This window comes from Solanum verrucosum, unplaced genomic scaffold, assembly GCF_900185275.1.
Source record: "Solanum verrucosum unplaced genomic scaffold, falcon-dt-bn FXZP01000008.1, whole genome shotgun sequence".
NCBI classification, from domain to species: Eukaryota; Viridiplantae; Streptophyta; class Magnoliopsida; order Solanales; family Solanaceae; genus Solanum; species Solanum verrucosum.
The window spans coordinates 858398-919982 of NW_026020195.1; the positions used below are offsets into that span (position 1 = coordinate 858398).

The 61585-nt window shown below is 33.4% G+C and overlaps 6 protein-coding genes across 6 annotated transcripts; 3 read left to right on the top strand and 3 right to left on the bottom strand.

Annotated features, from left to right (window-relative positions):
• Window positions 1-2434: 2434 nt before the first annotated feature.
• On the top strand, window positions 2435-9408 carry LOC125829632 (putative phospholipid-transporting ATPase 9). The gene is made up of 10 exons (XM_049508825.1): window positions 2435-3449; window positions 3951-5296; window positions 5605-5992; window positions 6090-6178; window positions 6268-6376; window positions 6846-7049; window positions 7138-7263; window positions 7384-7482; window positions 7656-7847; window positions 8446-9408. Exons 1-10 carry the CDS (start codon window positions 3054-3056, stop codon window positions 9085-9087), a joined length of 3591 nt encoding a protein of 1196 aa, XP_049364782.1. The 5' UTR covers window positions 2435-3053; the 3' UTR covers window positions 9088-9408.
• A 608-nt stretch (window positions 9409-10016) lies between these two features.
• On the bottom strand, window positions 10017-10770 carry LOC125829704 (uncharacterized). Its single transcript, XM_049508894.1, has one exon. The coding sequence runs from the start codon at window positions 10470-10472 to the stop codon at window positions 10017-10019; it is 456 nt and encodes a 151-aa protein (XP_049364851.1). The 5' UTR covers window positions 10473-10770.
• Window positions 10771-11402: 632 nt separating this feature from the next.
• Window positions 11403-18482, bottom strand: LOC125829702 (proline-rich receptor-like protein kinase PERK9). The gene is made up of 9 exons (XM_049508893.1): window positions 18426-18482; window positions 15182-16513; window positions 14636-15046; window positions 14463-14549; window positions 13759-13829; window positions 13603-13679; window positions 13356-13503; window positions 12011-12172; window positions 11403-11912 (listed from the first exon to the last, which is right to left on the bottom strand). The coding sequence occupies exons 2-9, from the start codon at window positions 16257-16259 to the stop codon at window positions 11709-11711; spliced, it is 2238 nt and encodes a 745-aa protein (XP_049364850.1). The 5' UTR covers window positions 16260-16513; window positions 18426-18482; the 3' UTR covers window positions 11403-11708.
• Window positions 18483-23151: 4669 nt separating this feature from the next.
• On the bottom strand, window positions 23152-30257 carry LOC125829697 (uncharacterized). The gene is made up of 8 exons (XM_049508887.1): window positions 29902-30257; window positions 28148-28272; window positions 26619-26656; window positions 25406-25516; window positions 25208-25287; window positions 24599-24635; window positions 23707-23748; window positions 23152-23618 (listed from the first exon to the last, which is right to left on the bottom strand). Exons 1-8 carry the CDS (start codon window positions 30190-30192, stop codon window positions 23542-23544), a joined length of 801 nt encoding a protein of 266 aa, XP_049364844.1. The 5' UTR covers window positions 30193-30257; the 3' UTR covers window positions 23152-23541.
• Window positions 30258-31030: 773 nt separating this feature from the next.
• LOC125829643 (putative F-box protein At5g42430) lies at window positions 31031-32156 on the top strand. Its single transcript, XM_049508835.1, is given in 2 exon segments — window positions 31031-31218; window positions 31220-32156. Coding segments are annotated over 2 exon segments (1125 nt in total).
• An 8312-nt stretch (window positions 32157-40468) lies between these two features.
• Window positions 40469-54885, top strand: LOC125829711 (uncharacterized). The gene is made up of 33 exons (XM_049508903.1): window positions 40469-40604; window positions 42397-42458; window positions 42672-42764; window positions 43944-44115; window positions 44269-44384; window positions 44538-44624; window positions 44705-44821; window positions 44911-44974; window positions 45105-45247; window positions 45626-45673; window positions 45759-45827; window positions 47006-47081; window positions 47901-48031; window positions 49241-49300; window positions 49441-49510; window positions 49662-49726; window positions 49823-49884; window positions 49966-50089; window positions 50176-50233; window positions 50380-50492; window positions 51112-51189; window positions 51304-51366; window positions 51495-51590; window positions 51707-51816; window positions 52389-52578; window positions 53148-53262; window positions 53460-53572; window positions 53651-53728; window positions 54086-54151; window positions 54228-54359; window positions 54444-54500; window positions 54594-54674; window positions 54763-54885. The coding sequence occupies exons 1-33, from the start codon at window positions 40493-40495 to the stop codon at window positions 54811-54813; spliced, it is 3072 nt and encodes a 1023-aa protein (XP_049364860.1). The 5' UTR covers window positions 40469-40492; the 3' UTR covers window positions 54814-54885.
• Window positions 54886-61585: the final 6700 nt, after the last annotated feature.

Consider the following 61585-nt stretch of genomic DNA (forward strand, 5'->3'; position numbering starts at 1 on the left):
TTTAGCTAACAAGATATTTATCTAGGATAAAATAAAAGGAGCATCACAAATTTATTTTTAAATTTATATTTTTTGACAAGATATATAAATAAATTTATATAAACTACTATTCAAACTAAAAGGGTTCAATTGATCAATTTTCACGTTTAATTTCTTTCACGTTTATGGCGGCCTGTAGTTTATGTTATTATTATTATAATTGAGATATGCAAAAAATGAATTCTCCACATTCATGATGAGTTGATTTCTGTCCTATATTTTATCCAATCACTTCATCTATACATTGAACCTTATCTTGCATATATAGTTGCAGGAACGGAGTTAAGTAGGAGCAAGGAGGTTTAGAATTCGACAAAAAAAATAAAAAAATAATAATAATAAAAAATACATATATATATTTGAAATTAAATCATCTCAATTTATTCATGTGTTTATTTTTTATATTTGAAATTTATGTGAAAATTTTGACTCCGTCATCACCATATAACTATATTAGTTATAGAACTTGCATTCATGAGAATGACATGAGGTGGTTGGGCATGAAGTTTACCATTTTCCATCTTCTCTCTTTAATGCCTTTTTGAAGACATTAATTCAAATAGTGTTTATCGGTCATTTTTATGTCTTGCCTTTTTAAAATAAATAAATATTATTGTCAAATTTTAAATTTTATCGGTAAAATTTAATGATAATATCCTAAATTTTACAATCATGACTATTTTAAAATTACTTGAGCTAACTAAAAAGCGATTGTTTGTAAAGTTTACTCAGAAAACTAAACAAATAAAAGTTAATAGAAAAAGGCTTAACTCATGCTGTGCAATTATTTAACTTCTCATCATACTCGAAAATCTTGAAATTATAATACTTACTTTTTTTCTACTTCTTTGATTCAAACAGATTTTACAATGCGTGAATTCAGTTTCAGACTCCAAACAAATATCGAACATGAAATATTAAATTGAAAACCAATATGTGTGTGTGTCAAAATAGTACAAAATGTTTCTTGATGGTAACGCGTTGAGAAAAATATAAGTCAATTTACGATTTATAAACTTACAACATTTCCATGCCTTTTAACACAAAATAAAATCATCAAGAAAAGTAAGTATATTATTATAATGTGTATATACTAAGAATTAGTATTAAATTGAACCAATGAATGAACATTCTTTTTGACCAATAAAAATCGTTAATATCAGAAATAGAAAGAGACAAAATGGAAATAACACATGTAACAAACTAGTTGAAAGATGAATATTCCATCAAATATTAATTAAAATAGAAGTTTCTACTAAATAAGACTTTTTTTCAACAAATTCTTTTTTTTTCTTCCATAATTTTCTTTTTAATTGTTAAACAAGAAAACCTAAAATTTCCCATAAAAATTAAAATGAGATTTTAATTTTTAATAGATCAATTTACTACCATAAAAAATTTCATAGAAGCTTCTATGAAATTAGACTTTTTTACTACTTTTCCACCACTAGTTAAAACTGTTTTTTTTTCTTAAAAATCTGTTCTTTTTATTCAGACTTTCTTCCAATAAAATCAATCTCAATAAGATTATAAATTAAAGTCTCTCACATATATATGATTATTTATCTATTTTATTTATTAATTTATTATTTAAAAACTTTAAATATCATTTATGCATGTGAGCTTACGTAAGAGCTGATGTTAAGAGATTAGTATTAAGATTAGTTTTTTTAAACCATTTTTGACTATTTATTAGTCACACGTTGCAGTCTCAGCAACATGTTGGCATATTTTTTGGCCTTTTGATACGGTAATTTGTCTATCTTTCTCTCTTGTATTTTTTTTAATTTATGAAATTAAAATTAAAATTACTGTTAGTGTATTAGTTTTTTTTTTTTTTTTTTTTTTTTAATTTGGTCATCTGAGAATCAAAAAATATATAGAAAAAAAATTGTTCATTTTTTTCTTTTGTCTTTACCCTCTCTAAACCAAAAAAAACATGTGAAAAACACAGAGGAAGACCAAACAAACACAAAGACAATGGAATTTTTTTACTAAATTCTTGCAAAAATGATTCTTTTTTCTTTTTCCCAGCGTGAATTCTTGAAAAGATGAAAACTTTACTGGAAAATTACTATTTTCTTTAATGGGGTTTTTTTTTTTTTTGGTGTAAAGTTTTAATTTTATTTTTTTCAAGAATCCATTTGCGCGTGTAGAATCAAAATATTTGTCAAGTCAATGTATATGAAAGAGGAAATGTAAGAGAAAGAGAGAGATTCCAAGTCAATATTCAAAGGTTTTGTGCTAAATTGGAGAAAAATCAAATATTAGAACAATTAATTATTTTTCTTTTTTCCCAAATTGAGTTTTTTATTGTCTATACTGTACACCCTTTTGTGTAAATTGTACAATAAGTTTGTGTATGTTATATATATATAGAGAGAGAGATGTAGCAGCTGGCATACTCTCTCTTTCTCTTCTTCATTAAATTTATTTTACTTTGATTCTTTGATTTGTTCAAGCTGAAGTTGAGGAATACTGGGACATATTTTGCATTAACTGCTGATAAAGATTAGAACTTTGCAGCTAAATCTTGTGGTCAAGACTTGTTTTTTGAGTTTTTTTGTCAATCTTGGAACACCCCACCTACTATTTCCTCTAGTTTTTGGCCTATATTTGGGTTAGTTACCCAATTTCTTTGTGTTGGTTCATCTTTTCTCTCTGGGGGTTTGGAGATTTTAGTTGGGGTTCAATTATTGGAAAGTAATTTGTCATAAAGTTCTGATCTTTGGTGTTTCTGGGCATTTTCAGAAGGTGATTCTTGGAAAAAAAAACTGCATTATCCCATTGGGAGTTAGTTTTTTTGTGTACTATAGTGGATTAGTTTCTTGTGTTGGTTGTCTGGGATTTTGGAAACTTTAGCTGGGGTTCAATTATTGGAAAGTAATTTATCATAAAGTTCTGATCTTTGGTGTTTCTGGGCATTTTTCAGAAGGTGATTCTTGGAAAAAACTGCATTATCCCATTGGGTGTTTGTTTTTTCCTATACTGAGTAGTTGGTTTCTGGTATTGGAATGAGGACAGGGAGAAGGAAGAGGCTACATTTTAGCAATTTTTACTCATTTAGATGTGGGAAAGCATCAGTTTTGAGTGATGATCATTCACAAATTGGAGGGCCTGGATTTTCCAGAGTGGTGTTTTGCAATGAACCAGATAGTTTTGAGTCTGGAATTAAGGAATATGCTGGGAATTATGTCAGCACAACAAAATATACTGCTGCAACTTTCTTGCCAAAGTCCTTGTTTGAGCAGTTTAGAAGAGTAGCTAACTTCTACTTTCTTGTTACTGGTATCTTGGCATTTACACCGTTGGCTCCTTACACTGCTTTAAGTGCCATTCTTCCTCTTGTACTTGTTATTGGAGCTACTATGGTCAAAGAGGGTATTGAAGATTGGCGTAGAAAACAACAGGTATTCACTTCTTTTTCCATTTTAATATTTAAACTAAAGCAGATCTTACTGGTAAAAAGAGTTTTTTCCAAAAACTATGGTCTTCTTATCTTGATTTTTTTTTTTTGATGTTGTTGTGGCTGCATAAAATCAGTGATATAATGATTTTGTTACTGGATTATGTCTGTCAATAATTTGAGGGGTTCTTGAGATCCAACTGATCTAAAATGTGAAATTTCTGTTTGTGTATATGTTAGCTTTTGGAGGTTCTCCCAGGATACCAAAGGTACCATTTTGAATTGAAAGTAATATTCCCTAAAATAGTCTGATTTTCAATCTTTTTTCAATTTGGGACCAGCTTCATTCTTTCCCAATTGATCTGGTTTTCTCATGTATCGTACAGATTCTCTTTTTATATATAGATTGATGGAAGTAGTTTATACATTTACTTCTGCTTCTTGTCACTGTGCTGCCCAGCGTGCATACAGTTTGTCATCCGTCTTCTCATTTTCTCCTTTTCAGGATGTTGAGGTGAACAGTAGGAAGGTTAAAGTACACCAGGGAGATGGAGTTTTTAATCTTACTGAATGGCAACATTTGAAAGTTGGTGATATTGTTAAGGTGAAGAAGGATCAATTCTTTCCGGCAGACCTTCTTTTGCTTTCATCTTGTTTTGATGATGCGATTTGCTATGTTGAGACCATGAACCTTGATGGAGAGACTAATTTGAAGCTTAAACAGGCATTGGAGGTTACTTCATCCTTGCATGAAGATGCAAACTTTAAAGACTTTAAAGCTTTAGTTAAATGTGAAGATCCTAATGCTAATTTGTATACTTTTGTTGGAAGTATGGAATACGAAGAACAACAGAATCCTCTTTCTCCACAGCAATTACTCCTCAGAGACTCTAAATTGCGCAACACAGAATATATATATGGGGCTGTTATCTTTACTGGTCATGACACAAAGGTCATGCAGAATGCAACAGAACCCCCTTCTAAAAGAAGCAAAATTGAGAGGAAGATGGATAGAATCATTTACTTCTTATTTGCAGTTCTATTCACAATTGCTTTTGTTGGATCAATATACTTTGGAATTGTGACTGAAAAGGATCTAGATGACGGACATAACAGGTGGTATCTACAACCTGAAGATTCAGACATTTTCTTTGATCCCAGAAGAGCTCCTGCTGCTGCCATGTTCCATTTTCTGACTGCTGTGATGTTGTATAGCTACTTGATTCCTATCTCCTTATATGTGTCAATTGAAATTGTTAAAGTTCTTCAGAGTATCTTCATTAATAAGGATATTAATATGTACTATGAAGAAACTGATAAACCAGCACATGCCCGCACCTCAAATCTTACCGAGGAACTCGGCCAGGTTGACACAATACTTTCTGATAAAACTGGCACACTGACTTGCAATTCCATGGAGTTTGTCAAGTGCTCCGTGGCTGGTACTGCTTATGGACGTGGTATTACAGAAGTTGAAAAGGCCATGGCTAAGAGAAATGGATCTCCACTGATGGCAAAAAATAAGGATCGTGGTGAGGATGGTGTTGTTACTCCTAGGAAATCCACCGTTAAAGGTTTCAATTTTGAAGACGAAAGAATCATGAATGCGAGTTGGCTTTTTGAGCCTCATTCAGATGTAATACAGAAGTTCTTCCGTTTGTTAGCAGTCTGTCATACAGTCATACCAGAAGTAGATGAAGTTACAGGCAAGGTTTCATATGAAGCTGAGTCTCCAGATGAAGCAGCCTTTGTGATTGCTGCTAGAGAAGTTGGTTTTGAATTCTTTAAAAGGACACAAACAAATGTGTCGGTGCATGAATTGGATCTGGAATCTGGCAAGAGAATTGAGAGGTTAGTTAATTTGCAACATTTTTCTTCAGTATATGTTTTCAGCATTTTTAGTTTTCTGAAAGAATAGTATCTCCTATATTTGGCTGGCTCTTGCTCAAGTGTATCATTATTGATCATCCATAAAGACTAGTGGGTAGACAATGCAGCCTAGGTACCAGTGACATTTCTTGCTTCTTTTCAAAAAGATGTTTAATCTCTATGAAAACTTCAGACAATGAATGCCAATTTTAATTTACCAATATTTTATGCAGTGCTATAAACATAGGCACTTTTTTGTTAAGAGTAATCTTAGAGATCTTTGTATGCAGGTCATACAAGATTTTGAACGTTTTGGAGTTTAATAGTACAAGAAAAAGGATGTCTGTCATAGTAAAGGATGAGGACGGAAAGATCTTGTTACTCTCCAAAGGTGCTGACAGTATCATGTTTGAAAGACTCGGAAAGAGTGGAAGAAGGTTTGAACAAGAAACAAGGGAACATGTGAATGAGTATGCTGATGCAGGTTTGAGGACCTTGATACTGGCTTATCGTGAGCTCAGTGAAGAAGAATACAATACTTTCAATGAGAAATTTCTAGAGGCCAAGAATTCAGTCAGTGAAGACCGTGAATCAATCATTGATGCAGTAACAGATAAGATAGAAAAAGACTTGATTCTTCTTGGTGCTACTGCTGTAGAGGACAAACTTCAACCAGGGGTAAGTTTTATGAACTCCGAGAACTGTTTCCAAGCATTGTTGATCGATTAAACGTCATTTGGATGTGTATTGATCTTTCTGTTTCTATTCATGCTAGGTTCCTGATTGCATTGACAAACTTGCTCAAGCAGGCATAAAGATTTGGGTTTTGACCGGGGATAAGATGGAAACAGCCATTAATATCGGGTATAGTAATTGATTATGAGTTTTTATCGTTTTTATTTGATACACGCTTTGCATGTCCAAACACATTCTGACCAAAATGTCTCCTGCAGATATGCGTGTAGTTTGCTTAGACAAGGAATGAAGCAAATTATCATAACACTGGAAAGCCCTGATATTATAGCTGTAGAGAAAGCCGGAGAAAAGAATGCAATTGCCAGGGTAAATACATCTCATGTTCAATGTGTCACATCAATTTCCATATCTGCAAAGCTTGAGTCATTTTGAAATGGAACAAAAAAATTCTGCCATTCCTTATAAGAAGTTAACCTATGGTTATGTTCCGTTTTGTCTCGACAATGAGCTTTTTGAAGCTGAAAATAGCTCACTGTTTTTGCGAATGATTGATGACATTACTCTTACACTCTCTCTGTGCACCCATGAGTTTAACATGCATGTTCACTCTAAACAATTCAATATCCATGAACTAAATCAATAAAGAACCACATAAGAATGAAAAAGAGAAAAGTAAGAGCAATTCCTCCTATAATCTCGTTGAGAACCTTCTTTGCTTGCATTGCTTGTTGAAGTAGCAGCAATAGGTACATAATCAAATATGTGAAAATGATTCTTTAAATTTTGAAGTTTCAATATTCATGAAGTTGTATTTGATTTTTTTTTAAAATTACAGGCTTCAAAGGGAAGTGTTTCACGGCAAATTACTGAAGGAAAGGCTCTACTTACTGCTTCAAGCACAGAGGCATTTGCTTTAATCATTGATGGGAAATCTCTTACATATGCCCTAGACGATGAAGTGAAAGATATGTTTTTAGACCTTGCAATCAAATGTGCCTCTGTTATATGCTGTCGTTCATCACCAAAACAGAAAGCACTAGTAAGTTGAAAATTGATTTCACAATCCAGACTCTATGTTTTGTAGTCTACTCTGGTGCTTTAATTTGACTCTTTCTTGGAATATATAGGTAACAAGACTTGTCAAAAACGGTACTGGAAAGATAACATTGGCAGTTGGAGATGGAGCTAATGATGTAGGAATGCTTCAAGAAGCTGATATTGGAGTTGGAATCAGTGGCGTCGAAGGAATGCAGGTTCAAGAGCTTATACTTAATTCTCTTTCCTCCATGTAGCAACATTGATGATTTTCTTATTTATGCTTTTCCTCCACCTAAATGTTCTTTTCATAACTTTTTCTTGTTTTTACTCATTAGGCTGTTATGTCAAGTGATGTTGCAATTGCTCAGTTCCGATTTTTGGAGCGCTTGCTTTTAGTGCATGGTCATTGGTGTTATAGAAGGATCTCTACGATGGTAATCTATTTTCCGCTAATTTTCTCTTTTAAATTTGTTGTCTCATCATTTGTTAGATGAGATAAAAATGTGTTTAAAGAATAAATCCACTGTCTTGTGGAACTGTTTCAAAACAAAAAGATATTATTATTGGAGCAGTTTAATAACTGGCTTTTATATTTGTTTCCCTGCAGATATGCTACTTCTTCTACAAAAACATCTTATTTGGTGTCACTGTGTTCTTATATGAGGCATATACATCATTTTCTGGACAACCAGCATACAATGAATGGTTTCTGTCAACTTACAATGTCTTCTTCACATCACTCCCGGTGATTGCTTTGGGAGTTTTTGATCAAGATGTATCTGCCAGATTGTGTCTTAAGGTATGTTACACTTGATGCAGTATTCGTTTTCGCTTAATATATATGTGCTTATTACTGTAACAACAACAGACCCAGTGTAATTCCACGAGTGGGGTTTGGGGAAGGTAGGATGTACACAGACCTTACCCCTACCTTTGTGGGGTAGAACCTAGAGAGGCGTTTTCCGATAGACCCTCGTCTCAAAACAAATGTAATCAAAGCATGATAGAAAGAAAAACCAGCAACAAAGTAGCAAGGAATATAGCAAGATAAACAAAACAAACGATAGTGAAAATTAGGAGAATAAGATACTACAAATATATACTATATCGCTCGGCTACCTATTACCCTTCTACTCTTACGCTCTGCCTCCAAATCTTCCTATTTAGGGTCATGTCCTCAGTAAGTTGAAAATGTGTCGTGTCATGTCCAATCACCTCCCCCTAGTTTTCTCAGGCCTACCTCTACCTCTCCTAAAACCTACCATACTAACCTCTCACACGGTCAAAAACTTGTTACTATTATCAGCTGTTTTTGTATCTGTTATAGCTTCTTGGACATGACATGGAATTAAGTACTTTTTCTTAGTTTCTAATTTTCTTTTGGTATTATGTGGCAGTTCCCTTTGCTGTACCAAGAAGGTATCCAGAATCTCCTTTTCAGATGGCGTCGTATAATTGGCTGGATGATCAATGGCGTTTGCAGCGCGGTGATAATCTTCTTCTTCTGCATAACAGCACTAGATCCTCAAGCCTTTAAAAAAGACGGTAAAGTTGCTGAATTTGCGGTTGTTGGAGCAACCATGTACACAAGTGTTGTTTGGGTTGCCAACTGCCAGATGGCTCTTGCTATCAGTTATTTTACCTTAATCCAGCATATAGTCGTCTGGGGTGGAATTGCTCTCTGGTACATCTTCCTTCTGATTTATGGAACCATGTCTACAACATTTTCCACTACCGCATACAGAATCTTCGTGGAAGCTTTAGCCCCATCCCCATTCTACTGGATCATGACGATATTGACAGTCATTTCAGCTCTAATTCCATACTTTGCATACAATGCTATTCAAACGCGGTTCTTCCCAATGTACCACGGTATGATTCAATGGATAAGATTCGAGGGAAGGGCTGATGACCCAGAGTTCTGCCATGTGGTAAGACAGAGGTCAATAAGGCCCACAACAGTAGGTTTCACTGCTCGTTCATTGGCTAGAAGGAATCCTTTGGAAGACAAGAAAGAGCACAACAGTAGCCACAGATAACACCTGAATAGGTATTCTCAGCAACGACAACTTTTGGACCTCCAAAAAAACCACTGTCAAGCAGGAACTTGCTCATTGTACATGTTTTTCGAGCTGGTCCTGTACACGACTACAGATATTGAAGCCACAACGTCGAGGTCCAATTGGTGCAAAGCTATACTACTAGTATACTATGTCTTAAATGAGCAAAGACGTCTCATGAGTTTGTAAATTTTGTCAACTGGTAATATATTTGTAATTCTTTCATTCTATATCTTGTAAAATTGTTAAAAGTTTTTGTTGTTGAATACCAGAAGCAGAATAGCAGATAAGCTACTTTTTTCTAATAAGAAAGAGGAGTGGATTTGTTTTGAGTTATAAGACCCAATATTCTCTTTTCATTATCATGTGTACATTTGTTTTGGTTTTTGCAATGAAGAATGAGCATTTCTAGTTTATAAGGACATTTTGCATCTTTTGGCAGATGTCCTTTTTCAATACATATTAATTAGTAGATAAAAAAGATAGTCTGGTGCACTAAGCTCCTACTAAATGAGCGGGGTCCGAGATTTGTCATGGAGAAGAAACACGAAAGTCAGACGAAGATGACATGACAAAACATTCTTATATATGCCCGAAAACCAAGTCAAACATACACGAGAGACTATCATAGGCGAATTCAGGATTTAAAATAGCTAAGTTTGGAGTGAGGGTGTACTATTATGGTATTTCTTTTCACATTTACACAAATTGGTTGCTTTTCTGTAATAAGCATTGATTGGTAACCTTGAATAAATAGTAAGTAACCTTCAATAACATGTTAAATCGTTCGATGGTTTAAATTCTTTTTACACTCGTTATCAGTGTATCTAACTTAAATCCGTTAGAATAAGCAGTATCCCAAGAACTCTAACAGATATGAGATTTAGATAAAAGGGCATATGATAGTGTCATTGCAAGTTGAAAGATCCAAAAACTTGTATCAAATGAGTGTGAAAAACATCATAATCAACTGTTTGTTTATGTATACATGTTGTGATTCTCTCTGTCTGTAACACATCCTCTTCATCCCCACCCCAAAAGCTTCCAAAAGCAAATTCACCCTTTTGAGAAAACTCCTCTAAAACCTTTTCAACTTCTTCCATACAACACAAACTCTCAAGTTGAACCCTCAAAGATCCTCCATGATCTTTCAAGATTTCATCTTCATGTCTGTTGATCTCCATCTCCATAATATTTTTCTTGTTCCGTCTTCGATATCTCAGTTTCTTTATACATTCTTTTGTTTTCTTTAACAACTTGCATGGAAGGTTAAGCAAGAACAAGATGATGATTTGGAGGATCAAGCATTGGCAGCAGCAACATATGACTATGCAATCGGCCGCATAAATGTTCTTGTCTTCCATTTTTTGTGCAAGATTGAAGGAGAGAAAGGGTGATGGTAATGAAGAAGGTTATGAATAGAAGTCATTTCTTGTCAAGGAATAGGTTGCTTTGTCTTTATAGAAGAGTATATTGATGTTTGAAGCATTGAAATTTTTAAATATTGCCTCCAAAGCTAAAGAAAAATGGAACTGATAGCTTAAAACAAAATGTTTAAGGAAGCATAAGCTGTCCTGTACTAGTGACTTGTATTTTACATGATCATGGATAGCTAGGTGCAGAACTTTGCCTATGTGAACTTGCTCATATTGTCGGTCTCAAGCTAGGGGATAAAGGAGAAAGATAGCGTTAAACGAGTCAATTTGTGATGTATCCTCACACGTGACACAATATTGGACTGTCACGTGCTTAAATGAAGCGATATGGACAGTGATGATTCATATAACCGACTACAACTTGCTTAGGATTAAAACATAGTTTGTTTGTTTGCTTATGGATAACTAGCAGAAGGTTTCACTCAACATGCTTGATTATTGAGGTCTCTGTCTCTGACTTTTTTGCACTTGCCTTCCAAAGGAAGACAAGATCTTCTCAATCTTGCTTTTCTTTATTCCTTGTGTCAATGGATGTAAAGACTTTACAAGCAAAACTTAAAACTTAGACTTTCTATTTACATTCTTTTACCACGAACCAGCTTGCACACACCTCGACTATTCCACCAGGTGCATACATTCTCTTTTAAGCAAATATTTCCAAATTAATGGATGCTGCCAAAGAAATGTGATCACATGCACAAAAAGGAAGGGGAAAATAGAGAACATTTTCGTTAATCCATGAACATGATCTATACATCTTGATCGGAAGAGAATCAAGAGAAAAAGAAAGAATCGGAATTGTTGATTCATTGGTGTAGAAATCTTCTGATGAATACTAAGCTTCCTCTCACAAAAGCTTTATCCTCAAGGAACTACATGTTCCCATCAAAGTCTACATATTTCCACCATTTGTGAAGAACAAAGAAGTTGAATAGACCTTTGAAAGAACAAAAATATTGGAGATAATAAAAAAATTCATGTTACTTACAGGAAAAATTGCTACTAAAAAAGCATGGCCTATATGTAAGCAGACAAAAAGGAAGCTACTTACAAAACATAACCAAAATCACCTCGGAGAGGCAAACGCATACCTCTCAAAGTAGGTGCTTTTGATCTATGAACAGATGAATATACACTTGCTTTAACAAGACCTTTAGCTGTGTACTATACTCTATCTTCAGCTGACTCTCCACTATGTTGTGTACCTTGACTAAAAAAATCGGAACTAAAATCTGGACTACCAAATGCCATCCTTCGAAACAATCTTATTTCTGCAGATTGTTCTGCAGAGTTATATATTGTACTTTCGCCAACTTTCATCCCATTGGTTAGATCAGACACAGACATGTTATCAAAAGCTCTCATGATCTGCAAAGAATAAGAATGATCGGAATGTCAAGTCCCTTCGTGACAAGTCTTACCGGTGCTTCAGGCGTAAGATTTTAGTAAAATGAAGAATCAGTTACCTGTCCCATCCCTGGTCTCTTTGCTGCTGAGTGGCGCACACAAGCTGCAGCTGCCTCAATCAGTTGAAACATCTCAGGGATAGCATAATTCCTCTCGAGGCGTGGATCTGCCAGCTGATCAAATTCCAATTTCTCAAGGGCATGAGAAAGCAATGGTCGAGCCTGGAAGAGAAAAAAAGATCAAGTTGCAGCATGTCTGACCAAGTTTTACATCGATACGATTTCAAAACAATGTTAGGCTGATTCAATGTGAGTTGTCATGATAAGTAATAGAATTTAGTTCTACTCGAAAGAATAAACATTCTCAGGAACCAAATGGAAATAGAAATAACTTTTAGTAGAAGCCTTTCTGCTCAGGTAATCAGAGAATGAATCATTTTCCGTATAAGAAACGGTTATAATATGGACTCAAATGAACCCTTACAAGACGGAAACTTCCCGAAAATGAAACACCAAATTTGTGCAATTAGTACACAATTTTCTTTCACCCACTCAGTCATGCAAGCTGCAAATGAGTTGGAATAGAGTTGAAACACTTAATATCCTACAACATCAAATCTATCTCCATCCTTTCCTTGATTTCTCCTATTTAACTAAAGGATATAAGAAAATGCGATGAACATAGGATGCCAACGATTATCTTTAATTAATGTCCTGAAAATAAATCATCACAATTCCCTAGGTGTGTCCACTTCCAATTATCCTCTGAACTTTATCAATCTTACAAACAAAAACAAGGACAAGCTCACTACCATTTGTAAGAAGAGCAACTCTGATCCATTGAATTGGCAGATGAGTAGAAGGCATCTATATGATATGGTAGGTCAAACAATAAACGAATCCTGTTGCAAATACTCTATTCCTAAAGTCAAAAAGGACAAACACACTTTCCAGAGGCTAATGTTTTGGTAGTTTCTCATGCTAAGGTTTCCAGGATAGAGGTCTGAATTTCTTTTAAAACAACTTATAGCTAAGAAACCTCCCAGCATACTGATGTGCTAGAACAAAGAAAGCTAAAAGAAAGGAACTTTCGAAGAGGTGAGAATAGACGCCTGCTGTAGAGTAGCAGTGTAGCACCAATGGTGGTTTCTTCAAACCTCATCGACCAAGTTTTTGTGCAGTGTGGAAATGACAGGACGAATCAGTAAATCCTAAACGTAGAGCTTGTCCTAGTAAAATGGACTAAACACAGTACTTGTACTCTGCCCATGCATATATGTTAACTTGTACGTGAGACAAATAACCAGTGCATAATTATCACACAATGTGGAGAGTGGCTGATGAAAGAGACCACATGCCGCTTTGGACTCGGAGAAAGAAGAGATTGGTTTGACTATAAACATACCCATTCAACCAGACTCTCGTCCCCTAAAGGCTGAGATGTATCAACAGGCTTCCGTCCAGTAATTAACTCCAGAAGCACAACCCCAAAAGAATATATATCGGATTTTTCAGTCAGCTTGCCACTTGATGCATATTCAGGAGCCATGTATCTGAAACGATTCAAGGTATTAATATACACATAAAGAGGAGGAATATAATTCATTTTTTCCTATATTCCACTTAGTGTTTAAGTTGGTGATGGAACATACCCAAATGTTCCCACAACACGTGTTGTAACATGAGTTTTTGCATCCTGAGCTAATTTAGCTAATCCAAAATCAGAAACCTGTGAAAAATAAATAGAATTATAAGTCAGTTTGCGAATCAAAGAATGCCACTAATGGAGTTTGAGTATGTCGACATACCCGAGCCTCAAAGTTAATATCCAAAAGAATGTTTGATGACTTAATGTCTCTGTGGATAATACGAGGATGGCCTGTCATCACCAGGAAAGATGAGTGAAACAAAAGAAGAGTGATAATTAGAATCAGTGTACCACGTTGATATTATAGGCAACAAGAACAAGGAGGTCGTATAATTACAGATCACACCAATATCATTTCCCCTGCTCTAGTTTTCTTCTCTCTTCTATTTCTTCTTTTAACAGTATAATTATAAGCATTTGCTACTGATTAATAGTTTAATAGATTCAGTTTCATCAAAATGAGAAACTTCTGTCACTTCGTCACAAGGAAAATGCCAACAACAAAGGTCCTGTGACTTTCGGTTAAGCTGATATATTTATATACATCTTCTCTCTCTCCCCCCCCCTCCCATTGTTTCTTTTACTATTTGTTCTCATTAGGCAAATAGGACGAGAAAGTTGATAGTGGAGTATCTTATATACTTGTTCAATGTATTCTTTTTTGTAAGTATTGTTCAATGTTTTTTGTAATTGATGCAGAAAGAGAAGGGTTCATTAAAAAAAATTTAACAGTGATAATCAGGTACATATTATCTGATGGTGCAATTTTCTCAGTTCTTTAGTCATATTTTATTCACCCAGAGAAGAAACAAAGTGCAGATAATCAATCATAACTATAAGAATTAAAGAAGTGAAGAAAGTTACAATCTTCATGCAGATAAGCTATTCCACGAGCAGCACCAACAGCAATCTTAACACGTGTTGTCCAATCCATAACAGGCCTTCCTTCGGCTGTAAATTGCAAGTATCAACATCTAGTTTTAATGACAAAATGCCAACAATGAGTTCTTATTAAAAAAAAAAAGATTTGTATTTACCATGAAGATGGAAGTAAAGGGTGTTATTTGGGACATATTCATAAACAAGCAGCCTTCTATTTTCAGAAATGCAATAACCTACAAGGGAAACCAAATGGCGATGGTGTACTCGACTAATGATTTCAACTTCAGCTCTGAATTCCCGGTCCCCTTGGCTCCCACCAATATCTAGTTGCTTTACTGCTACATCCCTCCCATCTGGTAGACATCCTTTGTATACAGAACCAAATCCACCCGCCCCCAACAAATTCTCAGCCGAGAAGTCACCAGTAGCCTTAACTAGTTCTTCATAGGTAAACCATATCTTTGGATTTCCAAATCCACCAGATCCTCCAGGAGAATTTAGGAATTTGTTGCCAGTTCCATTTCTGGTATCAGGTGTTGATTCCTGTATCTTCAATAAGACGGAATCTGTACACAATTTGAGCATCTTCTCAGATTGCATTAAATTTATGAACCACAAATATTACATTGATGTTGCTTCAAAAAGATCTGAAACATATACTGACATGCTAATGAATAATATACTAGTTTCTGAAAAGTTACCAGAATTTGGGGTGGAGCCCGAAGGGGTTGGCATGACATTCTCGCCACTGGGACGAAAAGCCTTTTTCTTTCGCTTCCATACGCACCAACCCACTAATCCAACAATACTAAGCAATAAAACAGCAACAATGACGCCAATCGCAACTGTACCTCCAGTTCCTAGGCCGCTACTACTGGAACTGTTTGAGCTACCTGCTGCATCGTCACTGGAGCTATTGGTAGTGGTTCCACCTGAAGGAACTGATGATGAAGGAGGCATATTTTTAGGAGGTTCCAAGGATGGTGTAGGAGGTGAACCTTGTGGTGGCGTAAATGCTGGAGATGGACGTGAATTTGTAGGAGGGTCAGAGGCTGGGGTAGGAGGTGAGCCTTTTGGTGGCACAGACGCTGGTGATGGAGGTGAATTCACGGGTGGTGAAGGGGGTGAACCTTTCGGAGGTTCAGGAGATTGTGGTGGTGGAGTAGGATCCGGATTCTGTGCAGGTGGCGGAGGTGAAAAAGGTGGAGAATCAACTTTGGGAGGTGGTGAAGGTGAACTTGGAGGAGTAGTTGGTTGTGGTGGAGGTGAGGTAGGAGGAGGATCATCTTTTGGAGGCGGTGGAGGTGAACTTGTAGGAACAGTTGGTTGTGGGGGAGGTGATACAGGTGGAGGCTCAACTTCTGGAGGTGGTGATGAACTAACTGGTGGGCTAGGTGTAGTTGGAGGAGAACTAGCAGGGGGAGGAGAAGATTGAGGTGGTGGTGAACTGGAAGGCGGAGGAGAAGATATAGGTGGCGGTGAACTAGCAGGTGGGATAGGTGGAGGACTAACAGTTGGAGGAGCGGATTCTGTGGGTGGGGAAGCCATTGAAGGAGGCGATGTCACGTTACTTGGAGGAGGCGATTGTGGCAGTGTTGGTGAGGCCGGGGGAGGAGAAGATTGCGGGGGTAATGTTGGAGGAAGAGAAGACACAGGTGGTACTGTCGCATTAGGCTGAGATGCAGGGACCGGAGAAGAAAGCTGAGGAGGTGGACTCAAGACAACTGGTGGAACAGGAAATGGTGCAAGACTTGGAGGTGGAGAAACTACTACTGACATTTCACCACCACCAAAAACTTGCTAAATTTACACCATTTTTCCGATAGTAAACTCTCCAAACATCAATCAAAATTAGCAGTATTTCAAGAATTCTACCCAACAGAGAGCACAACTTGCTCTAACTGAATTTCCCCAAAAGAGGTACCACAAACATCCAATAAATTGCTAAAATTGGTATCCCAGAATATCTGAATTCGTAAACCAATTCACTCCCAAGTGAGACGAAGCAATCAATTCCTTTCCAAGCTAAACACCTGGTCATTTCAGACAAAAACAACAAAAGATTCAAGCTTTCCGCAAATTCAACTCAGTAAAATCGTCGAACAACGAAACAACAAAAAAGTTCAATCTTTCAAGAAACTCATTCAGAATTCACCAATCACTGTAAAATAAAAAAGAAAAAGGTATCCAAAATGCAATGTATTGCTTCTTCCTATATTAAAATCAGTATCCCGGAAGATTAAAATCCATAGACCAATTCACTCCCAAGTAAGATAAAGCACTTTAGTTCCTCTCCAAGCTACAAACCAACGGATATCAGGAAAAAAAAACAATACAAGATTCAAGCTTTCCACAAATTCAATTTGTAAACTCGTCGAATAACAGAACAACAAAAAGATTCAATCTTTCAAGAAACCCATTCAGAATTCACCAACCACTATAATCCAAAATGCATTGAATTGCTTCTTCCTATGTTAAATACTTAGGAATTTCAAAAAAAAAAAAAAGATTCAAGCTTTCCACAAATTCAACTCAGTAAAAACTCACCGAATAACAAAACAACAAAAAGGTTCAATCTTTCAAGAAACTCATTCAGAATTCACCAACCACTATAAAGTAAAATACGAAAAAGTAATCCAAAATGCAATGAATTGCTTCTTCCTATGTTTAAATTAGTATCCCGGAAGATCAAAATTCATAAACCAATTCACTCCCAAGAGAGAAAAAGCAATTCACTACCTCTCCAAGCTAAACAGCTAGGAATTTCAGGAAAAAAAACAACAACAATTTGAAGCTTCCCACAAATTCAACTCAGTAAAAACTCATCGAATAACAAAACAACAAAAAGGTTCAATCTTTCAAGAAACTCATTCAGAATTCACCAACCACTATAAAGTTAAAAACAAAAAAGTAATCTAAAATGCAATGAATTGCTTCTTCCTATGTTAAAATCAGTATTCCCGAAGATCAAAATCCGTAAACCAATTCACTCCCAAGTAAGGTAAAGCAATTCACTACCTCTCCAAGCTAAACACTTAGGAATTTCAGAAAAACAACAAGAAAAGATTCAAGCTTTCCACAAATTCAACTCAGTAAAAACTCATCGAATAACAAAACAACACAAAAATTCGATCTTTCAAGAAATTCATTGAGAAATCACCAACCACTATAAACTAAAAACGAAAAAGTAATCCAAAATGCAATGAATTGCTTCTTCCTATGTTAAGAAAATCAGTATCCCCGAAGATCAAAATCCGTAAACCAATTCACTCCAAAGTAAGATAAAGCAATTCACTACCTCTCCAAGCTAAACACCAAGGAATTTCAGAAAAAAAAAACACACACACACAAAAGATTCAAGCTTTCCACAAATTCAACTCAGTAAACTTGTTGGACAACAAAACAAACAAAAAGGCTCAAGCTTTCCACAAATTCAACTCAGTAAACTTGTAGGACAACAAAACAAACCAAAAAGGCTCAATCTTTGTCACCCATACAGAATTCACCAAAAACTGAGGGAAAAAAAAGAAGCCAAATTAGCATAACTCCATTACACACATTCCCAAGTCCTTATGATAATCAAATCAAGAAACTGAAATCACTGATAACCGTTATAGCAGAAACAGAAACATACCCAAATCACCAAATGTAGAATCCTAAGATCACCTCATACATAGAAAATCACAAAAACCCCAGATACCCAAATCAAGAAAAGAAGCAAAAAAAAATGCCCAAAATCCCAATGTTATTTTCACATCTAAAAAATTCAATCTTTCGAACCAAAACCCCATAAATCCAATTATAATTTATAAAGATATCAGCCAATCAGATAAACCAAAGATTGTTAAAAATTCAATCTTTTTCCATGTAACTGGCAAATGATCAAATGTAAGAATCAAGAATCAATCTTAAAACAAAAAATCAAAATAGAAAGAAAGCCTATACTTATATGGGGTCTGCAGAATCCAATCTTTCTAGTGCACCAACAGTGAAAGCTATGAACTTTTTTTAAAAAATAAATAAAAAAAATTAAGAAGACAAATGTATATATTTGTTACATATATATATTATGTAGGGAATATGATGATTTTTTCTATATTGTCATAAAAGTCATTATTTTCATGATTATTAAATTAATTTGCTTTGCTTTGCTTTCTAAAACGTCAACATCAAATGCATAATATAATAAATAAATTCTAAAGCTAAGATTGCGCAACGTTGCATCTATTGCATAAAGAGTCAGCGCCTATAAATCAAGCTTTTTCACAAGCCTACATTTGTTCGTAGCTATCTCGATTATTTCATCAAATATTTGTTATCTTCTACCAACATATGTTAAACAAATTGTTATACTAATATTTTACTTATTACGATAACATTTAAATTGATTTGTGCACACCCTTCTATCAACATGCATACGTATGACTAAATTTATCTGTTTTTTTTTTTTATGAAGGTGATGTTTGGACCAAATTGTTTCGACTATGTTTCATTAGTTATTTGGCCTCCACCAGGGGAGAGGTTATTAGATAGGATATGATGTAGTTTCACTTTTACTGAGTATATGCTCTTAGTTAGAAGGGTGTGGAGGGTACGAATTATGATAGAAGGTTAGTAGTTAGTAGTGTGTTGTCTTATTGTTCGTTCATATTAGTAGTCATAGTATTGCTCTTGTTGTTTCTTGTCCTTCGATTTCTGTTACTATATGTTAATTTCTTGTACCTCAATTATCGCAATTTTTGTTATGTTACTCTCTTTTGTTATTAGATGTTTTTTGTACCTCAATTGTTGAACTGCTTTTTCTTGAATCGAGGGACTATTGAAAATAAGTTATTTACCATTGAGGTAGAAATGTAAGATCTACGTACACTTCACCCTCTCTAAACTCCACTTTATGAAATTATACTTAATATATTATATTATTATTATTTGTAGATTGTATAATCTTTTGAATAGATTTTCTACTTTATAGTCTAACTAAATAGAATTATTTATCATATTCCTTTTTTACCCCCACTTTAAAATAATCAATAATTAATTTTCACTTTTTACTTAAACTCTAAACCTTTAATTAGGATGATAGAACATATACTTTACTAACTAAATAAATACATTTTCACTTTGTGTTTAATATTTTCATGCTTCGATTAGTTTGACACGCTGAGTAAATAAAAATAATTAATTTCTTATAATATATTTGTACAAGTTATAATTGATAAAAACTTTTACATAATAAACAAAAAAAAAATCAATTTTTTTTTTTTATTCTATGAACCTTAAATTAAACTTGTTTTTGAAAATCTTGCCAACTATATGACTTATCTTGAGATCAACTCTCATCGTTTACCAAGTCAAAATAAATAAATAAAAAAGAAAATCCCCATTTTGACCTTTTCAACGTATGAATGTTGATGAGCTGAACACATTAATCAATAAGACAAAATAATATGAGTACATTACAAAATAATCTTCCAGAATTACTAAATCAAGAAAAACACCGACACCAAATTAACAAATACTTTATTTAATTAAAATAATTTCATACAAGTAATCAAAGTTTTCAAAATATTTTTAATATTTGATTGATGATATGTCAAAATAGATTAGTTCGACAAAACACTTCATGTTCATATAGGGTCTGATGAAAAATTGCAATTTATAAAAGTATGATGTAGAATATTAGTATCTACTTTCACAATTAAATTCGTAATCTATAAATCGTCACATGTAAAGGCACATGATGATTACAATTATTAATATTAGGTTCCACTATGTTCATATTATTCAAGAATATTAATAATCAAACACTAATTTGTCAAAACCTTCTTCTTTTTTTTGTTTTTTTTTTCTGCTTTAATCAGTATGATCCTACATCAATTATTAACTGATGATTCGATAAAACTATTACTTGGTTATAATTAAAATAATTACTAATTAATGATAATCACATGTGCTTACATTTTTAAGGCTGCTTTGTAAAATTTAGTAATTGACAGTCAAATGCTAGTTGTAATTGAAAAAGAAGAAAGAAAAAAATAATTTAAATAGTTTCCACTAAAATGTAGTTAATAAATATATAGATTGCAAATATAAAGTAATATTGACCAAGCATCCAAATGTATAACTTTTCCCCACACACAAAAAAACACACTCATATATATTATCAGAAATCTTATTGATGTAATAAATATTTAGATCATGCGTAATAATTTTTTCCAAATTTTGAATCAGAAGTTTCTGATAAAAAATACTTTATCATATATATATATATATTCAATTGAAACAAATTATAATTAATTTGAGTGTCTAGATAAAATATGCTAGAAAGTCTGAAAGGTTATCAATGTATTAAGTCGAAAGGAAAATATGAGAAAACTATTGGAACAAAATAATTATAAATGATAGAAAAATACAAAGTATCAATTAATTTTTTTTAATTATTTTTGTTGCTAAAATATGAGAAAAAATAAAATTGAACCAATAAGTGGACCTTCTTTTTAAAAAAATATAATTTGAAAATGAAAAAGGCATGAAAGCTGCCTTTACTTTACTTCCATATACAAATAAAGCAAAATATAAATTCTCTAGTTGGTTGATATTGAATTATTCTATTTAATTAATTTGACTTTGACTGGATTTTGTCTTTATTATTCATCAAAAAATCAACTTTTTTATAAAAAATATATATAAACGCGTTATTTTAAATTTTAGTTTTTGTTAACATCTATGGCGTTTTTTATTCCATTTTCCTAAATGACAAATCCTCATGGGATTTCTCAAAATCTAATTAGTAAATAATTAAATACATAGTAACAGTGACATTAATTTTATAATTTATTTTATAATTAAAGTTAAACTTATTACAAATTGTGTTTATTTATTTATAAAAAATAAATCACTTTTCTTCTATATGTGGTTGTGCACGTACATGACGGTCAAAGTCCAACTTTTATATGCACAAAGTACCATCCTAATTAGTATTTTAATCATACCTTGATTAAGCTGAACATGTCATATTCATCATGTTAAACTTTTATAAACATTTTTGCTTAGTACTAAACCTTAAAAGTAACGTTGTAAGTCAAAAAATCTATTATGTTTAACCAACGATTTACAAGCAAAAACTACCCTTTTCTTCTTGTAATTACCACCATTGTGCGTCTGCAATAATGGAGTAATACGACTCACGAGTCTGGAAAGGATAGGATGTATGTAGACCTTATCTTACCTTTGTGGGGTAAAGAAGTTATTTTCGATAAACCATCAGCTCACAAAATGCAAGTTATGTGGTATATATGAAGAACTAAAATTAATGGTCATTTTTTCTATACATTAAAAATCATTTCCGCTTCGTGATATATATGAAGGACTAAAATAGTCCAACCTTTTTACATTTAGGACTATTTTGATCATTTTCTTGAGTTCAGACCGAACTCAATAATTTCAATTCAAACTTTATATTAATATTAAAATATTTATTAAATTTATATAAAAATTAAATTACTAACACCTGATATCATTATTTCGAAACTTAGCCACTAATTTTCAAAAGGTATGGAGATCATGTATTTTTGTTAGTGGTTGGGTTGGTGGAACAAAAGATGGGTCTAATTACATGCAGACAATCGTACGTTTTGCCCACTTTCTTTTTACGCACTTTGTAAGGACTACATTTTTTCTCCAATTTCTTCAAATCTTTTATTCCCAATTTGGCATACAACGAAACGGCAAATTCAGAATTTAAACGTTTTCGAGGATTCTAATAGAAAAAAATCTATTCATAAAGTTATTCGATCTTAAATCAGTAAGTTCTGATAAAGTTGTTCAATTCATGATGGTTCTGTTGTTGACATAGAAAATTGAGTTATTTTAGTACACAAATGTATATATATATATACGTATGTTATGACATGTACACAATGTCAACTTTTGTATTATTATTATTTTTTTGGAAGACATAAAATAAAATAGATTGAACATAATTTGGATATAATAAATAAATAAAAAGAAGTGATGATTTTTCTATATTCTAGAACTTTTAAGTTGTGGTAATAAAATAGTCTGAAAATTTGGTTTATGGTCCCACTTTGAGAGTCACTAAGAATTAAAGTTGATTTTCCAAAGTTCAATTATTCCTCTTGACTTTTTATTTGTTCAAAAATTCAAATAAATTAATGTTGTCCATATCTTTGCTTACATTTGCAAAATTCTAGTTAGATAATTTTGAAATTATGTGATACTTCAAGGCCTACTATAGACCATTGCTCTAATGTTCTCCAATAGGAAAATTTCATAATTAAGTAGCGTTACTAGGGTTTATTTTTGCAAAATATAGCAAAATTTAATTTTTAGATATATCGATACGTATATATGTGTAATATGTGGGTCGAGATCGCTAGTTCAGATAATTTTTCCATCTTTCAAATTCTATCTTGGGCTGGGCAAATAAAAAAATGGATCCATGGGATGCACAAAAACTCAACTTCTCTGTCCCAAACTCATATATCAACATTTTCTGTATGGGGGATTGGGGGTGTAACAAATAGAGTCGTTTAGTTGGTGACAAGTTATACGGAGATTCACAATCCCTGTAATTATAACTCTGGAATAATTTGTTCACCAACCAAACGACACCGTTCAAGCAAGAGAATCATCATATATTCTTCAAGTATTTTCCCATTTTCAACTTTTTTCTCTCCAACTTGAAGTCACAAATGAGTACATATAACTCTACACAAGACAGTAGAATGTATCATGTCAAAAGCTGCTGAATTTTTAGAAAACAAATGTGAAGATGTCATCATGTCAAGACTACCAACAAAGAACTTACTCGTACTTTACTGAGTGCACGTAGCACGGAAAGTATATCTCCCTAGAGTACATCTCCTACCTAAATTTTACTTCGAGTTCAGCTAAACCGGAGCTTAGCTGAACAAAAAGCAAGTGCATTGTTACTCTGATTACGTTAACACAATATGCTCTCTCTCGTTCCATGCTATTTGAAGACGGGAGGCACTAAGATGGTATAAATGCAAAATATCAATGAGGGATCAGTTTTGAGTCAGATCCCCAGTCTGGAGTTTCTCCTCAAATGGATTTCAGCTGCCCAGCTTTTTCCTATTTCGGTTTGAAATTTGCCTGCATGTAGATATATACAGATCGTCGATATATGACTTGTAATGAGCAAGACCGAAAAAAGAGCATGGAAATTAAAAGGATCAATGACCTGCAGTTGAAAGGAAAAACTCATCCAGCACCTTTCCATGTTCTGTCAAAAACAAAGTACCAACGGAAGTTACAGAGAGAACGTAGTATCAACCCGTTTATAGATTTGAGTTCATAGGATGATAGATACATATATATGTAACCGAGAAATCACAAGGCTAAGTGGGTAAGATTTGGAACTCAGCGAATAATAGGCTCGCCCTCCTACCCTTTCTCACTTAAATACCAGGCTTTTGTTCGTGGTAGTTTTGAACTTGTGATGTGTGCCTAACCCACTTAACACGTGTTGCACTCTTATCACTAGACCAAATTCACAGAGGCATAATAGATAAGATTATATAAGATACTCTTTGCTTGTAGACAGCAGACACCATGTTTTGACAAAATGTTAAGATCTAACCATCTAATCTACATATTTACTTCAAAAAGAGAATTCTTCCTGAGATCTTAGTCCACCAAGAACAACCTTACAACTAAAATTTATGCCGGATAGGCAGAGAACTTCGCCTAAGGAAGTTAGCACCATACACCAACTGATGACATGCAGATACCTCAAAATTTCATAACAAAACTGCAGACAAACTAAGCATTTTCAGCTGGCACTCTATGTAAGTATTCCAACTCTCAAGAGGTGCAAAAAAAGTGGCACTCAGACTGATTAATGAGCTCCAAGAACATTTTATACCAGATGATTACTAGCTATGGTCCAGAGTCACCAGACGTAGAACAGATTGAAGAAACAACTTCAGAAAATTAGTATACTGCACTAGTTCCACCTTTGATACTAAAATCACCTTTCAAAGTAGTGAGAGGCACAAACTAGAAAAATATATTCAGTAAAAGTAGTAGGTTTTGATTCTGTAACTTAAATATTTTGGAGAATAGTAATTCACCTGATTCATATTCCAATGCCTGCAGAATCATTTCAACCTGGAGAAGATCGGAAAAAACGTGAAATCTATCAGATGTTATATGATTTAAGGACCTAGTAGAGTCATAAGAGCCAACGTGGTACTCATTAAATTAGAGACTCAAAACTTACAGGAGAGGTGACAGCATATAAGCGGTAAGTGAATGTAATTTACCATCACTACAGGTAAAGATGCAAGAATGGGATTTATAGTGGAATTTGAAATCAAGATAAGCACATCCACCAATCTCTTAAAGCAAGAGATAGCAACACGAGGAGGTTACAAAACTAAGTCTAAAGGAACAATACCATCTTTTTCCAGATTCCAATAAGCAAGACAAAATTATTACGAGCATAGTTGCAGTGTTTCCAGCTATTTCCAATGGGAGTATATGCAGTAATTTTAAAGAAGACAGGGATGAAAGAACCAGTAATTGAGAAAAACTTGTGGAGCAATACATTAACAAATCACTCAAAGTTCCAAAATGAACTATGAACTGACAAAATTAGACCAGGAAAAGAAGTAGTACACTCAAGATGTGAAGCTTCTCGTAATTTTACTAAGTATTGTAAGGAAGTTAGTAATTCATACCTTGTCAAAATCTTTTACAAGATTGGCTTCCAGTGAAGCATTGTTTTCGTACTCTTGCCACAGTTCTTTAATCTCTTCAGCTGGAAATATTATAAAAACGTGATATTACATTGTCATGTTAAAAGAAACTCCTTTACTAGAGTTTTTGACTGCTTTGGAGAGAAAAAATAAGGTATGATATCAAAAATAAAGTAATACCTCTCATCCCTCCACCAAGAACTTCACACATTTCAGTCAAAGCAGCTTGCTCAAGTCTGCTTTTTTCAGCCTTAGGTACACCATCAGATGGAGTTATATCTCCGACAATTGCTATAAAAGTTCAAAATTACTATCAAATGCAAAAACCTCAAATTTATAGAAAATGAGGTGAAAATCTCAGTCCTAGTTCAACCTAAGGAAAAAGAAGATGGAATGAACATGTAGAAGAAGAAAACACCAAAGTGAAACTGATGAAGGCGGTAAACCTAATTTTTACAGCAGAAAATACTATGGATATAAGAAGTTTGGTAATATACATAAGTGGCTTAGTAACTGCGGTGTACCAACAGTATTTTCTTTACTTAGATAAACTCATAATCTTAGAGCTTGATGCTTCTTAGATCATTGGAAAGGAGGATGGCAGATTAACTAATAACCAAACAGTAAACACCACAAGGTGCACAGCCAATCAAATTTAGAAAAAAGGAAAAGATGAGCCAACAGGTATACATTTTTCTAGTTCAGTCATACATAATTTTTTCTTTTGATAAGGTGAATACATTTACTAATGTAGGAGAAATCCCCGTATACAAGTAGTATACTAAAAGGTATGAAAGATCTACGCCAAAATATGGTTCTCTATAAAAGTCATCCAATCATCTATACAAGAAAGCACCTCATGGATTCACCAAAAAGAAACTAACAGACACGCAGCTACTCCTCAGATGTACAAAGAAATCTCTGTATGCAAGTATATACTAAAGAGGAGAGATCTAAGCCAAAATATGGTTCTCCATAAAAGTCATCCTATCATATATACAAACAAGAACCTCATGTGATCACCAAATAAGAAACTGAAGACACGAGGCTACTCCTCACGAGTACAAAATCTTTCTAAACCCCCTTAAACACTCTCCTATTTGTTTCCTCCATAACACCTTGGATGGTTTCATTTTCTCTTTCTTCTTCCTTCTCTTTTTTTGTTTGCTTGGTGTGTGTAATTGCCTCTTTCCACAGATCCCTGAAAACACTATATGCCTGCTCATCATTCCTTCCTTTTTTTTCGGGATACTTCTGCAGTAGCAATTTTTTTCACCATTTTATGTTGAAATAAGTCGTACAAAAGGGTAGTCGCAGCAAATAATTTAGCCTTCAAGTTGAAAATAAAAACACTGATATATCAGAAAGATAATTTCGAATTTGGAGGCAATACCTTCTGCAATATCATGAACAATGGCCATCTTGATACACCTGTTACATAAATAGAGAAGCACTATGATTACCTTCTACTGATAACAGTCTGATAAATATAAACATAATTTTTTAATTTATGGGATGAAGTGAACAGATGAACATAAGTGTCACGAAAGTAACATTACAGAAAGAGCATCGAGATCATGTTTGCATGAACAAACTTCAGGTTTCTAAGTATGAACTACAACCCACACTCAAGAAATGTTCATCAAAAGTACACCAAGTTCTACAACCAAGCGAATTATATGTTCAGTATGCAGCTCTGATCATTCATATATTAATCAAACACCAGCTCAATTCAATTTGTCTAGATGAGAAAGCAACTCAAAGAAAAACCTAAAGAAACCCCATCATAAAAGGTGAAATACATTTTAGATGCTACCACCCTGAGTAGACACGCTGGATCACACCATTCAGATCTCATACAATTTCAGCATGATTCCTCAGTAATTAAAATTGGTTTATGTACAGCAGAACAATCTATGTGCACCACCAAATAATAATTACTCAGAAAATTAATTAAGGGGTATGGTAATCCTGGAAAATAGGCCTAAACTGCATTATTGAAGTTACTGCCTCCTGAATTTTTAAGAAGAGCATAGCAATATCTTCAAGGACTGACACTTGAATCCATTTTATGGGATGCAAGGACGAACTAGTTGTGAACTAAATAATTTTTCACAGTTAGTTATGCAGAAACCAGGCAATGATATTATGTATGCTTTATATCACAAATCAAATAAAGTGCCAAGATTTCCTTTATGTGCTTTACATGAAGCTTAATAAACTATTGAAGATGATATTTCCTGTATTAATCAAAAGCAGCATTCTAACCATTAACAAATTGATAATTAACATAAATAACATATTCCATCATAAGTTCAAGACGATTGTAACCTCAATATTCAACAATAGAAGCCACTCCAAGGAAAGGCAAAAAAACACAGGGTTACCTCACAAGCACTACAAATGGAAGAACAAAATGGGAACACTCCCTGATTTATGTTACAAAATTGTTTCTACAAATGGATTTGCAAGAGAAATCAGATATAAATTCATGAGAGATATCATTAATCCACAAGTGCAATTTCTCATCACCTGTAAATGCTTGGAATAGTGTTAGTATGTTATTTTTTTATCAGCTAAAGTAAAACTTCATTAAAACTGCATCCACTAGATCTTTTTAACATGTTCACTAACAATTTTTTGCCCCACATTTAGGGAAGGAATTAAGGCAGATGTTTTCCTGTGGAAGCAATAATTGGGTACTGATCCTCTTCCCTTGCATTACAAGAAAACAGTGATAGTCACATCAGCTCTTGGCTGAGGATGGAGAAGTTTGAAGCAATGATAAGCAACTGTTTTAAACCTCTTTTTTCCCCTCCATTTCACTAGCAACATAGGAGAAGAAACAATGAATGTGTACAAACTTAGATCAAAATCTTGAAACGAAATAGCAAGAGCATTATCAGCTATATCAACTCCAACCTTTCCCTGTTAACGCCAGGAAGGTCACCAACAATCAGAGCCATCAAGGACATACGATACATATGATCAGCAATAGATTCAGCACCTTTTATTGCATGATTTACCCATCCCTTCCGCTTTGTGGTCTACAAAACAAGTAGAGGCATGAGGGGATACAACTAGCCGAATTAAATACAGAGCGCAGAGAGTAAACAAATGCAAAAAGGGAATAAAAGATTAATAATTCATCAAGATAGCACTGTAGGGTAAAGAGGTTAATTAAGAAAGAAATGCCAGCAAAAGAAATGGAGGGCACTGTTTCTTGATCCTAATACCACATTATAAAAAGAACGAAAACCTTGAGTGTGAAGGGGAACTCAGATTGCCTAGAAAAAGATTCAATAAGTAAACCTATTTTCGAGGGTAACGGGGCACAATTTTCCACTTGCTTAACAAGTCTTTCTTTGCAAAGAGCAAAATCATCAAAGTTAACTCATTATCATTGTTTGTTAAACATTGCACCAAGGAAGTCTCTCTTTTTGCTTGAGGTCTGGATATATACATCAATGTCTACATAATTTAGAGAATCAGATGGCATTAGGACGAGAAGACCGCTGGGAATAAACATTTTCTTAGATGGAACAAGATATTCCATCAACAGCTTAAGTCTTTCCAAACTGCCCTTTCGGCTAAGCTGAAGTTTGTGGATTCCAATTTTGAAAGGTCACTGCCCTTGCACAAAAGAGTTGAAGGTTTGAGAATGCCAAAATGAGCAACAAGTTATAGACTCTACCTTATAGATCAAGAAAGCTAATAAATGGATTACTTATATTAACTGCATTATTTGAAACAATGCAAAGTGACCTTTACTTCTTAAGCTTATTGTAACATATCTATCTAAGTTCAAAGCCTAAACTCAACATTTAGAAAAGGGAACAATCTATTACTGTCCCCAGGGATTTGGTAAGCAGTAAGAGAGTGATTTTGTCGGGGTTAGGCACATGTGACGAGTTCGAACTTTGCCATGGACAAAAGTTTGGTGACTAAGTGGAGAAGGATAAAGAGGCAGGCCCATTACCCATAGAGTTTCGAAACATGCACCAGCTGGCCCTCGAGGATTTCTCGGTTATCAGAAAAAAATGGAGAAGGAACTCTCTGTTTGATTTTAGTTTCTATCTGGAAAAGCCTTGACTAGGCATATGCACATTCTTTAATCTATCAAACTACAAACTTCAAATATATACAAGCCGAAATAGCAAATTCCCCAATTCCACTTCAATCCTCAATTACAAACTCAAAACTCTCTACTTTTCCCTGCAATGTGCTCCATAAACTCATGAACTTAGTCAATCACCATTAACGCATACCACACTCTCATCCACTACATCATACTCTGCTACGGCAGTTTGTCCGTGGACGATTTCAACAATGAGCCCACCTCAACCTACAACTATCAATATGTCCTCACATTTTCAAATATATAAAAGATCACAACTTTATCACATACCCTCATTTTATATTAGTTTTTCCTACAAAGAATCATAGTAAAAACAGTTTTTCTTTGACTACAACATATTTTGATCTATACAGGTTAAAGCTGCATATAATAGACCCTTGTGTCCCGTCCCTCCCGGAGCTTAGTGCACCAAGCTGACCTTTTTAATGCTCAAACCTCAAACCAAGTCAACACACAAAAGTTCCAATACCCAAAAAGTAAAACTGAAAACACATAAAAATCTCTCCTTTTTGAAAAATCACATGCATGGAAACATTACCTTAAGACTATGACACAAAGTGAGGAAATCAATGGCATTGGAAGGAGAAGATGAAGCTCCATCACTGTCATTCTTTGATGACCCGGACCCGGAATTCGAGATACTCGGATCCAAATTCACAGAACCCGGAATGGGTTTCTTAGAACAAGCAAAAACAAGCTTTCTACCTTGAAAATCAACCAAAAAAGAAACCTTTTTTAAAGAAATCTGATGAAAAGAGAAAGAAGAGTAATGGGTTGATGATGAAGATGAAAGGAAAAGGGAATTTGGGTTTGCTTTAGCTGCCATCATTGTTGCTAAACAAAGATTCTTGAATTTTGGGGAAAAAAATGTTTGATTTCTTTCGATCTTGTTGATGTTTTCTTTTCTTTTTTTCAGTGTTGGGGAAAAGCAAAGAGAAAAAATGGGCCCTTTGTTTCGCGGGTCACCTTGGAATCCGACTAATTTAAATTCGCATTACGTAGGATCTCATTTGAATCGATTAATTTAGATTTGTATTACGTAGGACCTCATTTGAACCAACTAATTTTGATTCGTGTGGATAGAGCCTCAGGATAGCTGCATAGCGCTTTTTGTCAAAGATTTAAGCTCAAATCCAAAATATTTTGACTAATTAATTTGAGGTCAAATCCGAAATCTTTGACTAATTAAAATTCACATCCGCTAGAGCCTCATATTCGAGGGGTATGTGATCTTTTGAATAACGTTTTCTGTCAAAGATTTAAGCTTGAGTGCTTTTTGTCAAAAATTTAAGTTCAAACTCAAAATCTTTGATTATTTCAAATTCACATAAGCTAGAGCTCATTTGAGGAATATCACTTTCTATTAAAGATTTAAACTCGAATACGGAACCTCTAATTAGGAGCGTGCCTATCTTAATGTACTATATTCTTCAATTGGTGGTCTTTTTTATTGTTTGGGCTTATATTTTCAAGTTTTGCACGGATTGATGTTTCAATTAAATAAAAAAAAATAACAGAAATCCTACAAGAAAAAGGAATGGAACTTAGTATTAATTATTTGCTTTAATTTAACCAAGTTCTTGTATAAATAGGAACCAAAACATACCTATAAAAATATTTATTGTGTAGCCGTAATATTACTACATCTCTAACGACCCTTTTGTCTCATGGAAAAGGAGAAAACAATTACTCAAACAAAATCTTCAATATCCCAAGATATTATTTATGAAATATTTTCTCATCTTCCTGATAAATCTTTTACACGTTTTAAATGTGTTTCGAAATTTTGTAACTCTCTTGTATCATTCAAAGTTCTTGCATGGACATATCCTCAAAAAAAGTTTTACACCATAAAGCATTTCAGACGAATTCAATTTAATCAGGCCTGAGGAGAGAATCGATGAAAAAGGCTCCGCTCATCTTATTAAGGAATTAAATAGCTTCCCTTATCACAAAATTGACTATATTGAAGGTTTGTTCTGCTTATGGAATTCAAGTCAGTCGTTGCCTCCTATTATTTTCAATCCCAGTACAAGAAAAGTAACATATCTTCCGCGTCAAAATCTTGCGGAGGATGAAATCCATGAGTATCATATTATATTGGGTTATGATCCCGAAAAAAAAATGCATAAAATTCTATTGATGACATATCCTCATAACTATTTAATGTCATCATCAAGATATTGGATTTTCACTTTAGGAACAAGTGAATCGTGGCGGGAAATAAAACTAACCAATTTATTTGTGACACCACCCTTGAAAGGAATTTGTATCGATGGAGTTATTTATTTTTTTGTTTACCACAATAGAGGAAGATATTTTAAGATGGCAGCGATTAATTTGAGAGCGGAGAATTTCAGAATTATCTCGTTGTGGAATAAATATGGACGCTATTATGTCGCAAACATGTTTGATTATATTCACTTAATAGAAGTGAAGGGAAAACTAGCCATCGTTGATGTTAAAGAAGGAAAAGCGAGAAAGATAATTTTGAGGATTTTACAAAATTATGAAACTGAAGAATGGATGGATCATATTATTGTCTTTCCTCAATTATTAAGTCGAGATATAGCAAAAGAGAACATATATTATTTGAGGAATTACGTTTATAGTAATACTCTTAATGGTGAAATCGTATTAATGAACTCCTTGATCAAGCCAAATTGGATATTCTTTTATAATTTTAGGAAGAATAGTTGGAGAGAAATTGAAGTTTTGGGGTTTGAAGAAAAGGTTAATATTTTTGGTATATGTAGTTATATAGAAAGCCTCTTACCATTAGGATATATTTGATTATTGTGAGCTTTTTTTTGTTAATTTTAATTTTTGTTCTATTGCTTATTTAATAAAATTTTATGGGTCAAAATATTTTATCTATGCGAATATAATTTGTTTTGCATAAATTTAGATATTCAAAAATTATATGAAAAAAATATTAGTATAAATTATTATTTCTTTCTATATTAATATGATAAAAAAAATACATCTTAAAATAATGATCAAAATTTATACAATTTAATTTTCGCAAAGTGAAGCATTACAAATATTTCGAAAAGGATCAAATATATGACTATTGAATTTCACGAAACACTTATAATGTTAAAAGATGTCGGAAAAATAATTAAAACTTTAAGCTCCGTTAATAAATAAAATAAATTATTAATAATTAATAATAATAAAGTCCTAGAAGGAGAGAAAGAGTTGAATTTAATTAGTTTAATTTACTCTATTGTTATTATAATTAAATCACGTTCTTATCGAAAAAGGTTTGCCAATAATTAAAACACATTTATATAAAGTATAGCCGTATAACAAGTCTAGTAAATAAATAAAACTCTTATGGCCAAGAATCTGAAGATTACTGCTCAAAAAACACCATCAATACCTCAAGATATTATTCATGAAATATTTTCTCGTCTTCCTGTTAAGTCTTTTAACACATTTTAAATGTGTTTCTAGATTTTGTAACTCCCTTATATAATTCAAATTCCTCGCATGGACATGTCCTCAAAGAAAGCTTTACGCCTTTAGGAAAAGTTTCCGATTCCAGCCTTGAAATGTTCCCCGCATAATGAATCTGAATTAATCGAGTCGGGAGTGATGAGTGCTCATCTTATTAAGGAATTAAGTGGCATCACCTATCACATGCTTGACTATATTGAAGGTTTGTTCTGCTTTTGGAATCCAAGTGAGCTACCCCCTATTATTTTTAATCCGAGTATATGTAGAGATACTCTAAATGGTGAAATTGTATTGATAAATCCTGGATAAAGCCAAATAGGATGTTCTTTTATGATTTGAAGAAGAATAATTGGAGAGAAATCGAAGTGTTGGGGCTTGAAGAAAAGGAAAATATTTTTTATATATGTAGTTATTAGAGACCCTTTTATTTCATTTCAGGATGATCTTTAATTTTTAATGATTTTTATTTTCTGCTTTGTTGCTCATTTAATAAAAAAAATTATGGACCAAAATACCTTTTTATCTAGCCAGACCTAATTAGCTTTCCATAAGCTTAGAGAACTTTTCCCTAGCTCGAAATAATAAGTTATGTTGCATTTGTTGTGCGATTTTTTTCAAAATATGATTTCCATATAAAAGAATGTCATCCTTTTTGTGTTCACGATTGGTGAAGATCTCATTATCTTCGATGGATAATCTAACAACAACAACAACAATATATTCAATATAATCATACAAATGAAATTTGAGAAATAATCGTCTTAGCGATTAATTAAATAATTATAGCAAGAACGTAAATGATTAATTATCTATTGTAGCAAAAAGATTGCTCGAATTAAGTAATTAACGATGGAATATTATTACATATACGAGTTTTTCTTATTGGCTCAAAAGATACGATATTATATTTATAACGACATATGGAGGCATACAAGTAGAGATTAAAGATACGATATTTTACATCTGTAAGTATGTTCCATATATCACTAGTCATGACAAACCATGCTATAGGTGTAACACTTTTTGTTTATTTATTTTCACTTTTTCAAGTATGAAAATAATTTCTTCTAGAATGTTCGTGAACACGTTTTGAACTTGAGACCTTCACTAAGTAAATTCCAAGTCAAGCTACTTACTAATTAAACTACGGAAAATAAGTAAGAAAATCACTTATTTTTAGTATTCAATAATATTTTTGTCTTACATTAATGAAGACTAATTAGCCGTTAACTAGCCGTTGAAGTGATATCTATATAAGATATTACTTGAAGACTTGAAGAATACATAATTCTTCTAGAAAAATTTCATTTCTCCTATGATCTTTTCTTGTACACTGGATTTTCTTGTTTGAGTTTCGATAATTTTTGTTCCAGTTTATAACTAGCAGTTTCTGTTCTCAGTTAAGAGAAAGTAAAGGTATATATAATATATGTCATTGTTCATTAATATCTTTAATATTGAAATCATTTAAATATTAGTTTAACATGTGAACTATTTCAGGTAACAAATGTTCTCCCCAATGGAGAATAAAACGAGCGAGAGTGGTTCAAGAAAATATTCAATTCCCGAAGAGATTATGTGTGATATATTTTCTAGGCTTCCTGTTGATTCTTTAATGCGTTTTAAGTGTCTTTCTAAATTTTATAATTCACTTGTATCTGATCCATCTTTTATAGATATTCATCAAAGCCACTCTATATTTCGTCCTCATAAGATAAAAATACTAGCACATTCAAAAGATGAAAATATCTTTTACACTATAGAACAACAGGCGAAACATAAAAAACCCATTGTTATTGAGGAGTTTGATGGTACTATATGCCATAATTTTCACTATGTTAATGGTTTATTTTGCTTATGGAGTACAAAAGAGCTTCCCCCTGCTATTTATAATCCTATTACAGGAATAGCAAAATATCTTCCTTCCCCAAGTTTCATCAATGATGACCTTACTCATAATTACTATTCATTTGGTTTTGAACCAAATGAAAAAAAGTTCAAAATTTTGATGAGTAGTGATCCTCAAATTAACGGCTCAAGGCATTGGGTTTTAACTCTTGGCTCAAGCGAATCATGGAGAGAGATTAAATGTGCACCTTGTTCGTTACTTCAATTAACAGGTGGAGAAATTTGCATCAAAGGAGTTATCTATTTTGTAGGGATTCACAATAAAAGACGATGCATAGTGGCATTTAACATTAGGATGGATAATTTTAGAATTATCTCATTGTGGGACGTATTTAATTTTTTTATGCCAAGAGAATTTTATCATGACTTAGTAGAAGTGGAAGGAAAATTAGCAATCATTGATCGTTCAAGATGTTATATGAGAGAGATGGATTTGATGGTTTTACAGAGTTGTGAAACTGAAGAATGGGTGAAGCATATCATTACATTTTCCGATGCACTTTGTTCTAGCTTGAAGACTTTGGATTTCTTTTGTAGCAGTACACCTGATGGTGAGATTGTGTGTATCTTTGACCGGCGAAATTTGATTATCTTTTATGATTTGAAGAAGAAGAGTTGGAGGGAAATTAAAATCACGGAGCTTGCAGACAAATTGGAGATCGTTGGTATCTATAGTCAGGCAAATAATCTTTTACCGTGTATTTATTGTTAGTTTTGAAATTTATTATTTTATTTTTCGGTATTAATTCTTATGTAAGACATCTTTGTCTCTTGTTATTTATCTATATTTAATATTCCTATTGTTAGAGACTTCTTTTTACTTTTTTTCCGCCAAGTAATTGAATTTCAATTCTTGATTAAAAAAAAAGGGAAATAATTAAATTCTTATAATATTACCTATTTATATTTTGAATGAGCTTTAAATTAGAATTTTCACCCTTTTACAAATTCGTATTACAACAACAACAACAACAACAATAATAATAATAATAATAATAATAATAATAATAATAATAAAATGCATAATGCATAAACATGCCCTTTAACATGGCCTTAACAGTCATCTATACTTGTAGACACCCGCGTCCTATGTGACATAATACACGTAGGACGCCACATATGACACATATGTCCTCTTAGTTCATTCAATCAACAATACAAAAAATTAATTGAAAACAAACTTTGATCCATATATCATCATATGCATTTCAATTTTTTAAGTAATTAATACTCAAATTCGATAGTATAAAAAATATTTGAACATTATTTCAAATTTTTTTTTAAAAAATATGTAGAACATGTTTTAAAAATGAAAAAGAAAATGAGAAGTTGAAAAATCATTAATCTTTAAATGTGAAAATGCAATAATTAATTTAAGAGAAATAAGTATTTCTAAAAATGAACTGATGGTATAGCTTTGTTGTCCACTATCAGTGAATAGTAGTTAATCTCTTATCTATTATGCCTAAAAAAATAATCTTTTAGAGATTAGACATGTATTATAACACGGTTAGTAAAAGACAAACTTTTTATTAAGAAAACAAAAATTTAGGAGTAATTATTTTTCAGGAAGACTATTGAAAAGGAAAATGGAAATAAGAAGATAAAAGAGTAGTCATGTTGAAATAAAATCTGAAAAGCCTTCGGATATAATAACTGATTATATTCTCTTGACTTCCTGTCAAGTCTTTATTTCGTTTGATGTGCATTTCTAAATTTTATAATTCTCTTGTAATAGACATTCATCAAAACCGCTTTATTTCGTTTCATTTGCAACTACACATGATTCCCTAGCTAGATGCAAGTCTCATCGCGATCAATTTATTAGAAAGAATTCAAAGGACGATAATTAAATAACTTAGTTCTTAATTTTTTGTACAATCTTCATGCTACTATTTGGAACTAGAGGTTGAGGGATTGTTGGTGGTGGTAATGAACCTTGAATGGAGCAAAAACTCCAATGTGTTAAAGGGAAAAGTGAACTAAAAGGGAAAATCTTAGACCAACAACTATCATATATGTCTAATACAGCTTTGCAACATTGAGGTCCGATTAATCGAAGTTTAATACTTAAAAAAGATGTTATGATCTATTCAACGCATCCATGAACATTCAACACTGATGCTAAACATTTAGAGATATCCGAAAAAAGACCGTCCCCCGAACCTTGCAAAAGGCCTCCTCCTCCTCTTCCAGGTAATTATGAGACGCTTGGAGAAACCTAAATGGATATGCACAAGAAAATAAGTGCGTATGCATAAATAGAAGTCATTTTTCTTACGGATATATAAGTTGGTTACAATTGTATTTGGAATTGAGAGGATTTGAAATTTGATGAAGATTTGGAAGGAGGATTTCATATTTATAGTGTAGGATGTAACGTTAATGTATGATGCAACCTTTTAATTTTTAAATGTCTTTAATATGAGGACTTTATTGTACGTTTTAATAGTTGTAATCAATTATCTTTTCAAGTTTTAACATGACTACGTTGAGAAATTTTCATAAACAACCCAATTTTCAGGTCTAAAGCTAAATTATACCAGAAACATAGAAGCAAAACATAATATTCTGGAGGAAGTAACACAAATTAAATTTCTAAACTATTAGTAGTAATAATAATAATAATAAAAAATTACTTGCTAATTGGAAGATTACTAGGTTGTAATGAACACTAAACTGTCTTTGTATTCGAATGACAAATAGGGACTAGTGACCTTGGATAACAACAGAGCCAATGCAATCCCATAAGTAGGGTCTGGGGAGAGTAGGATGCACGTAAACCTTATCCTTACCTTTGTGGGATTAAACGGTTGTTTCTGATAGACCCTCGACTCAAAAGAAAAGAAGAATCCAAAGCACGAATATAAGAAAATAAGACAGCAAAAAACAGGATACAAAGATAGCAATCTGGATCAAACACTGAAATGAAGATGACCAAAGTTTTCTAACCTTTCACAAATATAGGTGAATTCAAAATTTCCAGTAAGCATTCATAGCAAGAAACAAGTATCACCTCTCATCCTGCTTCTTCTTTAAGACACTAATGGCAACAAAAATGTTCAGAATTCGACAAGAACCCAAAGGTAACTCCGATAAGCATTTCATAGCAAGAAACAAGTATCGAGAGTCCTGTAGAGATTACATAAGTCACCTCTCGTACTGCTTTTTTCTTTATATATCAAAGCCTAGTGTTCAAGAAAAATCACCAACTAAGTAAAGCACTACTTCAAAACTCAGGACATAATCAAAACATCACTACAAATTGAAACACCTAATTAACTTTACCCAAAAGTTCATGTACAAAATGGACAAGGTATGCTTATGCATCCATAAAACAGTAACAGTTGTTAGGTCTTAAGCTAAGTTATACGAAACATAGAACCAAAACATAATATCCTGGAGGAAGTAAGACAAATTAAATATCTAAAACTATCTCAGCCTTTGAATAAGCATTTGAGATTTGAAAACTTTCCCCCATGATAGTCTTGAGTGAGTAAAAACTTGGAATGTATCTAGTCGCTGCATAGCCACCATCGTAAACCTTGACCTTCCTAAACTTCTTCTCTTTTGGGTTGTAAGAAAGTAGTTCTGTGTGACGTCTGCTTTGCATCAAGATTTCTCCATCTTTCCAGAATATGATTGGTATTAAATCAGAAATACAGATATCACGCGGAATAGAATTAGTCAAAATGCAATCTTTAGTCCAAGAATCAGCTATTCCATCCTCTTTCATCCATCATATATCAACATGCTGAGAAGAGCAACTATCAGTCAAACACAGACAATTCCCCAACTCCGCTAGCCTCAAGCCCAACGAAGGAGTTTTCAAACCAGGTGGAACTGGCACGGGCTTCACTTCTTCCGTCACAAGATTAAAGGAGTGAATGCTAGCACTTGTTTTAATATCATCATCATCCTTCAGCCAATAAAGAACACCATTGACATTCACATTACCAAATCTACCACATAACGGATAAGCAGCCTCCCCCACATTTCTCCATTTCTCATCAACTCCAAGATTACAAACCTCCAATTCAGAGACTTCAGGACGACCCCGAAACTTTCTAATCACTGATCTCAATACCTTATACTGTCCAGAACCTTCACTATAGCACAAGGTATAAGCAACACGACGAACCCTTTTCTCCCATTCAGGCAATTTAACCTTAAAATACTCACCCAAAAGAGGATTGCTAATATAAATCGAATAGTTTTCTTCATACCTATCACCACTCCACAAACAAATCAACCCATTACATGAACCAATCAATGTCAACTTTTTCCTATCAAAACTATAACCAAATCGATCTTTATGTCTAGGGGATGTGAAACTCAGGACTCAACATAACAGGTCTGTTTCGCGAGCGGGAATAGTAATCATAATCTGCTTTAAGTTCAAGAACTGAAGCAATAGAGTCATCATTCGAAAGCAAAATGCAGGGGAAATTACATGATCTTGTTTGATACATCTTAACAAATAAAGGGTCGGAAGTTAAAAGATTATACCAGCGTTTACAAACATTCTTACATCGAAAAATAGGCTTGATTGTCAATCTTGAAAGAATTTCCACCATAATCTCCCTCGAAAAATCCATAATGGTGACTTCATACGCCCTTTTTCGCTTGCAATCACATTTCACATATACATATTCCTTAACAATTTTGGTTTTTTTTTATTCTTGAAACTTAACATTGGGTTTGAAACAGTGACAGGAACATCAAAAAGTTCCATTTTTTCTGTCTTACTCATTACAGTGAAATGAACAGGAAAATGACTGCTTATAAGGATATATGGCGGGAGTTTAAACTAATATTTCCGCTATGTTCTGTATCCGACTAATTTAGATTGACGCATTGTGAGACCCATTTTTCGGGACGATGCTTATAATAAGATTTAAGTTATATACAATGGTGATTTTAATAAAATTTTGTAAATCGTCATTTAATTTAATATGTTATAACATGTTATAAGTCATACAAAGCGGAACTAGTCTTTCAATTATGAGTTTAGTCGAATCAAGTTTGTATAAATTATTAATATTAAAAAAATTAGAATCACAAATTCATAAATTTTAACCCTGTCTCTAATTACTTGGACTATAATATTATTTTGTTGTAAATAATGTTTCATTTTTTTTCTTTCTAAAATACTTTTGTCATACTATCTTTTGTATTTTGTCAATTCCTTTTCCGAATTGCTTTTGTATTGTTTTTCCTCGAGCTAAGAAACTATCGAAAACAAACTATTTATCTCCGAGATAAAGATAAAATCTCCAAAATGACCAAATCAGACATATCAATACCGTACCATGCCCACCCCTATCTGGTACACTTTGTTTTGTACTTTTATTTTTATTTTTTTGGTTTCCATCCAATGTTCGATATCCACATTGAAGTTCAAATAAATCCGGATTCGTGCCGGAAAGCCCCACATTAAGGCGATTCTGTACCATGGAGACTCGATTATGAGACCTCTAATTAAGGACGAAGGAGTTTAAAAGTGAATGAAAAGCCACTAAGGCAAGGAAAAAAAACCGCTGGAATGCCTGAACCCGGTCTATCAAGAAAATGAATAGCAATAATCTGAACCGGGCAAAACCCTAAGGAGACCTATAAAACACCTTAACATTACAAAACACAAATTCCCTCCAATTTGCCAAACACAGAGACTGACAGAGTGACACCCATTTAGCTAAAGCCTTCAAAGCAGCTGAATTCTGTGTTTTTTTTTTTGTTTGGTGGGTAAAACTTCAAAAATGGATCAAGATGAACAATGGCTTATCAACTGCTTGAATGCTACGCTTGATCCAAATCAACAAGTTCGTTCTTTTGCTGAAACTTCTCTTCAACAAGCTACCCTTCAACCAGGTAATCTGGAGTGATCATAAATTAGTTGGTGTCAGCTGTATGGATACTTGATTTGTTCAGTTGGGTTTTATTCCATTGATGGGTCTGTGCATCCATGCTAAAGATTGGGTGGGTGGGTTAATTTTTGTGTTTGAGTTGTTTGGGAGGTGCTTAAAGTTCTCTTATTTATGTAAAGTTTGGATCTTGGAGTAGTTTAGTGAGTTTCAATTTTACTGTAGCTGGTTAGTGTGCAGTTTACCTTCCTCAAACCCCACTTGTGGGATTACAGTGAGTATGTTGTTGTATTTGCTTGGAAGATGCTTAAAGGTTTTGAATTTATGTAAAGTTTGGATCTTGGAGTAGTTTAGTGAGTTTCAGTTTTACTGTAGCTGTTCTGTGTGCACTCTACCTGCCTCAAACCTATATGGAGTATGTTGTTGTTTTAGTTGCTTGGAAGATGCTTAAAGGTCTCTTTTTTATGTAAAGTTTGGATCTTGGAGTAGTTTAGTGAGTTTCAATTTTACTGTAGCTGCTCTGTGTGCACTCTACCTGCCTCAGACCTCACTTGTGGGATTACAATGAGTATGTTGTTGTTGTAGTTGCTTGGAAAAGGTTTCTAATTTATGTAAAGCTTGGATCTTGGTGTCGTTTAGTGAGTTTCAATTTCATTGTATGTGATATTAATAGAATGATCATAAATTAGCTGGCATTGATGTGTTGGTGCATTCATGCTAAAAAAAAACGTGTGTGGGTTATTTTTTCTGTTTGAGTTGTTTGGAAGATGCTTAAAGTTCTCTTATTTATGTAAGTTTGGATCTTGGAGTAGTTTAGTGAGCTTCAGTTTGGACGTTTTGGGGAGAGTGTGTTGGTTGAAATGGTGTCAAAGTACAACATTTTGACTTCAAATTTTGAAACTAACTGCCCCACAGGCTTTGGTATAGTGGTAAGAGCATCAAGATTGGTGTGTGCATAAGTTGCATGTGTTCGAGCTGTTGCAGACAAAAGCTTTGTATTTAAGTGGAAAAGGATAGAGCAGCGGACCTATTATATACTGAGTTTTGAACTGTGTGCTACTGGCTGTTGGGCTTTTGTGTTTATCAAAAAAGAAAAAGAAAGCTTAGAAGCTAACTGTTCATATCAAAGATTTGAGATACTCTTTTGTGGTGCAAAGGAAACTATGTAGATGAAACTGAAACATTACTAGAGTTTCTACAGTCCTTGTAAGATGAACAAGGACATACTTTTGTTTTTTTGAATTATAAATTGGCTTCCATTACTGTCTTTGTGCATATGATTAGTACACTGTAACCTTTCTAAAAAAGATTGAGGTTCAGGCCTTCAGGGAGTTCAAAGAAAGAGCAATAAGAATGTGTTGGTTTGCTGGTTATTGTAATGTGGGGAAGTTGGTCAAAAATTTTGTTTGTATGCTATATAATTGTTGCAATCCAGTGTGACCATAATTTTGTAACCTCACGTAATATCATTTTTCTATTTACAACTTGGATGATTGTTCTTAACTTTCTTAATAGCATATTCATATCTCCAAGTAAGGCAAAAAAAGATAAAGAGAAATCATCGAAGCACTAAGTATTGTTGATCTATAAACATGTAATTCAACCCATGAAGTCTTGACTACTGACATAAGTTACAGGTCTAGAACTATGCTTTCTGCTATGTTTGTGAATTCTGGTGATCTATAAACATGGCTGGCTTTAGATATTCCAGGACTCTTCATGAATTTATTCATGTTATTTGAAAAATTTCTATAGATAGGATAAACTTTAACCTTTGTTAATTTTGTCTTCTCCTGAAGGTTTTGGAAGCTCATTGTGTAGAATTGCGGCAAAGAGAGAGCTACCTTTGGGATTACGTCAGATATCCTGTTATGTATATATATATATATATGTATATATTTCTCTGTGTGTATGTACACACACACAGACACACATATATAAATGTATATATTAGCTTCTTTCCTTTCAAGTTGTACCAATGTGATAATCCATGATGACTAGGCTTTTGTGCGCCATTTTTTTGTTGATTGCTTTTTGCTTCCTTTTGGCCTTGTAAGCTTAACTTGCTTTTTACCTAGCTGCTGTTATTCTAAAACAGTTTATAAAGAAGCATTGGCAGGACGATGAGGAGGGTTTTGAGCATCCTGTTGTTTCAAGTGATGAAAAGGTCGCTTGTCCTGTTTCCCTTATTCTTTGGATCTGTTTCAGCTCCTTATTTTTTTTACCATTGTCTTATTACTTCTTTGAAATGCAAAATTTTAAGACATTTTGCAATCTTTTAACATGTGGCTTTAACTTAGTATTAGTGCTATTAACTTTTTCCTCTTTAAAAGTCTAATTTTTTGGTCATTTTGTGCTGTTAAATGTTGAATAGTCAATACTAGAACAACTGATTAGTTGGTTATCATTTGGCTAACTAGATTATTGTGATATGTTCTCTAAGTTTTGTTTAGAGGTAGCATGAACTTTCTTCAAGAAGATGCTGTTATTTTAACAGACAAAGGCCTCTAGCATTTGCAATGGAGGCTTCCTTAGAAATTTTGTGGTTTTGATATCAATGGCTTTCTCTGCTATTTTTTTATTGTATGTTAAAGTTTAAACAATTTTTTGCTATTTTTTTTTATGGGAAGTTCGGGGTTTAGAATAAGAAGTATAGAGCAGTAAAAACAGCAATTTCCGTTATTTTGCACCGATTATACCCCCTTCTGATGTTGGAAGGAATAATAGTTGGGGAGGGCATAGAAGTTTTTTCTCTGACTGCACCCCCTTCTGATTCTTGTAGGGAATAATAATCGAGAGGCAACTGTAGGTTTCTTAGGAATCCTTCAGGTTAATTGACCTACATAAATTTGCTTTTAATTCATTCTGAAAGGCATATATAAATGCGCAATGTGGTTTTAACCTTTAAAAAAACTTGGCTTTTGTAACTGCTATTTTTAGTAGAAAGATAAAGATTGGCTGGATTAACCTTCATGACCATACAGTTTTCTTTTGTAGAACTAGAGGAATTGTGGTGATCAACATAATAACAACTTACAGTTGGTAACTGAAAAGATCAGATTTTAGATAGATATAAGATATAACAGTAGGATATGTATACCTTCTCATCTTGTTTATAAGTTATAGATTCAAAAAGGAAGAAACCTATAGCAAATTGAGCAAGAGAGAAGGCTCCTGCTTGAACCTAATCTTTTTGTACCATATTGATAATCAGGATAGCAATAAATCAAGCTTCCTTCACGCAGCACCTACTCTATGAGGATCTAGATCCTATAGGTGTTTAGGGAAGCTCTGTTGTTTCACTTTCTCTATACAGATCCGTGGTGTGATTCTGTATGTTTGTCAGGTAGCTATACGTGACCTGCTGTTGCCATTGCTCGATGATCCTCATAGAAAGATCTGCACAGCCATAGGTATGGCTGTGGCATCTATTGCCCATTACGATTGGCCAGAAGACTGGCCTGATCTTTTACCATCACTAATGAAGTGTATCACTGACCAAACAAACATGAATGCTGGTGAGTCATTTGTTTCACCTTATCATGCAGTTAACAGATTGGAATAAACTTGTTTTTGTCTTCTGAATTGTCATGCAACTTATTGGTTGGCATCCTTCTTTTGCTGACTGCTTAAAACTGAGAATTTAGAAGTCTGATGTTTAAATTGTGCAGTTCATGGAGCTTTGAGGTGCTTTGCTCTTGTATCAGCGGATTTGGACGATAATATGGTTCCAAAACTTGTCCCTGTTTTGTTTCCTTGCTTGCACACAATTGTTTCATCACCTCAGGTTAATTTTGTTTACTGTGCCTTTCTTTGAATTTGCGGAAGTAGATATCTTAAATGTCTGCAAATGGTAGTAGTTAGTAATTTCTTTTTCGTTCTTTTACTTCTTGTGTCACCCAGAAAGTATTGCTCTTCATATTCCTCTCTTTTTATGCAGATTTATGAGAAACCTTTGCGCATGAAGGCTCTTTCAATAGTCTATGCTTGCACCTCAATGCTAGGGGCTATGAGCGGTGTGTATAAGGTATTTTCATTCTGTAAGAAAAAACTTGAAGTTTACAACAATGTGTAATTATATCATCATTGTTTATTTTCTGTGTTAAGACGGAGACAAGTGCAATGATGTCACCTATGCTTCAATCTTGGATCAACCAATTCTCTTCTATTCTAGAGCATCCAGTGCAATCGGAAGACCCTGATGATTGGAGCATCCGGATGGAGGTCGATTTTCTTTGTTTTTGTCAAAAATATATGCTGCCGTATCTTAACTTTTTGTGTCACAGATTATAACTTCCCCTTGATACGTTTAGGTTATAAAGTGCTTGAATCAGTTCCTCCAGAACTTCCCTAGCCTTATGGAAAGTCAATTTGGGGGTCAGTATCCTCATCTATTCTCCAGGACTAGATTACTCTTTAATGTTATATGTTAAAGTGACATGTCCATGCATAGATGATAAAATATTGTGACATTTCTGGCTTGTTTTGTTATCCTACTTCGTTTCAGTTTTTATGGGGCCATTGTGGCAGACATTTGTATCATCTCTAGGAGTATATACACGATCATCAATTGAAGGAATTGAAGATCCTTATGATGGGAGATATGATTCTGATGGTGCAGAGCAAAGTCTTGAATCATTCATCATCCAGGTAAAAGAGACCATGCTGTTGTAATCTAATAATCACTAAACAAAGCTTTTTTAAAAAAAAAAAATGATTTCCTCCTTCAGTAAAAACAAAAGTTTCAGATGTTCGGACTTTTGGATTTCAGGCGCTACCTATATCTGTTGCAACATTTGAAATTGCTAATGTTATGTTCTTTAACTATGTAAACCTGGAACTTCTTTCTCCTCTTTCATATGAAAGCAGAATCGTATTTAAAATTTAATCTTCAAATTATTAGATCTGAATTTTGTGGATCTCAGGTATAATGTGGACATTGACTGAACTGGCGATTCTCATCTTTGTGTGTTCTTTTGTCTTAGCTTTGTCTATATGAGTGATACATTTTCTGTTGTGGTCTCGCAGTTGTTTGAGTTTCTATTGACTATTTTGGGCATCCCCAAATTTGTAAAGGTATGTTGCATAGCTTCTTTTAGTTATATGCACCTTTTTATTTATAATGGTTGATGATGGTTTAGAGTTCGAGATATCATTGTAGGTAGTCGGGAACAATGTAAAGGAGTTGGTTTACTACACTATTGCCTTTATGCAGACAACAGAACAGCAGGTAATGAGTAGTTTCTTTTTCAATTGGTTTGAGATTCAAAAGCTGCGATTGTGTAGATCTGGTTTATTATGGCATAAAAGAATGAGAAATCACTCATTTTTGGTTATCTCAGCATGCTAAAAAACACATAATCATTAGTCAAACCTCTGATAAAAGATCCTTGGCCTTAACAAATTAGTTGAATAACCATTTACTGAGTGTACCTTAATTTTAAACATACTAAGATTTGTAGCATTTATTTGTCATAGAAGTAGAAGTACTTCCTATGGGCTTTGTGCCCCATTTGCTTCTAATTTCCAAACTGGGGAAGGTGACGGAGATTGTGTGTCACTAACCCAGAATCGTGTGGTCATGGTACCTGTGCATCTTAGTATATTTCTTTTGTAATCCTCTTGGTATCTTGTATGTTGACTTAAAGATGCAATTTCCTTGTTTTACTGGCAATTTAAAACCTGGGTTTGTCTACCTTAATTATGGAAAACTATTTAACAGCTATGCCTCTCTACCTTCTCAAGGTAGGGGGTAAGGCTGCACACACACTGCCCTCCCCGACCACACTTATGGGATTACATTGGTATGTTGTTTTTTAACAACTATTAGAGGGAAAAGAGTATTGTTATGAGTTCACCAGCAGATCATGTCCCCATGGATATCTAAGAGAGGGGATGATAAACAGAGGACTGAGATGCTTGTCTTTCCACAGAGTGAGTTAGGGAAGTCGTCAGTTTGTCAAAGTGATTATTTTATTCAAGTTACACCAAAACATTAAAGATTGTAAACATCCAACTGAACCGACTGTAGCGCTTCTGTTCTGTTTCAAAATATCTATATTTCTTCCTCTCCAGGTAGTGGTAATGTTCTTCAGTATGTTTGGGTTAATCCACTTCACCTTCTGAGAGATTAAGGAACAGGCTTCGTGTAGATATATATTAAGTTCATTATATATGGGCAGCTTATTTCAGTTGCTGATTATTAGTATCAAGGTTCTGTGTCTACTATCATTTCTGCAGTATTTTTATTTTTATTATCTCTCCTCTCTATGGAATTGAGGTACCAATTCCTTTGTTTGCTACTTGATCACAACTTCACTTGCTTTTATACGTCTTATATAATTGTAATTACAAAAAGTAGTTGTCGTATGCCTTTGTGTTTATCTTGTCTTTTGATTCGGATCCCAGGTTAATGCTTGGTCTGTTGATGCCAATCAATTTGTTGCTGATGAGGATGATAATACTTACAGTTGTCGTGCTTCTGGTAAGCTGTTTCTAGGTGCTAACTTTCCCTCTTTTCCCATAAACCCCTGACGTCTCTCTATTTCTCTCTCTCAGTTAACAGACAATCAGTCAGTGGATAGAAATTATTAGTTATTTCATATTTAGGATCATTAACATAGTATTGCAGCAAGGGTTCCTGTCATCAGACTTGTGAGATTTTAGTTAGAAGGTTTAGTGCTTCCGTTAATGTGTTTGTGGTGGTAATTGCGTTAATTTTTATCCAAACATATCTTTTGCTTTCACCTTAGATGGTCTTTCTTGCCATCAAATTGTTGTACACTCTGTCGAAGGTACACAGTGTCATCACTTCACAGCTTCATGCAAAACATATTTTTTCTGATAAGGTAGGTTAATAGGTTAAAGCTTCACGCAAAGCATAGTTAACCACAAGAATGTACAAGCACTAATTTACTGACTAATATGACAATATTTTAAGTTGTTGAGGGTTGACTTGTTCTACTACCAAATTTGTTCTAGTGATGTAAAGCAGGTCAGTTTCACTTTATTTGGGCCTTTACTTCTGAGGAGTTCTCTGATTTCAATATGGACTGTTTTAGTGGTCTGTTAAAAAACTTAAGCTCATGATAACAAATAAAATAAAATAAAAGATCTTTTGTTTTCTCAGATTTGGGCGTCTTTATTGATGGCTGTGCTGTGCTTTCTTTCTTATTGATTTTATCTGTACTGTCAACTTGATTGTTGAGTTTCAGAACTCTGCATGCCAACTCTTGGCATGATATATCTATGCTGTCGGATAGCTCTATTCTGTACTTCCTTTGATATGAAACTGTCATTCCAGGTGCTCTTTTGTTGGAAGAAGTCATTAGTTCTTGTGGTACACAGGGAATTCATGCTATCATTGACTCTGCAAAGACGCGATTTAGGGAGTCTCAGCAAGAAAAAGCATCTGGTGCTTCAGGCTGGTGGAGAGTAAGTGGAAAAGATATACTCCACCTGCTTCAATTTGTTTGTCTAGTTTTGACTTGGCATGGAGTTTAAAAACTTGTGGTCTTAAACTAAAGATACATAGAATGTACCAAAATACCCTTTAATCTTGTGGTCTTAAACATGCCATGTGGAGCGTTGGAACTAAAGAGTTGCCAAAAAGGGAAAAAGACGTTCTTTTTGAAGCAGACTAAAAAGGCAAGTAAGGCAAACAAATTGAAACAAAGGGAGCAGTAGCACTATGTTTTGACAGCTTTGATGCTAATTAGCTTATTCAATCGTTTTCTCAATGCTCTATGCTATACATGGACTTTGGTATGGGTATTACTTATTAGATATGTGAATGCATCTAGCATGAGTAGGCTCAACTTCCAGCCTGAATTTTGGAAGATCTATGATAAGTAACTATAGGGAAATGAAGAGTCTAGTTAAGGACTAATATGGTAGAAAAACACTTTGACAAGCAATGTAGGATCATCAAGGTTTGTGACTCTGCTAAAGTTTATTAACCTTTTGTTAAACTGTGAATAATATTCTAACTTGCTTGGGTATCTACTTGTAGTCTGGTTTTGCATCATGATCTACGTTTAATTTCAACATATTGTCATAATATTTTTATATAATGAATGAGAAGTTTGATGTCTTATAATCTGTTGGTTGATCTTGTTTATAAAATCAAATGATTTCATTTACTGTATGCCAATGAGGTCTAGAAGTATATTTAAAATCTGAGTGTATGGGGGTTTCTTCTATCAAACCTATACAACTGTTACAAAATGGAAGTTTTCTTCACCAAATCAGACGGTGATTATTTTACTCTCCCCTTATCCTGCCTAATACAAACATCTCCTGCTACTCTCATTGAGTAATATCTAGAAAAGACATGGTGGTGTTGTCTCCCATATTCTTTTCCTTTTGTTTCGTATTCTCTGTACCCTGCAGCACATGGTTGCAACATTGTCCTCGGGGGTACCTAACTAATTTGAGAACAAGGGTCCCATAATAGCAAGAGATAATCTCTATCCTCCTCCCCACTCTCCTTACTCATCAATAGCACCATCTCACCACAATCCTTCTTTATTCCCTAAGATTGTCGGCAGTAATAATTGCATTCCATACTACTAAACCAATTTAGTTGTGTTTTATGAGTAATACTCTTGCACCATGCCCCCTGATAACTCTTAATTTTGGCAGATGAGGGAGGCAACACTTTTCGCTTTGGCTTCAGTGTCTGAACAGTTACTTGAAGCTGAGGTTCGTGTTACTTCCAATACTTTTAAATGGTGATTTTCTGACTTTATGCTCATTAACTTATAAAATAAAAGAGCATTCCTGGTAGATTCTTTTTTGTGTAAATTGTAGTAATTACTTATTTAGTTTTACTTTCCTCTCAGGCCCCTGAAATCACTAAAGTCAGTTTAGGAGATAGCTTAGAACAAATTCTTTCGGAAGATATGTCAACAGGTAAATCCGGTTTTGTAGATCGAATTGGATTTTAGGTTATGTGGTATGGAGATACATGCGTGAGGTTCACTATATTGGATATAGTATTGACGCACACTAAGGTAGATGTTGAGATATCTCTAATAAATTAGTGCTCTTGTGGATTTTGCAGGGGTGAATGAATATCCCTTCTTATATGCCCGTATATTCTCTTCCATTGCTAAGTTCTCCTCCATGGTAATTGTCTTTGTAATTCCCATCAAAACAAGTGAGACTTTATCTTTCGTTTTACTATGCAACTATATGGCTCACAATTAATTGTTGCTTGCTCAGGTCAGCCAGGGTCTAATTGAGCACTTCCTATATGCAGCCATCAAAGCACTTGGCATGGATATGTAAGAACCTAATTTAGGACTTAGTTCTACTATCAAAGAAAAATAAAGACCTCAGTTATTGATGATGATTAACTACAACAGGCCTCCACCTGTAAAAGTAGGGGCATGTAGAGCACTTTCTCAACTTTTACCTGATACAAATAAAGAGATTCTTCGTCCTCATTTCTTGGATATATTTTCATCACTCACCGATCTTCTTAAGCATGTAAGTAACTATGAAAGCAAACTCCTCCTTATTGTCTTTTTTTCCTCTGTGGTTGTTGAAGCTAAGGTTGACTGCCTGCTCCCCAGGCTTCTGACGAGACTATGCATCTAGTGCTTGAAACACTACAGGAGGCTGTAAAAGCAGGTAATTATTAGAAGAATATAAACTGAGTATAAGTTCAACTTAGCATGCAGTTCCGCTTTGGAGTTTCAAAGCTTTTGAGTGGGGTATCTCTTAAAATTTTCCCAGTGCCCTATGTTTGAAGTTTCTAATGTATTTTACCTATGTAGGCCCTGATTTAGTGGTGTCCATTGAGCCAGTTCTCTCTCCCATTATACTCAATATGTGGGCTTCGAATGTTGCTGATCCTTTTGTCAGCATTGATGCTCTTGAGGTTCTTGAGGTAGCAATTGAAAGGCTATTCTTTGATTACAGAAATTTAATTTAGCAATGTTATAGGACTTCACCAAAAAAATGAATCATGTTCTTGTATACATGTATGATGTATATATGTTGTAATATATATCTATTGGCTATTCTCTGAATCCTAAAATTTATGTGATGAAGAATCCAACCTCTAGATCCGCACCTGTATTGGGTACCCAAACCCGTAGCTAGTTGGCTGTACCTGAGCAACATAGTTAACAAGTGTAAGCAAGTCAACCTATCGTGCAACGTGATGCCAAAACCAGGAGAACTTTGACTAACTGCTTTGGCAAAAATCAGTTCTGTCTTTGAACCTACCTCCTTTCCTTTGGTTCAGGTTAATGAGCGGTACATATTTGTGGTTTTTAGTAAATGGATATTCGTAATTAGCATTTATAGATATTTGTGTGTTCGTTATAGATGTATTTGTGTATATATATGTAATGTTCTCGTTTTCAGATGAATTCTCACTTTTCATGCATTTGTCTCATTGAATTTATAGATTTCTTCTCCGTGACATAGCTTGCTTAAGGACTTCAATTATATTATCTTCTGTTACAATGTAAATTGACCTCCAATTGCCCTTTTGCTTGCAGGCAATAAAAAATGCTCCCGGTTGTATACACCCAGTGGTTTCTCGAGTTTTACCTTATATTGGGCCCATTCTAAATAATGTATGCTCTGAATTTTATGTCTTATTAAGGTGTTTTTTTAGGAATACGATTATCTTTTTTGAAGAAAGGTTGTATTAGTTATCGTGCCTGATAGAAGTTTCCGTCATCTGTCAGCCACAACAACAGCCAGAGGGTTTAGTTGCTGCTTCACTAGATCTCGGGACAATGTTGCTGAAGGTTGTGTTCTACGTAAAATATAAGGATCTTTATTGATACCATCCTTACGTAACTTTCATATTTCCTGTCTGACTGGAAGATAACCTGTTATAAAGTTATCTAATGTTACGATTATGTGTTTATTTCAGAGTGCCCCAACTGACATTGTTAAGGCGGTGTATGAAGTCTCTTTTGATCCTGTTGTTCGTATAGTCCTTCAAAGTGATGATCATAGTGAAATGCAGGTTATATATGTGAACTCTGTTTCTACTTGGAAATTGCTCCTAACTTATGCTTCTGTTAGTATTGCTTGGTATGATGGCAAGCTAGAAGTAACATATTGATGTTGGTTTGAGTCCAGAACGCAACACAGTGCTTAGCTGCTCTTATATCTGTGGGGAAAGAAGAATTGCTTGGTTGGGGTGGTGATACTGCGTTTGCAATGAGAAGTTTGCTTGATGTGGCTTCAAGGTTGGGTTGTCATTCTTCCTTTTTCTTGAGCCCCTATTGAATCTTTTGAATTTCAAGTTATCTGGTTATCATGCTTCATTTTGTAATATGGGGCTGTAGAGCTCAAAGATCACTTACCATCATCTATTTCTGCTCGATGAATCTCTTTGATCTTCCTCTTTAACATGGTGTACATATGTCATATCAAGATACATACCAACATAAGTTGATTAAACTTTTTAGGACTATGCTACTTTGCTGTTATAATGGACTGCCGAAAGAAAATATAAGAAAGGAGAAAAAAGATTAGAAGGTGAAAACTGTAATCTTGTAGATTGCTTTAGTACTTCAAAAGTATATGTTTAAAAGAATGGGAGGTTCATGCTTTTCATATGTTTGCTCTTTCGTCAGTATTTCCTCTCATTTTTTTAATTTTTCTTTTTGGTTCCTGGGTGGGCATGGAGGGAGGTGTACAAGCTGATGGTAAGACAACCACATATTGAGCTTGTCCTGTGATTATGTTGAGGGTTGCAGGATTGTAGACATCTTCTATACTGCTTGAATGGTTTATTGTTGACAATTACTGTTTGCAGGCTTCTGGACCCCGATCTAGAAAGTTCTGGAGCACTCTTTGTTGGGAGCTATATCCTGCAACTTATTCTGCATCTCCCTTCACAAATGGCCCAACATATCAGAGACCTGGTTGCTGCTCTTTTGAGGCGCATGCAATCTTGTAAACTTTCTGGGTTAAGAAGCTCTTTGTTGGTTATATTTGCCAGATTGGTATGGTTTCCTCATCCTTATTTGAGGATCTGTCTTTGCATTTTTGGCTGGTAACTGCTGCTTATGTGTTAGTCTCGTTTCAGTCGCACAATGAACTAAATTTGTATATAAATGCCACTTTTTGGCAGTAGATGTTAAAAGGAAATAATGAGTAGGCTCTAACATAGATTTGTGGACTACACATACCACACATAAAGATTCTTTTTCGTAGTTAGCTTTTAATTCAAAATACTTTAGGAGGCTTAAGGATCAGAACCAAAACAAAATTGTAATTTCTTTTCAATTTTTTTCCTAGAAACTGAAATTTTGGTAGTCGTTTGCCACAGCACATTTTCTGATAGCACTCACATATTACAATGTTTCCATCCTTGCTTTGCTTTTAAATAAGTGATTTGATAGACAAGTTGTAAAAGATCTTTCCTTCACAGATAAACTAGTATCTGCAAGTTTTTCAGTGAATGAATTTGGGAATCTTGGTGTTTTAACTGCTTATTCTCGTTTGTACTTGATGCTTTTCTATAGCAATGTGGAGATGCTGTAATGATCTAGAGGTGTATCTTTCTATGTAGGTCCACATGAGTGCACCTCATGCTGAACATTTTATTGAGTTATTGGTCTCAATCCCAGCAGAAGGTCATCCTAACTCCTTTGCTTACTTAATGGTTGAGTGGACAAAGCTGCAAGGCAAGTACACAGGCTTACTGGTCCTTCAGTGGCATTATTTAGGAACATGCAACTGCATCGTTTGAGCATATTATTGATCATTTCTTCTATTTGCTTCATCTCTCTTGTAGCTTGCTTAAGAGGTTGTGTGTCTTATGAGCTACACCATGACAGCTGATTGTATATTTTACTGTACTAATAAACGTGCTTATATTCAGGGGAAATTCAGGGGGCCTACCAAATCAAAGTTACCACTACAGCTTTGGCGTTACTTTTATCTACAAAGCATGCTGAATTGGGGAAACTGAATGTTCAAGGCTATCTAATTCAGGTTGGTTGTATTTTGTTCTTGATTCTGTTAGAAGCAGAGTCCACCAAAGACTCAAATCCATTTTGTGGTATTTTGAAGTCCACTGCAGGAATAACTACACGCTCAAAAGCTAAAACAGCTCCAGATCAATGGACGATGATGCCTCTTCCTGCCAAGGTATTGTTACTGCTGCTATGGACATTTTCTGAAATTAACGCCTACATGTGTATTTTTCTTCGTATGTTCGTGCCACACTTCACATGAATATATGCCGAGTACTCGTCAGGCATGACACAATCTTTGTTTTATAGGACTTCTAGTTCTTCAGTTGACATCACTTCCTCATCTATTAATATGATAAATTGATTTATTTTACCTCAGTCTGCATTTCATCTGTGTTTCAGCAATTGGTTTCCGATATTTTCTATGTATTCTTTTATTTTGGTGTGTTTTTAGGTAGATATGTAATCTAACTTTACTGAGTAGTTGAATCATTAGGTTTTCTAACAGAACTTGTGTTTATGGACATGATAGATACTTGCTTTATTAGCAGACGCCTTGATCGAAATTCAAGAGCAAGTTTTAGTTGGCGGGGACGAGGTAATTGTAGTCCATAAAGCACTGTATAAATACAAGCACATAAGATCCTAAATCTTGCACAAATTCCTTCTTCCAGGATAGCGATTGGGAGGAAGTTCAAGAAGCAGACGTTGAGACGGATGAAGCTTTAATTCTATCAAGCTGTGCCATACCCCGTGGTAGACCATCCCATGATTACCTTGACGCGATGGCAAAAGCCTTCGACGAGGTTTGTCAATGCTTCTCGTCTTTCTCTTTCTCATCTGTCATCCCATCAAATTAATCACCTCTTAATCCATAATACGTTTTGCAGGACCAGGATGACGGTGACGATGATGACCTTCTTAGTGGTGCCGACCCCCTTAATGAGGTATTTGTTCAGACAAGATACATCATATCTTGAATCCTATCGTTCCATTCGTACGTATAAACTGACAATCCAATTCAACCACATCTTCTTCAGATAAATCTAGTGAATTATCTAGTAGATTTTCTCAAGAAATTCTCTCATAGTGAAGGAGCAATTTTCAGTCATCTTTTACAGGTCTGTTCAAGTGACTCGATGTAACGTATTTATACGAGATATCTTATTTCGAACCCCTAGTTATTGTTTTAACATCCGATGTTTGCAGAGTTTGACGAAATCTCAACACGATGCTATTCAAATGGTGTTGAAGCAATGAGGATTCTTTTGTTGTACAAATTTGAGTACAAAGTTCATTGTGAAAGTATCTGGTTTTGGCCTAAAATGGTTCACTTTTCCCCATCCATTTTGGTTCTTGGTGAGTGACTATGAGTTTGTTTGTAAAGCGAAATTTTGATTATTTTCTTTCGATTAAAATGCGTGTAATTTAACATAACGACTTATATTTGTTTTGAGGCAATCGTAAATTTACATGATGTGAGTCGATTCTTTTATTGGTAATTTGATTATGTTATGATTTGGAGATTTGATTATGTTCAAAATTGATTCATTATAATTAATATTCGATTATGAGAAACATATATATCAAACATCGTTGTGACCGATGTTTAGGAGCTAGTGCACTCAAGTAAGCAACGAGAATAGCATACTCAGTGTAATTTCACAGATTGAGTTTAGAGAGCGTAGAATATCTTGTACGTAATGCCTACTTTGTGGAGATAAGTTGATTGTTTATGAAAAATCTCCGGTTCAAGTAATGTGGATCAAAGATGACATTAAATAATGTTAGTCAAATAATGTGTTAACTGAAGTAAGAGAAACAAGTTTTAGATTAATTTAAAATTTAATTTTAGATATTTGAAAAGTAAATAAAAGGTATTTTACAAAAATTGACAATATTTACATCAATACGGTTAAAAAAATAAGTACATAAAATTTTAATTATTTAATTTTCGATAAGTGAAATATGAAAAGTATTTAAAAGAGCAACTTTCACATATAGCAAACACAAAATTCATATTTGTATGCTATAACAAAGTTTGCATAATTGCGCTCCATAGCAAACATAAATATGCATATTTCGCTATACATATACAAAAGAAAGCAGTTGTATAATCTGTTTTGGTATACATATACAAAAACATCAATTGTATAAAGTGAGAGAGGCGAGTGAGCGAGCGAGATCTGTGAGAGTGGCGAGCGAGATTTCGGAAAGGGGAGAGAGGGGAATGAAAATATATGTATATATACAATTTTCACGCATTTTATACATTTGCGTTTTTGTATAAAGTGAGAGAGGCGAGTGAGAGCGAGATCTGGGAGAGGGGAGAGAGGGGAGTGAAAATATATGTATATATACAATTTTCTCTCGCTTTATACAAACACAAATGCATTTTATACAATTTGTGTTTTTTGTATAAAGTGAGAGAGGCGAGATCTGGGAGAGTGGCGAGCGAGATCTGGGAGAGGGGAGAGAGGGGAACGAAAATATATTTATATATACAATTTTCTCTCGCTTTATACAAACACAAACACACTTTATACACTTGCGTTTGTATAAAAAATGAGAGAGGCGAGGGAGAGAACGAGTGTGGCGAGCGAATTCACCAGGAGAGAGGTAAAATGGCAACAATTTGTTATGAGGTACAATTAAGTCAAACTATATTTATAGCATTTAATTTGAATTAATAATTTGATATTATATACAATTTTCCCTATTTAAAATGAAGGAATTATGATTTTTATGAAAATAACACCTTGCATATTACTTATTTCTTTTGAATATATATATGTGAAAGTGATACAATATAATGACTACCACTCATCTAAAGTCTAAACCTCATAATCAAAATGTACTATATAATTTAATTGACATAATTGCAGAACAATTTTGTTCCACATATTTTTTCTCTCTCCAAACGTTGCGTGATCTGTTCAAATATTTGCTCGTCGTTTAGGTTCACTAAAATATCTTTTCATTTGTAATCATTTTCAATATTCTTCACGAGATACATATGGCAAGAAAGAAGTAAAGATAATGAATGGTTCTTATAATTTTGTATTAATATGACAATTTTAGAAATTTTGACTTCAAATTTCAGATCTATTTATCAATAAAATGAAAGGCAGTTAACATAATTAAAAGTATATATACATGATGAAAATGTGATTTTTGATGTTAGCAATGATAACCACTCGTCTAATTAATTCCATAATCAAAATATATAATAAAAATGTACTATATTCTTATATAATGTTGTTGATATGATTGTAGAGTAATTTCATTTCACACATTCGTTGCTCTCTCCAAATTTTAACAACATTTCATGACCCGTTCAAATATTAACTCATTATAGTCACTTTTAATGTTCTTCATATTGCATAAAATAAAGATATTTTTTTGTAAAATTTTAAAATGTACAATTCTCCTAATTTTATATAATATGATAGTTTTAGAAATTTTGATTTTAGTCTCAATACAATTCATCAACTATCACGAAAGGCGGTTAACACAATTAAAGATATACATGATAAAATCACGATTTTTGATATTTGTAATTAGTTGTTAGAATGACAATCACTCGTCTAAATTAAATTTAATAATCAAACTGTCATATGTACTTGTATGGTCTAGTTGACATGATTGCAAAGCAATTTTGTTTCACATATTTTTCTCTCTAAATCTAAACTAGATAGCGCGATTCATCCACATATTTACTCATTATAATCACTTCAAATGTTCTTCACGAAATACATATGGCAAGAAAAAAAATAGAAGTATTTTTATTTTTGTTAAAATTTTAAGTTATATCATTCTCATAATTTGTTATTATATGATAGTTTTAGAAATTTTGATTTCAAGATATACCTAACATGATTTTCTTTAAAGAAGATATTCAATCTCCATAAAATGAAAGGGTGGATTCAATTCACACATATTACTAATAAATATAAAAAAATTCAACTTACTATTCACTTTTTTCGCATATTCATATGTTGGTAATCTTTTAAATGAATTGATAATATAAAATTCGTTTAAATTTGAATTTTGGGTGCATGACTAATACGTCCCAAAAGAAAACTCTTTGACGTGGATTGGATTTTATTCAATGTTTCTGGACACATTTCCTTAAATAGTGAAACAATAAGAAAGCCCAACTAAATTTGTCGATCATTATCCTCCACAAGATCTAATCTCCAATGTCAAATGTTTATATTAAAGTTTCGACTAAAATTCGTACTACATTATCAAATAAGAAAGTGTTACCTACAAGATCTTTTTCCCTACAACTCTTTTTGGTGCACCTTTTTCTTTCTTCCAGTGTATACAATTATATAATAAATATATAATCACAGTTAATATATTGATCGAACAAAAATACAATATGATAAATATTATTATATTTCGTATTACAAGTACACTTTGAGAGTTAATTAGGAGGTACTTGTAAACTTTATCTTATGAGTATTCGAATTATAATAATTTCAATTAATAAGAAATGAAAAACATTTTGAATCAAATTAAAACTTCCTAGCTGACTATAGTGACTCTACTATTCTAAATCCTTTTTTTCTTCTTCAAATTGGAGTGTTTGTATTTATTTTATTATATTACCTGAAAATGGAATTTTAAAAAAAGAATTCTCTTTGACTCACTTAAAGCAAGTGAAATTTTTATTAAAACAACTACCTTGAAACAAAAAAACTAAACAAAAAATAAATATTTATATAATATTGAAATTTTCCATACTTGACTATTAATTAAAAAAAAACTTCTTCATATTTGGTGGCTGAGAAAAAAAAATTGGCATTGAATTAGTACATCATGTAACTCTATTTTCCATTTTTTTACAAGTTCTTCCTGGAAAATTCCTCTAAGTTTATTTAATTAGACATGGTCTTTTTAATAAATCTTTTCAACATGTTGTTTGGTTATACATTGGAATAATTTTTTTAAATCAATTTTTCAAGTGAATTATTTTTCCACTTAGAGAATTTCTAAATTTCCAAGTGAAATACATGTCCAAAAATGATTTTAAATTTCAAATACTCATTCGGTCCATATTTATGTAATGGTGTTTCACTTTTAAGGGTGTTTAAAATCGAATGATAATCAATAATCCAAATCGTAAAAGTGTTATTGAATTATTAATATCGAGTTATCGAATAATGATGGGAAGTGATTGAGAATCTTATTAAAAAAATAGTCTATCGATTTGAAAAAAAGGATTATCTAATATATATTAGATAAACAGATAATTCGATCATTAATTTAGTCGATGAATAACCGTTAAGTCAAACCAAACCAACTGATATAATAGTAATATTGCAGTTACACATGACCATGATGAGACCATGTATTGTTGATTTAAAGTTTCGATGGAAAAGAAAGTTGAATTAGAAGAAAAAAAACAATAATTAACATTTGATTCAACATATGTAATTTCAGTCTGCTGAAATGACAATTAACTTTGATTAATTAAGAGGAATTTGTAGATGTTATTTTATCGAAAAAATTAAGAGCTTAGATAATTAAATTTCTTTTTCATTTAGTTCCTTTTACAAAAGAATCGAGTTATTTTTATGGTATTTTTAGTCTAGTTTGAATTTAAGAATTATATAGTGATATTTGAAAAAAAATAGGATTTTTTTTTTTAGAAACACGTTTTAGTAATCACTAAATAACTTCTATGGCTAATATTGCTTCTTGAGATTTGCATCATTAATGCACAATTATTCATGATATTTAAATACATTTGTCCTCTTTTAATTCAAGCTTCCAAAGAAAAATTCAACCAACGTTTACAATGTTTATATATATATAAATTAAATCTAAAATTAGTGAATTTAGAATGGCCATGACATCTTATAGTCTTAATATTATTAAAATATCTAATTTAAGTGTGCAAGTTACAAATCAATTCAAGTTCATAAGAAGGAGGTTAACAAATGTATGTGTTTAATATTAGTACAAAGTAAATTATCTAGGGTTTCAATGAATTGAGTGGTCAAGTTTTGATCAGAATAAACTTATCTATTTTTATATCATTTATCTATTTTGAAATCATTACTATTATAATATATAGTATTAAAATAGGTTTTAATTTAAATTAATCTAGAAGTTTCCTTAAGCAATCACATTGAATACTGAGCCATGATAGAGCATTGAAAAACAAAAAAAACTTCAGAATGGTCACTTCCCTCGTTGAAGATAAAAAGTACATCAAACCAGTGTCGTAGCCGACATCCTTCCTCGGAAAATTACGTTGTATATATACGTCAAATTCTACATTTAAAAGATATATATTTAAAGTTAGATACTCTTGACAAAAGCTATGCCTTTGGCGCAGTGGTAATGTGTCCATTTGAATGAACGAGTTTTAGCTTCGAACTTCAAATATCACAATATTTTCTTATTTTATTTTGACAGCCACACACTATTATTTTTAAACATCTTTAATAAAATTTCTGACCCCACCACTGATGTCTAACTCATATGAATTTTTACCATGAGCAAAATAAACCAATTTGAATTGACAGTATAACAAAAACTAAGGTACATCAAATAAACCAACCCTTAATTATGATGTCACATGAATTGAAAGATATTGTTGAACATTCTTTGTCATATCAAGTATATAGGTTAAAAATATAAAATATTTATATTTTTTCTGTGATGCACTTTATAACAAGACACATAATTCTATAAATAAGGAATAACTTATAATTAAACTTGAGATCCAAATCAAATTAGAGATATTTATGTGGCTTTATAGATTATTTCATTAGGATTAAAATGATTCTTTTTTAAAATATGGAAATATATTAATTTTTGGAAAAATCTAAAGAAGAAGTAGTACATCATATCATTTGAGATAGAGAAATCTATATATTAAATCTTGAATATTTTTGTGAAATTTCTAAGTTAGGTACCGATTCTTCATAGAAATAAAAAGAGAAAGAAGAAGAAAAAAATATGGAAATTATCCTTAGTGCATCTGTAGAAAACAGTAGTACTATCATGACCTTACGTTTTCTTCCACTTGTTATGACCTTAGAAGGGGCCTGACCTTTTTTTCGTACCAATTCTTATTTATGGTATCCAAACATTGGGGGTCTAGCCTAAGGATTGCAACTTCAAGTTGCGCTATATATGTCCAAACCTACATTACACACTACGTACTATGAATAGCGATATATAGTAATCTTCAGAAATGACTCTTTTGACCTTTTGACTTCTATATAATTATGCTATAAGTAAGAAATCAATTAGAAAGACCAATAATTAGTTGTAATTACTAAGTGATTCAAAAGGGATACAAATACATGCATATATATATATATATATATATATCTACAAATCTAGGGATCTTTTTCTTCATCATCATCAAGCCTAACATGCCATTATTTACAAAATAAAAGTAAAATAATGGCCATGATACATCCTAATAAGTAAGTAATTAACTAACAACTATATATTATTCATTTTCATTCCACCTATGTTATTGATACTCTTCAAAAGCGCCATCAGATGCATGCTGATCTTGTAATTTTAGGAAGAATCAAACAACCATGCAATTAATTTTTTTTTTCATTTATCGTAGCCACCACTGACAACGATCCCTTGACCTAGTCCCCTCCACGAAATCAAACAACACAACCTCTTGATGTAAATTCACAAGTAGACGAGGTTGTTTGAGATGGTTTCTACATAACGGACACGTCATACGTCCCATACCTAACCACCTATCAAGACAAACCCTATGAAAAGATGATCACATCTCAATTCTCTAACTTCTTCACCTTCTTCAATCTTGCACAAACACACTGAACATTCTACTGAATCCGAATTAGAAGACCCCGGTTCGGGTTCATAATGCATAACTTCAAGCTCATGATCATGATTTTGTGAAGAAATTGTATAAAGGTTATAAGGATGAGTAAAAGATTGGAGGATAAGAATATTCCAAGCCCATTTCAATTGAGTAACTATAAAAACAACGTAGTTTAGTACTATAGTTATCGATGAT

Coding starts and splice junctions, on each gene's coding strand:
- LOC125829632 (XM_049508825.1), top strand. CDS start 3,054: ATGAGGACAGGGAGAAGGAAGAGGCTACATTTTAGCAATTTTTACTCA. Junction 3,450..3,950: donor ATTGGCGTAGAAAACAACAG/GTATTCACTTCT, acceptor TCTCCTTTTCAG/GATGTTGAGGTGAACAGTAG. Junction 7,483..7,655: donor ATAGAAGGATCTCTACGATG/GTAATCTATTTT, acceptor GTTTCCCTGCAG/ATATGCTACTTCTTCTACAA.
- LOC125829704 (XM_049508894.1), bottom strand. CDS start 10,472: ATGGAAGACAAGAACATTTATGCGGCCGATTGCATAGTCATATGTTGC.
- LOC125829702 (XM_049508893.1), bottom strand. CDS start 16,259: ATGTCAGTAGTAGTTTCTCCACCTCCAAGTCTTGCACCATTTCCTGTT. Junction 13,680..13,758: donor ATATTAACTTTGAGGCTCGG/GTATGTCGACAT, acceptor TATTTTTCACAG/GTTTCTGATTTTGGATTAGC. Junction 11,913..12,010: donor AGAGACCAGGGATGGGACAG/GTAACTGATTCT, acceptor TATTCTTTGCAG/ATCATGAGAGCTTTTGATAA.
- LOC125829697 (XM_049508887.1), bottom strand. CDS start 30,192: ATGATGGCAGCTAAAGCAAACCCAAATTCCCTTTTCCTTTCATCTTCA. Junction 26,657..28,147: donor CCTGGCGTTAACAGGGAAAG/GTTGGAGTTGAT, acceptor TTTATGTAACAG/GTGTATCAAGATGGCCATTG. Junction 25,288..25,405: donor TCTTGGTGGAGGGATGAGAG/GTATTACTTTAT, acceptor TAATATTTCCAG/CTGAAGAGATTAAAGAACTG.
- LOC125829711 (XM_049508903.1), top strand. CDS start 40,493: ATGGATCAAGATGAACAATGGCTTATCAACTGCTTGAATGCTACGCTT. Junction 53,263..53,459: donor TGAGTGGACAAAGCTGCAAG/GCAAGTACACAG, acceptor GCTTATATTCAG/GGGAAATTCAGGGGGCCTAC. Junction 53,573..53,650: donor TTCAAGGCTATCTAATTCAG/GTTGGTTGTATT, acceptor GGTATTTTGAAG/TCCACTGCAGGAATAACTAC.